Source organism: Solea solea, chromosome 10, assembly GCF_958295425.1.
Source record: "Solea solea chromosome 10, fSolSol10.1, whole genome shotgun sequence".
NCBI lineage: Eukaryota > Metazoa > Chordata > Actinopteri > Pleuronectiformes > Soleidae > Solea > Solea solea.
The window spans coordinates 20,030,942-20,102,060 of record NC_081143.1 but is presented as its reverse complement, the minus strand read 5'-3'; the positions used below and the strand labels follow the sequence as shown (position 1 = coordinate 20,102,060).

Sequence of the window (71,119 nt, the reverse complement as noted above, 5' to 3'; positions counted from 1 at the left end):
AAAGAAACTGAGTCTGTTTGGAAGAAAGAATCACACAGGAAATCTCTTTTGTGGAGGAGGAGGAAATGGCTGCTAGTGGTCGACTGCAGGGATAACGCTGGTTACATCTGTGTGCTGCTGCTGCTATCATAATAATATTATTATGATATAATAATACATTAGATAATCATAAAAAAGAAACGTTGTTCTCATAAAATTACGACTTTATTCTCATATAATTATGACTATTCTCGTAATATTACGACTATTCTAATAAAATTATGACTTTATTCTCAAAGAATTATGACTATTCTCATAAAATTTTCCTTTATTCTCATAAAATTACGACTATTCTCATAAAATTACGACTTTATTCTCATAACCGTACGACTGTATTCTTGAAAGATATTGAAAAATAAATGATTTCCTTAGTAACAGGTCCCATTCTTCTGTCATTTTTATTCTATGCTATTCTGAATCATTGGGTTTAGCAGTTTATCATTGATATCTATGAGCATGGAAGGGTGATGTATAAGTAAAATATCATGTAATTTTGTATTTATTTGCTCGTCTGTTTGCACATTGCTGGTGCTATGTACAGAATCTGCTCCTTGTCACACCTAGCTGAAGTTTCTTTGACACCTAATTCCCTATCACCACCGCAGGATTGGTCTGAAGTGTTTTGCATCGTCTGCCAGCTGCCTACAAGTCCATATTAGTCAAGTGAGGAACCAGTGTCTCGGTATGATGGGTGCAACGCTGGTATTTATAGCTTTGACTCATACTGTGGGTTGGATGGGGGGGCTGTATCAACACTCGTTCACTCGGGGTCGGGGTAAAATCAGCAACAACACTAAGAATTGTCATTTTCTTTCTATTGTTACATGTGTTAAAGTTATAACTGTGGCATGAGAGTATAGGTTTTAACCTGCTGCTTTCCGATTTATTACAAATACAATACATATATAAAATGTGCAAATTGACCGATCTGATACTTAGAAGTAAATGTTTTTAATCAATATTTATTCATTTTTAATAGATCATTTACAGTACAAACTATTTCAGACAGACTTTAGTTTTGAATCACTGACATGTACTTGAAATATGACTTTAATGTGCTCTCTGTTTTGAAAGAAATAATAATTTCGATGACAGAAGTAAATTAGGATACAACTGCATCTGTTATGTCTCAGATTAGTAGGGCCAAAGTGTCAAAGTTAAAAATATTATGTGTTATATTATATGGCTTTACTAGATTTAGAATTACAAATCATAATATTCTTTATAAAACCTGCAGTTTATGCACAATTAATAATTATATATCTATATATATATAGATATACAGTATAGATATATAATATCCACTTGAACCATAAAAACCAACACAGTTACTGTTGTAAAGCAGCAAAACGAAAACATTATCTGTACGTAATAAAGTTAAGCTATAAATTTGAAGTTATATCCGTGTAATAAAGTCCATGTAACAATGAACTGTGGATAAGAGAATTCATTATTTATCATCTCTCCATAAAAAATGTTGCATTATTTGATTTTGTTTGAACGTGAAACAGTGAATGGACTGAAATGGAATCAGACATTTTGTACTGTTTTGTTTGTACAGCCGTCTAAGCTGTAGCTCAGTGGGAGCACGGAGGAATTGTGCGATATGAAGCCGAAGCATGGAGGCGATAATCTCACTCAAGATTCCACTGCACGGAAACGCTGTTGAATTTCACCGTGCATTACCTGATCGGCCCCCCCCCGTCACCTTTCTGTCGGGTCGTGAGCAGCAGCGGTTGGATACGGGAGCGTCAGGTGCTTAACATAGATGATGTTGGGTCGACTAAGTTTAGACACCATGTGAGCGCATTCATCGAAAATTGAGGACAGGACAGAGCAGTCACACAGGGTCACAGCACCAGTGGCTCTGTTTCAGCTGTTTGTGTTGTAGGAAGCTGGTGTGTCAGTACAGTGAAGTGGGTGTGAAATAGGCCCGCCGGCTTTTTAATATCTGAATCATGCGCCGCACAGCTGTCCGCTTCATGTCAAAGGCTGAGCTTTTTACGTTTCTTTGTTCGTGACAAATGACACATCTGTGATAGAGATGCTGCAACCTGTCCACACTGGGGAAACTGAATTGGAATGGTGTTTGTGCTAAATCTGAATGTAAAACTTCTCGTATTGCTGTGGTCAGTCAGGCACACGAGTGTCCATGGTACATTTGCTTATGACTTCATAGACATGTCTTTAATGGACCTACCAGAACATCCGTAAAACCAAACAAACATTAAGATGTAAGATGTTGTTGGTGCAAATTTATAATACTGAACATTTGCTTGTTATTTGCTGCTTTCATCATAATTCAGTCAAAAAAACCCAAAAAACTTCCTGTGTAAATCATCCAAGCCTATAGATGACTTCCCTTTGTTAATCCTAAATGCAGCATCAGATGAATGCACCCAACCTGGCTCTTTTGTCTGTAAAAGGCTTATGGTTCATGAAATACATTTTTGTTTTGTGTTTGTTTTGTGTTTGTGTGTTTGTTCCAGCATCAGTGCAATTCCTGTGGATGGAACTGATAAGAAAGGCCTCCAGGTGGGTGGCCAGTTCCCGGGCAGTGTGCACTCCGTGGGGCCTCAGCAGCAGAACCAGCAGCTCCTCTTGACTCCGGCCAGCCTCCAGCTCGCTCAGCTCCAGGCACAGCTCACCCTCCATCGCCTCAAACTGGCTCAGGCTCAGGGGGGTAGCTCAGCCACTGCAGCCAGTGTTCTCAATCAGGTTCTGTCCAATGTCACAATGTCCCAACCACTTTTCAATCAGCTGCGGAGTTCAACTATGGTTGGGAATCCACAGAATGCCTTCCCCAACATTCTTGGTTTCCCCGCTTCGAATTCAGCCTTGGGAGCGTTGGTAGGTGCAGGGTTCCACCAAAACCCAGAGAATGTGAGACTAAACCATCCTGGCGGGGGAGGAACAGTGGGCCAACAGGGTGTCGAGTATGGTACAAAGTCCGGGTCAGCGTACCCTTCTGACACGGACAGGCGTCATCAGTACAACGTAGTTACAGGAGCATCAGCCACAGCTGGTGATGGACAGTACGCAGTGATCAACACTCAGGCCAAAAACATGACCAATGTTGGTTTCCAGAGAGATTTCTACGGGCAGGAAATGCAGGGGCAACAAACTGGACTCGGTGTCAATGAGCATAACATGCATGTTTATAACTCCGCTGGCCACAAGGAACAATGGAAAACACCTGTTAGCATGAGTCACACCGGGAAGGTGGATATGGCTTCGAATACGGCCACTGTGTGGACAGCAGCTGGGCAGCCCAGTCGGTCCCGGACTGAACTGTATAACCCAGAGGAGCCGACCTCTGAGCCCAAGTTCAATCACAGTGGCGGGGTTTCCTCTCTGAGTTTAAGCGGCACGCAGGGATTTGGGGGCTACCAGAACCTGCATGGAGGAGAGGAAACCCAGTCCTCAGGTGCCAGGATACTTCAACCTTATCAAGTCAATGACTACCATGCTGTTACACCCACTCAGCTGCCACACCAGTGTAGCATCTGTGACAAGAAGGTCTACAACCTCAAGGTGAGTGAACAGATCAGTCACAACCTGCAGGAAAGTAAAAGTACTGGTCTAAAAATGTAAAAAAAAAAAAAAAAGTAGCTTGTTTAAAATGTAAAAGGTTGACAAAATGAAAATATGTAAACACATAATGTATCAGTCAAAGTGGGTCACAAATGTTGTCCTCATTATTCACTGCCAAAGTTTCCAGTGTGTGAATTTTTCATTTTTTCCCCTCAGTAACAGATGTGATTTAAAATGTATAGTGAAAAAAAGTAGTAAAAGTAAGGGTTAGGGTTACACATTTTAAAAATGACTTTAAAAAGTACAAGTACACAAGAAAACCTACTCAGTTACAGTAACACTTTCTCAAGTGTTCTAGCATCAGAATTTAGTTTTAAGAGATGTCCTCCTGTCCTTTTAGATGAGATGAACATGAGAGTGTGCGCTCATCCAGACATCACTTATGTTGACTGAGACTGTTATGCTTTGTAAATGATTTAAGGTTCTTGACTAGTCTTTCTGCAGCTTTATGTACAGATCTATGTTGTTGTCATTTCTCAGCCTATATACTGTGTGTTAACGTCGGCGTGATAATTGCTGACATGCAACACAAACATGTTTTGATATGAAGGGTGGTCACTAAGTAATCCAAAGGGGTTAGATGTCACTTTGATTACTCTGTGTCTTTGTGCACATGCATGTTTAGGACTGGGACCAGCATGTGAAGGGAAAACTGCACCTGCAGAATCGAACGTTGTACTCAAATGAAAGGTGAGACATTTCATTGAAGCATATTCCCTTCCCGACATTCACAAAGCTACTGACTTAAAACAATTCATTCTGTATTTGCTGGTTTTTAAAAGCCTCGGGCGATGGAATCGTTTTATTTTCCTCTTCCTTAGCTCAACGTACAGCTGTCTTAATGTTTCTGTGAATGTGAGCTCTGTCACAAGATATGAGCGAGCAAGGCAGGCGAGAGAGGCAGCTAAAATCAGACTCCTATGATTGTTGCAGCTCGGCCGGGGGATCAGCTGGAGCTGTTCACTACACTGTTGGCAGACCTTCTGATGGAGGTCTAAACCCCGCAGGGACGAACTCAATGGTCTACTCTGCTGCGAGTCAAGGTAGGACAACCCATTAGTTACCAACGATGAACGATGAAGAGTCCCTTTCCCACTCATGTCTTTGTTTCTGATTGCTGGAAGAAGGTGAAGCAGAGTTATAGATGGTGAATGACGGAGAGTATTTTTAGAGATATGTGAGCTTATGAGGCTGCAGCTTGACGCGGTGTATTTTGATACGTTGATTTATTACGTGGGATTTAAATGTTTGGACACCAACACAAATGTAAATGTGTACTTTTGCGAGCGCTTTATGAGTTGTCGGTGCACACGTTACAGACCGTAAACCCACGGAGTTAACGAGTTCTGTCACATCAACAACAAACGGCACCTGTTGTGTACCACAGGGATCGTGTCTGTGCACTGTGTTACACGTCCCTCATGGATTCCCTTATGTGTAAGTACTTAAAGTTACACCACGTGTGGGTGGTCCAGACTGCAAAGAAACCTTTTTTTCTTTTTCTTTCTTTTCTTTTACACGTGTAACACTATAACTCACATGGAAATGGTCTTTTAAGCAGCATTGTATTGAATAAAAGATGCTTTCTCTGTGAGTGTGAGTTGTTGCATTTAGCGATTGTCTTATTAATTGTGAAGTGTGTCCAAGTGGGCAACAACGATGAAGTTGGCATATCCAAACCTAAAAACTATGTTATTACTAATGCACACTGTAAAAATAACAATCATTTACATATTTAAAGTTTGGATAAACTCTAAATACACCTTAGCAGAGAGAGTTTTACAATTGTCCATTTTCAACAGCGTGTCAGCGTGTTTTAGCGTGTCTAAATTGAGTTCACGTTCACATCACAGTACAGAAATAATAATAATAGTATTTAAAAAAAGGAAAAGCTAATAGTGATTTGCAGTTTTAGTCTATAACTTTTCACTTCATATCTAAATGTCGCATCGTTTCCACAGATGTTTCCTCGGGAGTCAGTGCATCATACTTACCAGCTGCAGCAATGAAGACTTATCCGATGTCAGACGCAGGATTCGCCTCACCCCAGCCCGAGTCAAAGGTCAGACACATGTTTGGGTTTTCATCTGACAGTTATTAGAGTTCGACTCGTAAACCACAATATGAGCAATTGACATTATACTTGAAGAAGACATTGAGCCCTTTCATGTTATTCCATTTACACTGGACTTCTTCTGTATTCTGCATTTCTTCAATGTATCTCGAAATAGTTTGGTGCTCTGCGACGGGAACAATAATAGAAGGTGAATAGTCACTCGGTGTAAAGGTTTGTTGTGTAATAAATGGATCCAGATCCCCCTTGATCCTTTTGTTGATGGCTCCTGGGGCCTGACAGCAGGCTTTGTCTGGGCTTGACATATCTTTTCCATTGAGCTATGTCATTAAATATTGGATTGAAACTATGTGGTGAGATTCTGCACAAATCCCTCTTAATGATTAACCAGTCCCTGGATGCGATTCAGGCTGCAGGGTGTGGATACGTACCGTAGGATTTTTGAAACTGAAACTTAGGTGTGGACATGAGGCGATGCTCCTTTGACATCACACCAAGGTTATAAGAGATATGGATTTTTCATTAGTTTTGAATATGAGTTTGTTTTAAATCGTTTTTAGAGCGGTTTTGCTACCTTTTATAAGTTTTTATTTTTTGGAAATGCTTAGTTTTAGTTTAGGTTTTATTAGTTTATTAGTTTTATTTTAAAGGTTTTATTAGGACAACCATCCCTGAATCAACCAGTCTACAAGAAAACGTGCATCATAGTACTGAGGTTGGATGCAGTTAGGTAAAAATAATATAGCCAACAGACTAAAGACACACATGGACATAACATAACTAATAATAAATAACCCTCATGAGACACATCATATTGCAAGTTATGTTTGCATTGGAAACAAAAACAAATTGAAAACATTTTATTATGAATGAAAATACAACCTTTCAAAACAGAGGAAAAAGAAATTCACTTCATATGAACCCAAAAAGGATTATGTATGAAATTAATTAAATAAGATGGAAACTAAGCACATTTTTACTACAATATGAGTTAGTTTTATAAACACAATTTAGTTTCAGTTAGTTATCGGTTTTATCTGTTTGTTTTTAATTTTATTTCAGTTAAAGAAAAACCTGAAACTTTCAGTATAGGCTACCATATACCAAGAACAACAATCATTGGCATCGCTTGATTACGAGAGTTTATTGGTAAAAAAATAAAAATAAAAAAAGAGCATCTGCTCCACAGATTATATGATTATATGAGTGCATGCGCAGAAGCGTTGGCTCTCAAACAAGGCTGAAAATCAGCAGCTGTTGATAAGCATCCATCAAGCAGAAAGGTCTATTGAAAGGCACTGTGATGAGTGAGGTGTAAGAAATTAGTCGTGAGGAAGGTCCAGTCTGGTGCCCGGCACACTTCCAACACTCAGCACACAGTGACACAGACACAATGCTGGAACAGACACAGACACATACTGTACACACCCACTACTTAAACTTCTCAAAGTTTCAATTCAAAATTGAAAAAGTTCTGTCCAGACACTGCATACGTGGCATCATGTGTCTCTACAAAGAGCGCTGACTCTTTAACGAAGCTATCATTTATTACATTAATTATGCTACAGGTGCTCTGGTTTTTATATTGTGTGTTTAAATTCAATCGTTTCTCAGTTTTAACAGAAATTTGAAGTCACAAAGTACAAAAGATTCAAAGAGGTTATTGTCACATGTACAGTAAGAAAAACATGTTTCTCAAACAAATGCCGAGTTGAGCGTCAAAGAAATAGATAAATAGTTAAAGTAACAAAATAATGCAATAGCAATAGACATCTGTTATATACAATAAATTATGAAACATGACAATTACTAAGTGAAAGAAACTTTATGTGCAAAATAGTCATGAGGTAGGTGATATACGTCCATTATTAGAACTCCTATCAGCTGTTTAGGAGTCTGATGGCAGTGGGAGAGAAGGAGTTGTTGAGTCGATACAAGTAGAATAAAGAATGAGAAAGAGGATGAAAATACAAAAACAAAAATGGGGCCACGTTCACTGATCAGCCACAAAATGAAAGCCATAAAGATATCGAGGATATCTGAACCTATAAAAGCCAACAGGCCACAGATGTTCACTGATAAGCCACAACATTAAGAGCGGTCACTGGTTAATTGAGATCAAAGAATAAAGAACTGGGTGTTACTGGGCTGTAACTGAGTCCGATGCTATATATATATATATATATATATATATATACACACATATATATATATATACTGTATATATATGTATGTGTGTGTGTGTTATTTAATTGCATTCATTCTTGCGTTCCTGCGGACGCTACCGTCATGTTTTATGTGGAGAAATTAATCAACAGGAACCCGAACTCGTGATGTGGAGGGGCATGTGCCTCATTGTTCTGTCATTAACAAAGGGATTTATGCCACCGGTGGGAAAATATTTATAGGCTGTGCTACATGAGCTAATGTTCAACACACCCCTGTCGAAGCAGAACAGGTGCGGTTTTATTGTTTCAAGTCCCTGTGATGAGCAGAGCACATGTGCTCATGCACACGTGTGTGTGTGTGTGTGTGTGTGAACATATGCAATGTCAATTGTACTGTTTTATTGGTGCACTGTGTGTACACATGATCACTAAACCGTCCAAAAAAAAGGCAACTTCGACATTTCAATTAGAATCAAAACAAAGAAAAAACAGCAATGTCACTGTAACCTGAACATAGAAGCTCACACACGAGCCAAAGCACAGACACACACACACGCACACATACATATTTTTACACATACGCATATGTTCATTAGTCTGGACTGCAGTGTCAGAGGTCCAGCTTTTGAGTAACCCAGTAGCTTCATAAGAAAACTAAACTCAAACAGAGATCAACACAGGATTACAGCTAATGGTTGAAAGGGGCACAGACCCGCAGACCTTGGGTTACAGCCACCCCCACGCCGCGGTGTAACATTTCACACTGGTGCGAGGCTGTAAAATAATCTGAGGGCTCGGTGTGTGAGCACTTAGTGTAGGAACGTGGGGGAAAAACTGTGAAACCCAACTGACCATCCGTCGGGATCCTCCAACACGGAGAGTGCTTTGTACAAATAAACAGACAAGTCGTCGGGACGGATTCCAGCTGGGATCCGTCAGCACGCTGTCAGGGAAAACAGGGAGGCACCACGTGAAACGGTTGTTATCCTTTACACCTTTTGGCCCTACAGTTCACCAGGTCACGGTGATGAGAGTGTGAGGTTTTCACTGACAACACACATGGATGAACACACCGAGGCTGGGAAAGCAATCATCCTTGTTGCCTGTCGTCTGTGGGCGGGAATTTTCTGATCGACCGTTGAGAAAAATAACTATAAAAGCTCTCACTTCACCAGTATCGGACATGTAACAGTTCTGCTTTAAAATATGTTTTTTGTTATCGTTTTTCAATTTAGAGAGCCCACATGCTGTGTGTTTAAAACTATTATTACTCTCTCTCTTTCTTCCTTCGCATCATGCAGTTTTTAAACTTTTTTCAATAATCAAAAAACAGTCCACCATTAAAGGAGGTGCTGGTAATGTGTGTGTGATGATTCCCGGTGGTTACACGCCCAAGCCAACCTTGACAGTGATATTAACAGTCTTGTATAAAGTACCTAAAAGGGAGACTTGAGTAAAAGTACAAGTATCTTACCCAAAAAATTACTTTGGTAGAAGTTGAAGTCACTTTATATAATATTACTTAAGTAAAAGTCTTAAAGTATATGACATTTATTGTACTGAATTGTCAAAAGTAATTTTCTGATACAAAATGTACTGAAGTAAAAGTAAAAAGTGGCTCAGTGGTAGGGCAAGTTGTCTTTTAACTGGAAGGTTTTGGGTTAAATTCCGGACTCTATGTGTCCTTGAGCAAGACACTTAACCCCATGTTGCATGTCGTGTGAATGGGTATGAAAGATGTGTGAATGGGTGAATGGCAAAACTACAGTGTAATCAAGACTAGAAAAGTGCTATATACAGTAAATACAGACCGTTACCAAATCTTCTTCTGATTTTATTTGGCAGTAACGAGTAACAAAGATAGTTAGAGGAAATAAAGTGGAGTAAAAGTAAAAGTTGCTAGAAATGCAAATAAAATAAAGTACAGATACGTGAATTTTGTAATTGAGTACAGTAAGTAGTAACTTGTATTTGTACTTTGTACATTACAACACTGGATATCAGTGCTGTGGTGAAAGTGCCTGCACATTTAATGGGTCAGATGTCAGTGAATGCAGAAAACAAAGTTCTTGTGCTCTCTTATATTCCAAGGGCATAAACAGTCTATTCCTGGATCTGTTTATTGAGCCCGACCCATTTTAACCTTTGCATATTGTGGTGGCGGTGCTGTTCAAGCAATTATCATGCTTGGATCTGAAGTTGTTAATGGCTCCTCAGAAACCATTAAGTTGGGCACGTCCTGCAATCTGGCTCATTTGGAAAGTGACATTGTCCAGGCTTGTAAAAGCAGACTTGTCCAGAGTTTGCGAACAGGAATTACTGTCCCATAATCTGACTCGTAAAGGAATCCAAATCAAAGTTTGAGTTCTTTAACTACTTGACCATTCCGGTCTCCAATTGTAAATCAGAATTTTGTGTCACAGAAACACGTTATTTATATTTATTTGTGATAAGAGCTTCATTAAATACTGATACAGTTGCCTTTACAGTTACAACTGAGTGACATTGAGTCCCTTTATATCATCGACACTCTTTGGCAATTGGACAAAGTGTGAAGCATATGTTAGTGTTGGACTTTCCCCGAACAAATTCCCTGTAAAAACAGAGGCTGTGGCTGCTGGTCCAAGGTGGAATTAGGACCCCCTGTCTGTCCCGCATATGGGACTGTCCGTCAGCTCTGTCAGCCCAAGAATCAGGAAGAGGAGGAGGGCCACTGGAAAAAGTGCAGCTGCAGCAAAATGGCCGTGCCAACGAGACCACGTGAAATAATAAGCCGAGTTTGCGACTGCTTGCTAAAGACACGTTTAACGACGTTAACACTATGTTCAGCGGCTGGTTTAATCAATAAAGAACATACAGCAGCTATGTTAATTACTTGTGTTTTCTCAAGGGTGTGATAAAATATGAACACTCCCCGTTCACACTCATAGTTACACAGGACAATAAAGTGTAATAATAAAGTGTCATGAGGTATTCTGCTGCTGTGTTCAGAGATGGTCCTCTGCATACCTTAAATGGTTATTTGAGTTGTCTGTTCGCCTTCCCGTCAATTTAAACCATTTGACCTCTGGCATCAGGTGTTGACTGAATGTTTTCTGACCACTCTCTGTAAACCAAATGGTTGTGTGTGGAATTCTAAGCACATTTGAAATGAAATACTCTAAAATATTATTGTAAACAAGCACCAGAACAGGTGTACCTAATAAAGTGGCCGTTGAGTGTGTATAATGCAGCATTGTATCGCGTGTCTGGACATTTTGCTTGGTAACATGTGTCTTACGATATCTAAAACCAAAGCAGGTGTTGTTACTTTCACCTCAGTTCTGTATCTCTGCCGCCTCGTGTTTATCTATGAAAAATAGATTTCTCGTACCCGCATTACTCATCTGTTCTCTCATTAAAATAGAAAGGGTGACTGATAAATGTTGAGCATTGCCGGTCACTGTACTTGGCAGCCTGGAGGATTCATGTCAAATGTGTGTAATTGCACGGGGTCCGTCCCCTGACAAGTCTCTTAGTCCAAACAAGAGAACTTTCACTATCACTGCTGCACCACGTCCACGGGAATATTAATAGATACACAGTGAGCTGGGCTGTCTAAAGGAGGGCGAATGACATGACATCCTTTGTGATAGTGTTACACTGAAGTTTGACTACTTTCTTACAATATGCTTGACTCTAATGTGCTACACGGATTATTAAGAGCACACAAACACTTTTGCGGTGACCTTTTTTGTGCTGTTAGCCTCAAAGTGGAGCGAAAGGGAGGACAAAACTAGCTGAGTATGTACTGTATGTATCCTGGCTATAGTTTTCATGACATTATTATGTTCTGTAATGGCCATAGTTGCTCATGTTTGTCATTTTCTCTTTTCTTGTAGCCATTTCCACCCGGAAAAGCAACCATAGGGCGAGTGATTCACATCTGTAACCTCCCCGAAGGCAGCTGCACAGAAAATGACGTCATCAACCTCGGACTTCCCTTTGGCAAAGTCACCAACTACATCCTCATGCGCTCGACTCATCAGGTATACGCGCGTTGTTATTTTGTCCTTATTCATCAGTGAAGTTTTTTAGAAGCCACTTGCCGCACGTTTCAAACGATGTCGGTGGACTTTGACCATCAGTGACAGCTTGTTAAGTGTGTGAAATGTGACCATAATATTTAAGGGAGTTTTTTTTTATAATGCCAAGCCAGTGTATTGAATGTCAACACAAGTTGCTTGCTTGCCTCTATACTCAAATGTCCAAAAATAAAATTTACTAGCATCGCATTGGATTTTATAAAGATGACATGATAGTGAAAATCAGTGTGTTTGCACAGAAATGCGTCAAAATGCAAATCATTAATGTATCAGTGTGATTTTTATGATTAACAATATTTTCAGCCGCAATTGATATGTGATATCATGTGCCGTGTCATAATTTACTGATTTACAATTTAACTACCACTGCAGGGGTGGCTCACTCTGGCTCTGAGGTCTCATTTATCAAACCTAAAGTACACCATTAATATCCCCCCTATCAAATTTTAGTATTCACAGTAATTGATGTTATTTGCTTACGGGGACTGTTATTGATGATGTGATGCCATATAATGATTTGGTTTTCAAAGATGCGGATGAATCCAGTCTGACATCTGAGATGCACGTAACTGCCGCAAAGACCAGAAAACTGTCAGGAGTTGACTACTGTTTACAGAACATTTTTGGTCTTCCACCAGGCATTTCTGGAGATGGCGTATATTGAAGCAGCTCAGGCCATGGTTCAATACTACCAACTTACTCCAGCGATGATTAACAATCAGAAGCTGCTCATACGAATGTCAAAGAGGTACAAGGAGCTACAACTCAAGGTAAGACCGAACAGAATAAAGTAAACATCAGGTTTCTGTTTTCGTTTTATTAAAATGTTATGGGTTTTTTTCTGTTTAGAAACCAGGCAAAGATGTTCAGTCCATCATCCACAATATCGCTTCTCAGCGGGAACGAGATGACATGCATGAACCTGAACAGTAAGACAGCTTCGCGTTCCCAAATTCCGTCCAAGAAGGATATTTTTGTGTTTTCTGCATACTTTGAAACTCTATAATCTACTAATCATCCTTCTGCAGCTACGTACCAGAGAGACCTCGCTCTCGCAGCCCCATCAGCCGCTCCCTGAGTCCTCATTCGCATAGTCCCAGTTTTACATCATGCAGCTCAGCCCACAGCCCCCAGAGCGCAACATGCAGGGGTCCAGAGAGAAGCAGTAATGGCCTTGGCCCGTGTCGGGGCACTTGGGATTGGTCATCATCTCACCTGAGAAGAGGTGAGGATGAAAGAGAGAGGGATGACCTATGGAGAAATGGGGGAAGCTTGGAGGATGATCGGTCAAATGGACGAGCGGCCGACCGTCGGAAGGCCTATCAGAAGTCCTTGGATCATATCAGCTCACGATCCGCAGATGAGCGAGGAGGGAGCAGCGGAGGAGGTGAAGCGATGAGGAGCAACAGAGACTGGCACCCACGAGGCAGCCCCCAAGGCGCGTCCTTCAACTCATACAGGAACATGGAGGACGACTTCTACATGAAAGAACAAATGCACAAGTCAGAGAAGCCGCCCAGGCCTCCATACCAAAGGCACGACACAAAGCCCAAGAGAAGAGACGGTGGAGACTATCACGGAAGGTCAAGACATTCGGAGTTTGCCACGAGTGAGGAGCCACTTCGCAGAACACCGGAGGAAAGAAGGCAGAGCTCACCAGGCAGGGGCAGGAGCAAAAAGACAAGCAGGAGGCACACTGCAGAAAAACATGACAGGGAAAAGACCACTGAAAACATGGTGAGTAACTTTTCAATGTTCTTTATTGTTTGATTCATATTTTCTTCTGGCAACTCAGTCAGTTATTTTCTCAGGATGACCAGGTGAAAGAAAAATCTGTTTCACCGCAGCAGGACAATAAACCAAAAGAGGCTACTGAATGTGTTCAAGAAAAAGACACCGTGAGTAACCATCCAAACACCTCCCAGTCCTTGAATTAAACCCACAGGTAACAGGAAACACGTTTAAACCAATCACATCACTGCTCTATTCTTGATTCCTTTTCCCAGGAGAAAGAGCGGGAAAGTGGAGTTGAGACTGATGAGGACTGCTGGTATCCAAAGAACATGGAGGAACTGGTCACTGTTGATGAAGTGGGAGGAGAAGATGATTCCATTATTGAGCCAGACCTTCCTGAGCTGGATGAGTACGCAACCTGCCCCAAAGAGACTGTAGAGGAAGAAGCAGTAGAGAAGCACATATCCATGTCCACCTCATCCTCAGAGGTGCAGGAGATGAACAAGAAATCGAACCAGGAGCAGACTTGTGGGGAAGCTGCTCATCAGGCGGAAACACATGACACAGAGAAAGAGGAGAAGGTTTTACTTGCGAGCTGTCCCAGAGAACAGGAAATATCAGGTCAAGTGGCTCCTGAGCTGCCAGTCACTAACCCCAGTGACTTCCCCAGTGACGAGTTCAAGGCCGCACTGGAGGAGACGTGTTTGGAGGATAAAGTTCCCAACACTGAGCCCTTAGAAGAGCCAATGGAAAATGACATGACAGTGTCAGAGGACGGCAAGACGCAGGACATAGGACAGGTCACAAAAACAATCACTAACGGAGTACAACGCAAGGATGGAACTCTTAAAACAGGTATTTAAATCTAAAACAGATTTTCTCTCCGAATGGTCAGTCAACTGTTGCACAAATATTGTTCACTAGTCAAAATCCAGAGTTTAAACAGGGTTTCACCAGTTGTAATGTGTTAAATCGGCATTAATTCCCAGGACAAATCACTCTGCAATGCACATGGGGTTTTTATTGGCTTTGGTCTTCTGAAGCTGGTTTCTTTTAGGGAATGGGAATCGGTATCGGTCCAATACTGGTCAAAATCACTAGAACGGATATAGAACAGATAAAACTGTAAAATCCGATACAATCCAAAAGTCATATCTGTCGCATGCTTCACTATGCAGGGACTGTAAAAAAATTTAAATAAAAATCAGCACAGAACAATCATTTTGGTTGAGTCATGATTGGGCTGTTTATTTCAACAATATTTATTACACATTTGGAGAATAAGGTCTGAAATGGGTTAATGTGTTGTTAACAGCTTCATAGTTCATAAATGGTCTAAAATGACTGTATCGGACTTATATCGGTATCGGTAGATACTCGAGTTTGTGATATCCGTATTGGACACAAAAAAGTGGTCGTCCCATCCGTAGTTTCTTTTCTCCGCTACCTAAATACTGTAAATAAGTTTAATAGAAGACAGCACCATTGAGAGGCACTTGTTTGTTCTTATTTTAGATATATTTAATTAAGATCATTGAAATCAAAGTGTAAAAAGAATATATATGGAAAGTATAAAATACACATATATATATATATATATATATATATATACATATATATATATATATATATATATATATATATATATATATATATATTCAGATGATTTGTGGTATTGCCTTTCTTCTAACTTTTCTCATTCCTTTTGCAGAGATTGAGGCATCCCCGCCACCCCGTGAACAAGAAAAGGTTGTCGGTGAACACAGCATACCTTTGGGTAAAAGTCAACACAATTCCCCGCCGTTACAGATTAGCAGAGATAAAATCACCGAGTATGTTAAAGTGTTCACACGAGTGGCTTCTGTGCTGTGCCGCAAATATCAGCTTACATTCAATTTCTCAATTGCAGGAGAACTAGGGATACACATTGAATCAGGTTTCTCTGTTTGGATGTGTCCCAGCAGACTGGTCTATATTTACCGTAATCATTGTCAAGGATGTGGAGGTTTATGGAGTCTTCAGCCCGTGGTCTCAGTCCAGTGTTATCATGTACACCGTTAATAAGTGCACTGACAACCTGATGCATTAGCACTCTAATTGACTGGAATTGCTTGGCCACTTGCTGACCCATTTCCGTGGGCAGGTTGTGAAATGAACCCCAGAGAGATGAGTATTTATATTATGATTGGGGCTGGAATGACATGGCCGAGCACATGGCCTATCAGTGCTGTGTGAAGCCTTACATAAGCCCTGATGTCGCATGGCAACAATAGACCACGGCACAGACTTAGAAGCTGAGTGTGTCATGAGCTGTGAGGCTATTTTCTGCTGTATGTGTCCATCAAGATAAATACAACACTCACTGAAGGGGCAACTCCTGCTGCTGCTGCTGCTGCTGCTGCTGTTGTTGTTGTCATTTTTGTTTTTACAATTACACTGATCATTCAGAAGCAGTATGTTTTAAACAGAGCACCTGGAAAGTGAGCCTGAACCTCAACAATGTGTTGCTCTTGTTGTTTAATTCCATGTGTCAAGATAAGATCATCATACACACACACACACACACACACAGACTGTGGGCAGACACACAGGATCAGTCATATTATAGCCTTGTGTTGTGAATTCTGTACACCTCTGTCTTACGCCTTTCAGACGCAGAACAATTTAATTGTTGTTTCTCTCTCTCTCTTAGTAGAGTTTATATAGGTTTATTGTTCTCCAATGTAGCAAATGTTAATATGTATTCATGTTATTGGTTAATTATGAGTATTATGGTGAGTAAAGTGATGTAGTAAATAAGACTTTGTGTAGTTTAAATGAATGGGAAAGGCAAACAGATGTGAATATGTACACTCAATGAAATAAACTGTGTATAGTTTCATTTCCCACACTTTGATTTAGTGTAAAAAAAACTTGTCAATTTTCAATTTCAAAACAAACTTGAATTGTTCACGGGAAATGTACCGTGTGTGAGAACTCTCATCTGTCATTCTGGTCTCTGTAGATAAATTCTAATTGTTGTTGTTGTTGTTGTTTGCTGTCTAACAGGAGTGGAGTTCATTGTGCCAAGGACCGGCTTCTACTGCAAACTGTGTGGATTGTTTTATACCAGTGAGGAGAATGCTAAGACGACACACTGCCGCAGCACTGTGCACTACAGGAACCTTCAGGTACACACTGCACAGAGACACGTAGCGATGATGATGATGATGATGATGATGATGATGATGTGAGGGAAGACTGGGGAGATCTGGAGTTAAACATCGCCACATTTTGTTCAGTCATTGCTCTCAGAAATAGTATATGAGCAAACCAGCTCTCAGTAACCCAGTGTCTGTGCACATGTGCTCATAATGCACAGCTGTGTGTGTTCGACGTGACACTTTTATCGGTGTGTCTAATTGGATATTAATGTTTTCAAAGATAGAATAGAAAAATAAACGCACATAAATGCAGCCAAACTTAGTGCAGCACATTAAATGTGGTACACTTTTACAGCCGAGCACTCACAAACACACACATGCCTGTACATTTGTTACTGTATAAGGTTTCCGGTTGTAGACCATTCAACTCCAAGCCATCTTGAATTTCTCTTATTCCCAGCAGCACAGCTGAGAAAAAACCAGAGCAGCAGCAATTCCTTAACATTTGATGGGTTACATTCCAAGAAGGGGGGGAAACAGTTTTACACATTTGTCCTGTCTGTCAAAGGTTCTGGGTTTGTGTTTGTCCTGGTGTTTCTTAATTCAATACTGTAAAGTATCATTAATCTACATTCTTAGCTTTAGAATTTAATGTTTGGTCTTATGTTGTTGTTGTTGTTTTTTTTTAAATATCAAATATGATCATGTCTTCTCACTTGCATTTTAAAAGTCAACACATTCTTTTGTTTTTAATGTGCCTGGTGTTTTCAGTTTGTCCATCCTTCCCTTTTGTGGTAAACATGATATCTCAAGACCACCTTGATGGAATTTCCTCAAATTTGATTCAAATGTTAAATTGTGACGTCAGGATGAAGTGGTTAGGTTTTGTTAGTCAAAGGTTAAGGTCACAAAACCCATGTGCACCTTGTGATTGTGATTTCTCATGAACACCCCCGAGTAATTCTTTTTAAATTTAGCGTCAATATCACAGATTAACTGATTAGAATTGGGTGGTTTTGCCTTGTGAATATGTTATTTATTTGTTTATTTGGCACCATGTTCACTTAGATTTACATAATTCCTGTAAAGGACATTTAATCTCAGTGAACCAGCCTTGGTAGATGCCATGGTTTGGGTCTAAACACCTTTTTAATGTCTATTATTTAGTATTTATATGTTGTAAACTATACATGCAGGTTGTCATTGATTTTCTCCCTCTCATCCACAGAAATATCTATCACAGCTGGCAGAGCAGAGTCTCTCAGATGCGTTTTGCGAGCCCACAGCAGCGCAGTGACAGTAACCCAGTTTGACCTCTGACCTCAGTGAACAGTGGAGTAAAGAAGAGACGTTTTTGGACATTTGCACAGGTGTGGTGGGTATTCTGGTGAGAGGGATGCTTAGATGTCTAGAATGGCATCGACAATCCCAGCCATGGATGCTGCCAGTGTGTACCTATCTAAATGTTAAGTATTTAATTGCAATTTTCTTTTGTTTTATTAAAGTTTATTTGACTGCGCTGTGTGTGAAATGACTTGCTGTTTTTAGAATGGAAATGATTTTTCAATTAGTGAAAAGACAAACGTCTTATATTAGTCCCCTCGTAGTGCAAGTTTTGTTTGATTATTCTCTCTATTTTTATCTATTTGATTTGTAAATTTCTCCTTTTACAGTGATATACTATTACAGCTGCAAAATAACTTGAAATTTCCATTAAGGATCGTGGTGTTTTTTTTTTTTTTTTTTACTCAGTTGAAAAGCTGAGGCGGATTCTCAGGTTTGTTGTTATTTGTTGAACAGACTTTAATGTATAGCATGGTACTAAAGATTTTCATTTTTATTTATTCAGTATGTGGGGCTTTAAAGGCTCTTGCTGTTTGTATTTCTTCAAAATATGCATCATTTGGACAAAAAAATTATACAACTATGCAAAAAAATCCGTCATATCTGTCACCATGATAATGCCTTAAATATTTAAAAAACTTTCACTGGACCATGTGTGTAATTTATCAACAATGCTTCATATGACAGTAATTTATTTTAGGTGGATTATCGAACCAGGCTCTGTTTTTGTATACTGTGAATAATAATCCTGTGACAACAAAGATAGTGTTGTTTTCATATGGCTTTTTTTCAAGTGAATTTTTGATGAAAAACAAAAAAAAAACTTCAATAAATGTTTCAAATATTTCAGTTGCCTCATCTATATTTCAATACCTGCAATTTAATGTGGTGGAAACCAGGTTATGGTTATTAAATCTCTATGTACACTTAGCATACTGTGTGTTACGATGCTTAGAACTCGATGACAAGAACTCATATACAGGGTAAGGTACACCATCCATTTTGTGTGTTAACAGGACTTTCAATGGGACTGTTGTGTAAGAGCGCCCCCATGTGTTGAGGAAAAAGAAACAAAAACTGCTGCATATAAAACTCAGTGTGAATGGCTAATTAATAACTCAGTACTCAGTCCAGGGGTCAGCAACCTTTTGTATTAAAAGAGCCATTTTGTCCCTTCTCCACCCAAATAAATGTAATTTGATCCATAAAGTGAAGATAATGTTTTATATATAGATACTATATCTATATATATGAAAGGAATTGTTTTTTTGCATTTATGAAATGAAAAAAAAGAAAACTGTAGACATTTCATTACTGTTTATACCTCTTTGAAATAAATATTCAAAAGTTATTTAAATGTTATATAGTTCATGGACAAATGTCTTCATTTAAGTGATGGGAATTTGACACAGACATAGGATGTGACGCATATTTTATTGGACGAAATATTAAACCACTTTCATTTATCGCATTGATCCCTTAAAAAATAAGTGTTCACTTAAAGAAAGAATTAAAATAAAGACAAACATATTTTTTTCAAAGCGACAGGGAGCCACTGCGGAGGCGTTGACGAGAGACCCCTGACTTAGTCCCATTAAGAAATGCTAAGTAATTTTGCTGCAAATCTTTTTCAAAATGCTCCTGAAATGACATGAAATAAAAAATTTTTTTAAATCATATTTAAACCACATTTGGGGGTGGTTTAAAGTGCAAATTTCTCTGAATGCTCTCAACACCCTAAAAACTGGTGATGGAAATTTTCACTCATGGAATTCATGGAAAACGTATCATTAATTATTATCATCAAGTTTCAGTTGAATTAGGGCGACACATTAATCCATAGATCAGCAAAAAGCATCACTGTAAATATGCCAGTACCTAACAAATAGAAATATTATATTGATGCAAATAGCATATCTACATAAAATATATGATTATTTTATGATCTGATTTGGTCCCTTGCATTTCACAGTGTGGACAGTCAGCCCTAACATATGCGCTTTCATTTGAGATCATTTCCCTTAACATACTGACTGATAAACAGATCACAGGTCTGATCTTTCTGGGGCTGTGTGAATACAGAAACTGTACGGCCTGTAGTATACATGTATACATGTTGTTGCCTTCACTCGGCATCGATAGTGTGCATGCGCTGACGTCATCAATCTGCATTGTGGCAGCACAGAAAAATCAGACAGCAAAGGAAGAGATGCCTTCTAGACTTAAATCTATCCCACAAATTTGCTGTGATAGCTTCCGTTTCTGAATTTCCCCTGCGGGAGATCAATAAATGTACATTTTTATTTTACTTACAGTATCTCCCACTTCAGTACTGAGTTGTCACACACATATGCCATTTTCTGTTGAGGATGCATACAAAGATGTTTTTGTTGGAGAGGGAAGCCACATTCAGATCTAAGTCAAATCTGATCTGTAATTAACCCTCTTATGACCATAATTGTAATCAGGCCACCTGGATTTATTTTGATTTTATGGTTGTAGAATTGTCAAAAAATGTTAAATGAGTGAGTGCTTCTGCCCCCTTTTTCCAAGATAACTTCAACTCTCAATATCTGGCAGTTATTCAATATTACTGTGTTTTGACTGTGCAAGAACAGATTAAAGGAAGCAAACATGACAATAATGACAAAAATGTGAAACAACAATTTCACATTTACAATTTGAATTTTGAACTATTTTCATATGTACACATTTATTTTGTCAGTCCTGGACTTTGCTAGTTTCTGCCTGTTTTTGGAGTAGGTGTTCAGGCGTTTTTATTTTGTGTGGTACTCCCAGGTAATATTGTAGACCACTCAGTAGTGAATGTGATTTTGAATCCTGCAAAGTAGATTATAAAGCATTATTTATACTCAATTGCGAGTGAAACCACACAGTTAAATTAATACTCAAAAAATTATTTTGTACAAAATTACAGTCATTTGAGTAGATGTAATTGGTTACTTCTACCACTGATGTTCAGTGTTATGTCAAAAGTCAGTCAATAATCATGTTTTGTTTTTGATATATTGAATTCATGCCAACATCAAAATCCTGCATACTATATCTTTAATTAGTCTGCTAAGGCTGATGTCATTGACAGTATTCCACCATTGGGTTGCAGTTCCACAATGCCAACCATAGGGGGCAGCCCTTTATAAACCAACACCGCAACCCCCACAGGCCGCACAGAATATACGAGACGAAAATCCCGTGTTGCATTTTCATTGGGTCCTTGTTTTAAAAACCAGTCGCCCTCCAGCCAATCAGAGGAGACGAATATAGAACTGCGTGCCTGCGTTGCTGGGTCGATAAAACAAAAACAATAGTGTCCGCAACCGGAGCGAGTGAGAAGCTCGAACGCAACAGACGGTCAGTGATATTTCCTTTCATCTACACAGTGCGGTAGAAATGCAAAGTCTATAACGACAGTGTGTTTGGTTATCGGCGACCCAGTCCACTGAGCTTGACGGTACATACTTAGCTTTTTAGACTGTCCAGTTTTTGCCTTTTACTGACCATTACAAACATTTTTTGAGTGTGAAATGTCTAGCAAGTGTAAAGTACATGTTTTAGATGCAGAAAGTACGGGTAGTCGTGTAATAAGTGCAGTTATTCTTGAGTTTGGCCTCTCTGCGCAGCTCCTTTTTTTTGTTGTTGACAGTGAGCATTAAAGCAAACGCAGCGTCAGCCATTGTTTATCAACAGTGTGACTTTGAATGAATGGGGGGAGGGGAGACACCTAACATGTCTGGTCATGTTATTAACACGAGTCTGAGTATTAATGCTCGATCTTCAACTTTGCAGGTGTCGTTTAAATTGTGTTGTCCTGCTGCAAAACCTATTTTCCACTGTAAAAAAAAACATGGCAACTGACTGCGAGGCCTGGCTGAACGCAAACCCTGTTGGTAAGTGTGAATGAGCGATAACGTCAGCTGAATCTGATGTGGGGCACTGGGTCTTTGTCATGCGGGTGAATTTCATTGCCTGTTTTCTTGCACTTTGATTTTGGCGTCGATTGCATTAGTGTCTGTCTGCACATAGAAACGCGCTATAGTAGAAATGACTGATACTACTCTGTTGTGTCCAATACTAGTCCTAAACCTTGAGTATCTACTGAAACCTAGTTCTAGGAGTTCTAACATGTCAATGTGGTAGTTTGACTGAAAAATGTACCGAATATAACTCCTTATGGGGCTACACGGTTGGTGTAGTGGTTAGCACTCAAGAAGACCCGGGGTCAAGACCTTCTGCAAGGAGTTTGCTCAGATTTCCTCCCACAGTCCAAAAACATACAAAATGGGGATTAGTTGAATTGGACATTCTAAATTGATCGTAGGTGTGGGAGTGAATGTTTTTTTGTCTCTATATATGGACTGGTCCTGCTTGTACCCTATGTCAGCCCGTGACCCTCATGTGGAGGATAAAGTGGTAGAAGGTGAGTGAGTAAGAGTTCCTTTTGTTTGGGAGTTGAGCTGTGACTGCATGTATACCTTTAGTCAGACCATAGTCGGACTCAAGCTGGCCTGTTTGCTCCAGACAAACTTTTTCGCACAGTTGCGCTGGTGCGCCTAACTTATTCATTGAGCTGCGGCAGCAACAAAAATCATGGTGCACCCACATTTTTCAATGCATTGCCTTCAGTGCCACAATTTTAGCGGGTGCCTTTTTGTCATTTCCCATATGCATTCATAGTTGTGCAGGTAAATGTCAACTGGAGCAGGACCACCAGACTGAGGAATAGCTTGTTTCCAACAGCTGTGAGATTACTGAACTCTGGTGTTGTTGTTTAGGTTGCTTCCTACAGGAGATTAATAGATAATATGTGCGATACAACCAAACTTAACTTTCTTACTGCACAATCACCTCACTCAGACACCTGAATGTACCATTTTGCACCATTTAAGCCATATTTGTTATTCTGCTGTCAAGTATTCTGCACGTTATACTGTGCCTTTACTGTTGTTTAGTTTATTTATTGTTAAATTTATAAAAAATGGTTTATAATTTTGTTCCTTTTCATGTAAGTGCAGACTGGAATGATAATAAACTCCTTTAAATCCCTTGAATCCTTTGAGGCACAAATACAGTGTAGTATGGTCTACTATAATGTACATGTCAATTCACAGTTAGGTGGTAATACCTTTAGTACTGTGTATATGGCGTAAATCTGTGTATCACATAGACTATATCACTGCTTTAAGTCTACTCTTCATCTTGGATTAACATCCATTGCTGTTCTCATGACTGCTGCACACAGACTGCTGCCCACACACAGGGAGCAGTGTACAGGAGTATCTGGATTACAGCCAATCAGAGGTGTCTCTTCTCTCTGCGATTGATTTTGACCATCATCCATCCATCCATCCTTGCGTGCGAGTTTGGACAAGTGCTCATAGAGAACACAGGTTTTGCAGATAGTGAAGTTAAAAGGCCAAGGGGTAGGCATATGGAATCTTAGTTTCACCAGTCAATGGTCTGTATTTCTATAGTGCTTTTCTAGTCTTAATGAACCCTCAAAGCTACTTTACACTACAGTTTTTCCCCATTCACACATTCATACAGCTGCTATCACAGCTGTCAGGAGCAACCAGGGGAACTGGGAATTGACCTTCCAGTTTAAAGTTGACTCGCCCTACCACTAAGACACCGTCCCCAGTGTGATCTAAGAAAAAATTAAGTCGCAAAGTTAAAGTTAATGGTCGGTAGGAATAGGCAGACTGGTGCTTGACATGCTAACAGCTAGCCACCATTTGTAGTTGTTGTGGCCTGTGATGTAGAAGGTTTACCAGAAAATGTCTAATAGTAACAAGCTGAAATGGGGACTTGGTGCCACGAGTATTTCATATTAGTGCTGATTCATTTATAACCTAGTCATAACCAAGGGCATCACATTACTGCAGTGGCATATGTGTGTTGTGGATCACATTGAGTTTTACTCTTCTTATTTTCCTATATCTGATAAACACTGGTCTGATTTGACCAGTGTTTGATTGATACTGATGGTACTGGCTTATCCTCAGACTGTAATGTAGTTCTGACATGGATTCATGTGTACTTGCAGCAGGCCCACACAACTAATACTGGTTATCAGGTCCAGCCTTCCTGTGCTGATCTTTTCTGTACACAAAAGTTGCTTATCTGTTGTTCGTCTCACAAACATACTCGCATCAACTCACTCGTATCATTGTTTTAATCTAACAGAGGCTGAGGACCTGAGCGACTCTTTTGTATCTGGTGATGAAGACCATGGCAGGTCAGCTACATGCAACAAAAACATTAACAGTGAGATCAATGGAAACTGGCTGTCCTCTTCAAGCAACAGTATCCATGAGGCACGTCTCAAGGCCAAGGCAAAGCGGAGGCTGAGGAAGAACTCCTCCAGGGACTCTGGCAGGGGGGACTCCCTCAGCGAAAATGGGGATGTGGTGAGGGGAACCTCTGTGGCTCCCACCAGCCCTAAGAGCAAGCTGCTGGACAGAAAGTCTCGACAGGGCAAGGGCAGAGGCCTGCCAAAGAAAGGTAAGAAGATTTCACATTTTCAGTCAGCACAGTTAACATGTGACTCAGGAGAGTCTTTTGTTTTTGTCTGGCTATTACCATGAGCAACAAATGCTTGAGCCACTAGTGTTTTTGGTGCCCAGTGCTTCAAAGAGAAGAAAGCCTTCATCACTGATCCTCTGCTTTCATCATCTGGTGGACTTTTTATCTTGGAGCCGTAAACCGAATAGCATGTAGACAAATGGCTATGTGATCCTCAGCAGCTCACACCCATTTAAAAGCACTGCTTTATTCTGTTGCCATTTGCTCAGCCAGGCCTTTCTGGAAAATTTCGGTCAACGAGTAAAATAATTGTTGAATGGAAAAAGTTGTTTGTAAGCAATATTATATCCATGCAAAGGATGTGACATCAGTATTCCCCCTTTTATACTATTGTACCCACAGACATGTATAAGAACTTTTTGTTAAATCTTTTAGTCTTAAGTCTTGGGCTATATTGAAATATCATTTTTCTTCAATAACAATTTATATAATGTTAATACACTGCACAAACACACTTTGCCATATGACACATATTGTAGTTAATATAGTATTGAGTTAATATAGTTTAGGGTTAGTTTAAATGATCAATGCAGGATTACTTGTGACAGCGTAATTTGTGGATATGATCATATGTGAATAGACATGTAACTTAGATGTATGGCAATTGGTATAATTATTGATATCAACTCATCGGTAATGCCAAAGTTAGAGGATCTCGTTTTCCAGGATACAGTGATGGCAACATTTAGCTGTAAATGTTGCGTAATGGTTGGCTGTGATTCTGTTTCCAGTTTATATATCCAGCCACATAGAGCTCCTCTGATCTGCCCTCACTCTGCTGCCCATGACTGTCTCATATACATCAGAAAAGTACAAGTAGAACACAATTGACAGATGTGTCAATGTCCTCTGACTGTCCAGCTGTCTCTTATTACACAAAATACCTATTTTCATTTCCATTTCCATGTCCCTGCAGACTGCAGCACAACTTTGCTCTTCCCACGAGCAAGTGCATTTCCTCTTGGCATCTTGTCTCTGTTTTCTGGTTACATAACAAAACTGCAATGCCAGTGGTGCCCTGTAATATGAGCTGTGAGCTTTTCCTCCATGCATGGCAGTTTTGGAAAAACACCATGTTTTATGAAGAAGCAGGACGTGTTCCCACAACCAATCTGTACTGTGCTAAATATAGTGGAAGGGTATACAGTATGTGACACTGAATGGGACTAATGGGGGTTTAAAAGTGTCACACAAGCTGCTTTGGTACTGGGCTTCTTAAACTATCTGCAATCTGTTGGTGTTGGACTTGGACCCAGCAGATGTTTTGTCAGTGTAACATGTCGCCTCCCAGAATAGAGAGATTATATTCCAACTTGTTTTGGTCATTGGGTTAAAAGATTTAGAGTGATAATTTGTGAATGCCACACACTAAGACAATAATCTGTATAACATTTGTAACATTAAAATTATATTTATTATTGCACTGTTCCTCTCTGAGGTCTAACTTGTGTTATAAACTACAGCTAAGTGTCTTCCTGTTTTGAAAGAAGGAAGTCACACATACACACTTAGCAAGTGTGTGTGTGTGTGTCTGTGTGTGTGCTGAAATCTATTGTGGTTGTATCTGTTGACATTAAAACTGTAACCACACAAAAATAATCTGACATTTAGAGGACTTTAACAACAGTTATGACACGTATTAGGTCGTACGTACGACCTGGGTGTCTGTCATCTGGCTTTGTGACTCTGTTTCAAACTGTCCCCCTTTTGGTTTGTCACTCCTAAAAAGGAAGTCGACTTTAAGCGTCAGAAACATGAAATGAACTCAGTACCACCTTTTCTGTTCCTCACTATTCTCGGTGTGCCTGAAGTGTACTGTAACACTTCCAGCCTTTTCATTTCACTTGCTTGAAAAGGCTCTGAAAAAGCATCTTCAGAGATCCTGTTCACAAAAGCTTCTATGTCACTTTCATTCATCGGTTACTAGAAACTGAAAACCATTAAATGAACAAGACATCAAAGCTGTGTATGTGTTTGTTGCTTATTTGTTTGTATGTAGAAATCAAGTCCTATTACCTAAGTAACTAAGCTATGTGGTCCAATATGTCTTTTGAAAAGGACGCTGTAATATTGCTTTAACATGAACACTTGAAATGTTGCTTGATATCATAGCTAAGATTGTCACTGACCTTTGTTCGCAGGCGGAGCTGGAGGCAAAGGTGTCTGGGGCCGATCTGGTGAGGTGTATGGGCCAGAGGAGGTCGACCAGAAAGACCCCAACTATGATGAAGCTCAGGTAATGACTCCTGCGTGAAGTGATTTGAATAGAACGAATGCCTTTATGTTCATTTCAAAGACCTTGTTTCTAAGGCATCATATTGTGTATATTTTCTATTGTATCTTTATGTAGTGGAAAAAATATGAACACAATCTTATAAATGTCAAACACCATACATGGATTGTGATTGTTTTGACAGGAAAACTGTGTGTATGAGACCGTGGTTCCTCCTCTGAATGAAAGGGACTTTGAGAAGACGGTCACCCCCATAGTGCAGGAGTACTTTGAACATGGTGACACAAATGAAGTAGCTGTAAGTGTCACAACATCATGCATGTTGGTAAACGTGTGTACACATTAGTTTACAGATGTATAGTACAGTGAACACCTCTCTTCATATCCAGGAGCTACTTGCAGAGCTGAACCTAGGGCCCATGCGGAGTGAGGTGCCCTCACTGGCTGTGTCGCTGGCCCTGGAGGCCAAAGCCAGCCACCGAGAGCTCACCTCCAGGCTGCTGACTGACTTATGTGGGCCTGTTCTGTCACACAGCGACATGGAAAGCTCCTTTGACAAAATTCTCAGAGAGCTGCCGGAGTTGGTCCTGGACACACCTGGGGCTCCTCAGGTAAGTGCGGATAAATGTGTGCACTGCCACAATTAAGATTCAGCAGTTGAACTGTGGACAAAATTGAGCTTAATTGAGCCTGGTGTCATGTATCATTCTCCATGTCACTTTTTTTTCCACAGTAAAAAGTACAGAATTACAGTAATAGTATAGTAAAATTATAGTGTCTAATGTAACTGAACATTTTTGTTACATCTAGAACATTTGGATTAAATAATATGCACAATTTATCAGAACAAAATAAACTACAACTTTTGAAGACAACAAGACTAGTTTCGGTTTGGGTTTCTTGCAAAGTCTGTGGGGGACCTGCACAGGGGAACAACACTGTGGTTTGTGTTGTTAGCGAGAGCTAGTTAGAGCACTTAGAGCTTTTTTTGTTCAGTGTACACAGCCATGAGATCTCTGTTCATTGTCTGCATGTGCTTGAATATTGCAAGCTCAGCAAAGGACGCTCAAAGGGATATTGGTCACCCCCACACATACCACACAGCCCTCCTTCCACTGCCTCATTCAGTCACCCTAGTCATTTCTGTACCACTTTGACTGTGCGCTGCCCAGCCCCGTGTCACAGTTTCACTCTCCCTTTTTTTTTTTAGTTTCACACACACTCACACTCTCTTTTTGTGTGTTTCTCTGTACAAAAACAATGATCAGTGATGAGTAAGGGCTTTGTCAAGGTCAGATGAGCAAAGCTCTATTGTTTCTCTAAATCACATGCTTAAACTACTGTAAACAAACCCTCACATGTGCCCCTGAGGCCACTGTTTTCACTGAGTCTATAGTTCTTTAGACTGACCGAGTTTCCAATGAGTAATAGCAGCAAGCAAGCATCGACAGTGTTCATCATCTAAAACAAAAATCTTCAAAATCTCTTTTGAGGGCAGTCATAAATAAACATCACATACATCGGCACAACATGGGGCATATGTTTGCGGTTGATCATGTTTTGTTCTTGTGCTTCTCCTCCAGCTGGTGGGTCAATTTATTGCACGTGCTGTTAGCGACCAAATATTGTCCAAGGGCTACATTGAAGGTTACAAAGGCAGAGTTGACTGTGAATACACAAGGTAAGTGTTTGATGGCAAAGCTCTGCTGCTCACCATTGTCATCTTCTGATTCATGTTTTTGAGGAAGGAAAAACCTCAAGAAATGATATCAGGGTTTCAAGTGTGTATAGGATTCAATCAATAGAAATATAAAGTATAACTTTTAAAATGAGTATAGCTTTAAGGATATGTTCACAAATGTCAAGTCTTTCTTAAAATGGGTGTGTGCTTGAAAAATAAACAGGCTTATCTTGCTTGAATCATTCCTCCTGTTCAAAACAATCTCATCCACAGACCTCATTCTGTGATTTATCTGTCATCTAAGCTGTGAGTCATTTAAAACTATTTGTTTGTGCTAGGAAGTCTCTTTAAAAAAATTGTTTTTGAAATTTGTTCAACCTGATGCCAAAACAATATTGCGACTTCACATGCGGCGAACATTGTCGTTGTTGTTGCTATGGCAGTGCACAGAGGGGGAGGTGACAGTGACAACTATTCGATCGCTATCTGAACACAGAAAACACATTCTAATGGCAGGTGTAAAGGCGTGGTGTACTTAAATAGTCGGTATGAAAATGAGGATTGATTACAGCAAGAAAAAGATTCTTCACCAGTGTCCATGTGGGCAACTGAATGTCGTTTTTATGCAGGCTTCTACAATTTAACATTTATAAACAGGAGTTCAAATATATTTAAGACAAAAGAAACAGAGTACAGTTTGTTGTTGTTTTTTTTACATATTATTGGAGCAGACACAGCACATTTTCAGGGAGATGTAGTGATGAATTTCTGAATGAAAACTGTTGCAGTTTGATAGGTTTGGTCCACTAAATGTGTCCGTGTTTTGTCTTCCAGAGCGGCACTGGATCGGGCAGCAGTGCTGCTGAAGATGAGTCTGGGAGGCCTTCGCATTGACAGCCAGTGGGGGACAGGCGGAGGCCAGCGACCTGTCATACAGCTGATCAAAGAGGTGAACTGTTCACTATCACTTTTGCCGTGTTTCCATCAGGGTACGGTCAGTTTGGTAGGCAAGAAACGCAAAAACATATGTACTGTACCTAACCAAACACAGTTATAGACTTGAAAAAGTGTCAAGCTCTCCGTCAAGCAGTCTAGTATTTTTTTATTTTACATCTTGCATTTGCTGTTGTACCTGTTATTTTGTTTGTTTTATTAAAACTCTGCCACTTAAAGAATTTTATTTTTTTATTTCCTTTTACTGCTTTTCCAGATGAACTTGCTGTTGAAGGAGTACATCCTGTCTGGAGACATTAAGGAGGCTGAGAGATGCCTCAGAGATCTGGAGGTTCCCCACTTTCACCATGAGTTTGTTTATGAGGTACGTACTGGGCTTGGTTTGTAGGTGTGAAGTATTGCAATGGAACGAGGAGAAAATCCTTTCTTGATATGACCAATAATGTATGTACAGAAAAATTCCAGAGTACCAATACAAGATTGTGAATATTGCCGTTATTTCCCTCAGGCAATCGTGATGGTTTTGGAGTCCAAAGGAGAGAAAACATTCAACATGGTTCTGCAGCTTCTAAAGTCACTCTCTCTGTCCTCCATCATCACTGTGGACCAAATGAGAAGGGTAAGATGCCACCTGGTGTTTAGATTTTGTACTGCATCTTGTTCATGGTATGTTTGCTGGCATGGTGAGCCTGGGATTTATACATATTTTTTCTTTCATAGGGCTATGAGAGAATTTACATGGACATTGCTGAAATCAACATTGATGTCCCGCGTGCATACTTCATCCTGGAGCAGTTTGTTGACAAAAGCCTCAGTATTGAAGTCATTGATGTAAAGTTAAGAGATCTTTGTCCATGTCGGTAAGGGCATTCCTTAACTCGGAGCACACATCTTATTTAATTATTTTTTATTTAACTCTTTTGTATTTATTTATTTTGTTTTGTCTCTCATCAGGGGCCGGAAGAGATTTGTCAGCGAAGGAGATGGTGGTGTTGTCAAACTTGAAAGCTACTGAGCAGGCTTTTTATGTGCCAGAAGAGGAAAAGTATATAAAGCTACTTTTTTACTTGTGTAATTTTCAGGATAGTTGGGTACAGTTTTCCCTTCTAACAGTTAAAAGAATGTAGTGGAGGTGGGCAAAAAAAAAACAACCCTGCACTTTTGATTAAGACTGAAGATCACTTTCTCCAAGGTGTTTCAATACAAACATTTACATAAGCTAACCTTTAAAAGTGCCACACCTGTCAGTGTCAGTCATTCCTTGTTGTTTTGTACAGTATTTTGTTGACTTCACTGCCCCTATTTTTGTGTGTTCTAGAAAGCAGTGTTTGTACAGAGATGACAAGTTTTGTGTTAAGAGCTTTATAAAAGGGGATTCAAAAAATAAAGAGGAGTGTGTTCGTTCATTACTGGCTCCCTAACTAGCTGCTCTTTCTATGCTGTCCTTTTTTTCTTTTTACCCTTTAAATCACACAAAGATGTCATTATTGAAGGTATCAACGTGGGTATAGTGCAAAACAAATACCAGTTGGGTAACTTCATAAAATGGTGTTCAGAGTGTTTATTTTTATATCTTGACAATACTGGTTTGTGTAATGTACCTGGTATTGCCTCTTATTTGTTCATTAAACCACTATTAAAATATTCCTAGACTGTTTTTGTGAATGTCACAATTTTAACACGTTACCAACTAAATGTTGCAACTCTTGACTTAACATATTAGCTCCACTCCGCGTTTGCTCAGCAAAGAAGCGTTAACATTTTGTTGTTGACCGTTACAGGAGCAAGGGTACAACTGAAAAATCTGGAGAAGTACACGAGACCAACCACACTGGAAAATCTTTGAACTACGGTCAATCATTTAACATAACCGATGTACAGAAACAAAAGCTGGTTAATCTTAAATTGCGTTGCATTTTGCTGCACTTACAAATACTAACATATACTATTACTTGAAAAACACTGCACTCCATTTAATAGAATTCTTCTACCATTCCTGCCTCTGCTGCCGTTGCATATCCTACATTGTGCATCTATTAAGATTGCTCCTTCATTGCCAGTTCCTGTTGTTTGACGGCCTCTTGAGCCTCCATCTGCATCTTCTCCAGCTTCTCGAGTGTGACTGATTTGAGTGGGAGCAGCTTTGGCTTGCACAGAACCATGGTAGGGACATCTTCCATTGAGAGCTGCCCTGTAGATGCAAAAAAAAACAACCTCTGATATTTTATATTTGTTTTAATGTCTAACACAATGCTGAAGAGAGTTGTTCTAAACATTGATTTTGTTTTTAATACATAGCCCTCTGCAACTGTGAGCGCACCACAACTAAACATCTCTATCCAGTAGTTTAAATCCATGTTGCATTACAAATCAATTATTTTTCCTCACATGAAACATCAAAACAATGAATCCACATTTGTGCACTGTCCCTGGACAGCCTGTCCACATTGAAAGGCATTGTAGCTTTATCACAAAAAAATCTATTATTATCCAGCATTACAAAAAACCTTAAAGAGGCAGCACGGAGTATGCACTGACCACATGTTGTACTGGCCCCACAAACAATCTTTTGTTTTCAACTATTCCAAGTCCAATCACTTCAGAACAAACCTTGTTTGGGCAGAACTTCTCTAAATATTGACTTGACTTCTGGCATTGTGTCTCCAAGGTGCCTGCTGAAAGGTAAATATGTTAGTTTATTACAATTAATGTAATTTTATCCGGTTCATTTTTTTTTAAATTATTTTTATACAAAGGAAACAGCAAAAGAGATGGATCACGCAGGAAGCTGCTGCTGTGAATAATCTCAGCTAATAATGAATATTTAGGTAATCTGAAAGACTTAGCGAGATCCTCACGCATGATTTGCATGCACTGCGATAATACTGACGGTTCAGAGATACAGACGATACACTGAAAGATAAAACATAACAACATAGCTCGTTTGGCCCAATGCTAGCTACGTTTAGCACGTAAACATGGCTAGCTACAGACGCTACTGTCAGCCAAACAAGACATTTTTCTTTCAGCAACAATCATTTCTAAAAAAAAAAAACACTGGTATATGAGGCCGCTGCCGTGTGCGACCACGGTATATCAAACAACTAGCTGGTAAAATCCAATCTTTAACAGCCCACCTTTAAAGCACCAGGCGAGGACGATTATAGTGGTTGTCAAGCCAACGCAAGAGTCACGTGATCTCCCTCCTTGCTTCACACCCGCCTCAGTGACATTATACCTATGGAAAGCCGATAGGGTCATATTTCGTCTGACAAAATAAGCGTTATTAATAAGCCTGGGTATCGTCACCAATTTCCTGAATCGATTCAATTCCTATTAAATTCGGAATGTTTCAGTTACAATACCACTCGAGTTGGTTCTGAAAATATTTTTACATAATTAATACTGTTAATTATACAACAATTATGGCATATGGAGATTTGTTGTGTGTACATTAACAACAGAATTGAAAGCAGTTACATTAATGTACTTTTTATTTTACATGACCAGCACACTGATCACGTGACATTCAGTGCTACTTTTAGTACCGAGGTAGAATGCATCATAAATGCCATTACCTGTATTTAACAAAATACATGTAACTAAATAATTCTGAACAGTTGTCCAGTCTCTTAGAAAGACAGTAGAATTCTGAAAATGTAAATAAATCACACAGTATGTAATAAACACCCTAGAATTCTAATTTTTCCCAGCAAGCTGTCATCATGTGCATTTATGTGTTGATGTGTTTCACGCTGGCATAGAGGTCTCTCACTTTTCCAAACTAGTCTAGGACTGACCATGACTGCAGGAAGGTTGCATGCACTTGTTTTCAGCAGAGGTGGGGTTACCTGGTGCAGTCCAAATGAGAGAGGAGGAACTGGAGGAGGTAACATCTAGATATTACAATCTTTGGGAATGTTCAGTGCTGGATGACAGAAGAGGACATCTTGGAGCCTTTTAAATTTAAGATCATCAACACTGAAAAAACACAGATGTTTCTGGTGAAGGGACCGGTGATTTCAATACGGTCTTTTGTTGGTGTGTGATAAAAGTATAGAGTTGCTAAAGGAGGGTCTTTCTAGTGGAGAAAAGTGATGCTCTTGTAAATTTGTTTCCTATGGGTGCCCTTCATATGTTAGGGCTTTAAAAGTCACAGCGCGGTGGGATTAGAGTTTCCGAGTGGGGCAGCAGCGAGTCTGGTGGGGGTGTGTATCCGGGGGTGGAGGTGATGCCGTCAAGTCCATCGGCCCTGGAAGCGGATACGACGGGGATACTGAGCTTTGGTAGGGGGTTTCAGACGAGCAGATGGGAGGGAAGCACACCTACTGGTGCGAACATAGCCCAGACTAGAGCCGGGTGGGAGAGATCATTATATATTATCCTATGTTTTGTTTTGTTTAAATGTCTTTGAGAAAGCATGTTGATTTTTTTTGCACTTTACTATACATATTTACTGTCAATGTTACAGGCAACTTTTATTAAAGTTTCTCATCATTGTAAAGCTGTGTCAGTGTGACGATGTCATCAAACGACTTGACGACTTTATTGACAGATCTGTCAAGTTGATTTTAAAAAATGAGAGGTCATTAATGACATAGTATACACAGGTGTGTGAGAATGTGGGAAATTATATACTAGTTGCGTCTGGCCCAGCAGTGCGCAGCAGGTGCCCTTTTAATTTTCACCCCTGCCCTTCCAAATGTCTTTGCACGCTACTGCTGTGTGGTACTCTGTTAACTGGACTGGACCTTTCTATACTTGCTGGGTTACAACCTGTATAAACCTCACTATAAATTGCGTGTTGCACACACACGTCTATATATGTATACACGCACTCACAAGTCTCGTACGTTACTCTCGTGATAACAGTGGTTAGACGTGCGAATGACGCAGTTTGGTGTCGGGGGAGGGAGGGGAGCAGAGCAGCAGTGTAGGAAAAGAGGAGGAAGCAGCAGCTACAGTAGCGAGGATGGCGGAGTCACACCTCTGAAGGTAAAACAGTTATATATTATCACATTAACAGAGGACGTATGTCACCCCTCAACCTCACCCCACCACCGCAGCATGGTTACGCGTCCCTCCACAGATTACACACTCGCCACTGCCAGTGTCTTGTTACGGCGCGTGTTTAAAACGCTCGAGTGTCATTATTTTGCGGTGGCGAGTCGGAACGCACTCTTTTGTTCAGCTTCGGAATGGCCGCTGTTTTTTCCACAGTATTTTATTTTTTCCCTCTGCTAATATTCAGTACGGGAGCACAACAGGTACAGCTCGGCCGCCTTCAGCGGTTGTTCTGCTGGAACACAAAGCCCGTCCCCGCTGCCTGTGCTCCTCGGGTGCCTGCTGCTCTATCGCGCTCCGCTGGCTGCAGCAAAGGTTTCCCCCTGGTCGTTCGGACTCACGGCCGATGGGTCGGTCCGCGTCCGACAGCCGCTCTGATCGGGCCTACACTCACAGTTAACCGTTTTCGACACCAAACGTATCGCTTAGTGTAAATAAATGTGTCAGTGGAAACCTCCACAGACTCTGGTACATTCAATTAAAGGCGTTTTGTCTGGGACTTCTTCGCTCTATCGCTCACTAAAACCCAGTTAGCTGGTGTGCTAACTCGTCTGCTAGCTGACGTTAGCATTCTGGGCATTACTGACGTTTGCTTTGCTGTTGACGTTTAGATTAGCTACTTTCCCTCTGCCTTGTTGTCAGTCGTTAGCAGGATTAGTCCGAATGTTTTTCTCTCTTTTTAAGGATTGGTCGCTGGAGATAAACACTATAGCTGCTTTCTCTGTCAGTCCAAATGCTGCCTTGACTTATATTAGATGTTTTCAGTTCGGTTGGCTATCGAATATTAGTTAGCATACCTTGTTAACAGTCAAAGCTCAACATGTAGCATAAGGAATGTCCGCGTCAAAGGAAGCTATTTCTGCCACACCAGTGACTGTTTAATAGGAACAGCCTGTGTTTTTCCAGGGGCGTTCACATTATGTTGTTTAGTTCATCTCGGAAGACGAGTTGAATTTCTGACCTGGTACTGTTTAATCAGTAGTCTGTTTGCAAGGACCCTGTAGCCACGAAGCTAGCTGCGTCCCGTGGAGTGCTGTGTAGCAGAAGCAGTAGCTGAGAGCTGCCAACTCACCTCTGTTTTGCTATGTTGCCTCAATATTAACGCTACACGGATGTCAGTTAAGTTTAGTGGGCCCAGTTTAATCCCGATTTGTTGGCTCACGAATACTATAAAATATGACAACAAAAGCTTCATTTTAGCCATTTCCTGACTAAGGGTCTGGTTAAAAATATATATATTTGACATATCATATTGGTACAGTGGCTTCACGTACGTTTTCTAACGTATTCTCTAATAAAACTATTAATTTGATCCAGAATGTACTGTAATGGTTTAAAAAGCCGTAGTTAATGCTTGGGCCCAAGTGCACTGGTATTATCAAATGGGTTTAAGATATCCTTAATGGATAATGCATTGGTCTTGTGGAATAGATTTCTTTCAAAGCTTTATGAGTTGGTCTAAAATATTACATTCACTGAGTCGTCCCTGTGTTAAGTCATGAATGTATCACTTAACTAGATCTCATGTATTACCGTAGCTTTTTTCAACAAACGCCACAATTAGCTTTTTATGATTCCCTGATGCCTGTGTTGTAGCTGTGAAGGCCAATGTAAAGGCTTTAAATATGGCCTTTTAATAGTTCAGTTTTTATTCAATGAAAGACACTTGATTGCATAGCCATTAAGTGATTCCACTGTTGTGCATGATTTATAAGGTTTTTATGTTTATACATCTCCGTCTACTTTTAGAGTTTTGAGACTGTACAGTCACTACTTTTTATAACTATGGAGTCTTTTGGACAAAATGCACTGAATCTCATGAACTTCTGGTTCTGTGGTTTTGTAATATTCGTTTTTATGATCTAGTCAAATTAATACAAATGTCCTTAAAAGTTTTGTGTGACCTACACAGCTTGTTATTTTTGATAAAAGTGCCAATTATTAATGTGATAGTATAACAATGTTTTAAAAAACTTGATTTTAGTATTTTTGGTATTTCATAAGATTTTGTTATGAAATACAGTGATAAATCTGAACAAATTATGTTTACATTCAGTTTGTTATAAGCAGGCGATGTACAAGGGCAGGACATGGCGAGAACAACCATAAAAGGAAGTTGCTTGCACTGTTTGTTTTAGATTACCCCAGCGAATAGACTGGTCTGGTTATTCTCACCTTATGTTAATAATTATTTATACAGGTATGCCTATTACAGTCAGCATTATATGTTCATATCTTTATTTATGGTACTAGCAGTTGATAGCTTTTTCATTTACAGAATACACTTTTAGGCTTTCATTCACCATGTAAAGGGGTGCTTCCTTTAACCCCATATTTCTTTTGACCAAAAGGTCACATGACCTGTTGTTGTGGGGACGACATGCTTTGAAGGCCACTTCTAAAGATTACTCTCAGCAGTCCTAACCTTTTCACCTAGCTCTGATCCTGAGCCAAACCTGCGTCTCTCTTTTTTTGCTACAGCTTATCTTGTACTCGTGCTAGAGAGCATTACACAGTTACTGAAGTACAACAAAAACAGAGACTAAACAGCGACGGGCTGCCAGAAATTTTCTGGCTCATTTTGTCACATAAAGATCCAAATGGTTGGTTGTTTCATTTGGCTGACGTGCAAACATTAACAATATAACTGTTGCCTTACTTTATAGGTAAAGTCTAGGAACCTAAATGCATGCTTAGGTGGGGCTGTAAGCTTACAGTAATGTCAACACCAGTTGGGTTGTGTTTGTTTAGTAGGAGTAAGTTCCAGTTAAGTTATGCTTCGTACATTCAACAAATTTGTGTGGACTGGCACACTCCGTACTACTTAACTCATGGTACAAATAACCAACCAGACCTGTTTGAGGTGTTTTTTCCTTCATAACATTTAAGGACGACTATTTCAACTGGTCTTTTGTATTACACATCCTTATTTTCTGCAAGATGCATCTAATATTACACATCTATCCCTCAGTAGATTCCTTAAAAGTAGTTCAATTGATAATTTGTTTTAAAATATAGATTGTACTTTGCTTACTTCGTACTTTCCTGTGGTACTGGGCATGATATTTTATTTTTTTGGAGAGGAGTTGACTTGACTGGCTGTTTTTCTGGCCCTTTTTCTTTCCAGCATTTTTTAAAAGAACAGCATTTCCTTAAGGTGTGGTCTTCCTGCAAAATTTTCCTGCAAAATATTGTTTTCCTGCAAAGTGTTGCAGAACAAGGAATTTGTCTGCCGCATGTTCCTGCATGCATTGCTGTTTGTAGCATGTCTCTGGTGCTATATAAAAAAAACTTTTTGAGTTTAGTCACTCATTGTTCTGGGCAGTGCTTGTGATTTGACAGGGGTATTTATTAGCAGTGTTCTAACAGAAACTTTCAGGTGGATGACTTAGCTGCTGAAAAGTGAGAGTAATTGCTTGAACATTTTGCAAATAAATTTTCTTTCCCCCCCAACAGCTTATCTTCGAGGGATTAGAAAACTTTGGTGACCTTTGCGGCCTGAAAGAACTTCTGTCTGAAGGTCCTGAGACCGTGTGCAGTTCAAACACTTAAGCATGTGGCTCATGGATGCCACAATCCAGCAACTGAAAAGGATTTCTTTTTCCACGGCATTTTAACAAAGGAACTAAATATCAAAAGCATTGGATCACAAGGCATTTGTTTGAAGGATCATCATAAATGTGTGGGTCTGCACAGGGATGTTTTCTTTAGAAACCTCCATGGCTGTATGCGTCCCTTTTTTCCCAAATAAGTAATCGGACAAAAGAGACTCCCATGAGCAACTCTGCAGGAGACCCGATAACGTCGACATGAGTAGTACTTTAGGCAAAGAAAAAGATTCTAAAGAAAAGGACCCCAAAGGTGGTCCAGCAGGGAAAGAAAGGGAAAAGGAGGCCAAGGCACTGGCCAGCTTGGTCAAAGATGGTGGCAAAGAATCAAAGACCAAAGGGAAAGATGCCAAAGAAGGAAAGAAGGACACCAGCAGTTCAACACCGGGTGTTGCCTTCTCTGTTGACAATACGATAAAGCGACCAAACCCAGCACCAGGTACACGCAAGAAGTCCAGTAATGCTGAGGTGATCAAAGAACTTAATAAATGTAAGGAAGAGAACTCAATGAGACTGGACCTTTCTAAAAGGTCCATCCATATGCTTCCCACCTCCATTAAGGAGTTGACACAGCTTGCTGAACTCTACTTATACAGCAACAAGCTACAGAGCCTGCCAGCTGAGGTGGGTTGCCTTTCGGGCCTGGTCACACTAGCCCTGAGTGAGAACTCCCTGACCAGTTTGCCTGACTCCCTGGACTCCCTTAAGAAGCTTAAGATGCTCGACCTCCGGCACAACAAGCTGAGAGAGATACCGGCTGTTGTCTACCGGCTGTCATCTCTGGCCACGCTGTATCTACGCTTCAACCGTATCACAACAGTAGAGAAGGATATTCGAAACCTATCCAAGCTGACTATGCTCAGCATCCGTGAGAACAAGATTAAACAGCTGCCTGCAGAGATAGGTGAGTAAAACCAATGTTCAAAGATGGAACTGATTACTTGTGTTTTTGTAGGGCAAGAAGTAGTCCTTCCTGCCAGCAGCCACAAGTTATTGTGAAGTCATCTTGTGCTCATAATGTTGTCACTATTATGCAGAGAGTTCTAGTTATAAAACTCCATTTGTACCAAGACAAATTTGTTGTGGCTACCTACAAATTAACATTTTGAGTTTGTGAATGTAAAAATGGTTTTCTATATTTATACTAAGAGCAGTACAGACACATTCATCTTGAAGTAACCAAGTATTTGAATTGTGTGTACATCTTTCTCTAGGGGAGCTTTGCAATCTTATTACTCTTGATGTTGCCCATAACCAGTTGGAACACCTACCGAAAGAGATTGGGAATTGCACACAGATAACCAACCTCGATTTGCAGCACAACGAGCTCTTGGATCTTCCAGAGACTATAGGTAATTCAAGAATATTTTATGACTCATAAGCATAGGTAACATAATGTTTGTCAACACAAATTCATAAATGTTTAAAAGGAATGGAATGTAACGAGGTTGCTGGTGTCATTTCAGGGAATCTGGCCAGCATAAATCGCTTAGGTCTGAGATATAATAGATTATCAGCCATCCCCAGATCATTAGCCAAATGTCGAGAACTGGAGGAGCTTAACCTTGAAAACAACAACATTTCAGTGTTGCCAGAGGTAAGTAGGACTTGGAGGTTAATCTCAAATGTGAATACAGACTAATACAAAAATAAAGAAATAATACTTTCAGTCTTAGTTTGTTGTATATTTAGCTGATCCTATATATGTTTTTCCTTCTGCAGTGCTTTTGACAATTTAAATTCAAATTGACAGACATCAAATTAATTTGAGAACCTCAGCCCTGCCTCTGCTCTCAAATGGGTTCAAATGTATGTTTTTAAATGTATGCACGCATTAGTACACCTTAACTGTGATCACAAACCTTTATGTATTTGCATCAAGGACTGTGCAGAAACTCTGCAGGATCATGTTATATACTTGTCTACCACATATATAGCTTATTCATGCACATTCCTTTTCATCGCTGAGGACATGCTGAGCAAAAACCAGTCTATACTGATATAGTTATTCTGGTTCTGATTATGTGGTCTTTGTCGTGCCTCTTTTTTTTTGTATCTGACCAGGGTCTGCTTTCAAGTTTGGTGAACCTGACGAGTCTAACACTGGCAAGGAACTGCTTCCAGTCATACCCTGTGGGTGGACCTTCCCAGTTTTCCACAATCTACTCTCTCAACATGGAGCACAACCGAATCAACAAGATTCCCTTTGGTATCTTCTCCAGAGCCAAGGTGTTAAGCAAGCTTAACATGAAGGTACAAACATATACATGTTATCGTGTGCATTTTGTGCTAAAAACATAACATTAACAGGCAAAATTGAGTAACCAAAATAATATCTCAAAAAAAAAAAATAATGTACACAGGGTAAGCATTTGAATTAGATGGTTGATGGTTTACCTCCATCTCCTCTTAAACATATAAACAACCTCTTACAACACTAGTATTTGATAATTAGCTAGTCAATATTGTGTTCACACAGGGCCCTCTTATTTTCAGGAATAATTCCTGTCTGTTGTTCACCTTTCAAATGAACTGTTTGTAAGTGGCCATTGTAGTCATTTCCCTGAACCATTAATTAAATGGAATACTACTTTTGACTCTCCAGTGTCTGAGAATAATCTTACAACCAGTGGTCAGAGCTAGTTTACGCCACAGCAGTTGGTGAGCTGATAACTTCACCCCCTCTGTTATTATTCCCAACATAGTGCCAGTCTCAGTGATCTGTCCTCTACTGTTATATTTTCCCATGAATTCTCTAACATTTGACATTCATATAGCATATGGATAAGTGTACCCCTACTCCTATCAAAGCGCCAGGACATATCTGATTCCCATATATTCTGTCTTGCCATATTACAGGGGGGTACAATATCTTCTATGAATGATCTTGTATATAATTAATTGTGTCTGCATTTCCCTTGAGATCTTGCACCAGGACCCCACAATATCTTTCCAAGTCTCAGTAGGGATCCCACCTCGTAAATCCTCCTCCCAGGCTTAACTCCCAGGCCCATCCCGTTGTGGTGGGTGAGATTGTCTCATTAGGTTATAGAATCTAAATGTCCCGCCTTTCTGAAATAATAAGTGATTTTTTTCATAATATATACTAAGCCCTAAGCCTTTAGGCCGGCCACCATTAGATTTGTTTTAGCAACGCTATAATGACAATACAGTATAGTTATCTCTCAATCAATTTGGGAGATTTGAGGAAATAACAGCTTCAACACAATAGCATGTACTTAAAATATCTGCTGTGAAAAGGGTCTATTCAAGGCATGCCTGAGCGTTATGCTGTATGAACTCATTGACGGCTTGATAATATATAAGACCAACTTTCAGTCACATTATTCCAATCCAGATGCCAGTGATCACAGAATTTGCCAGACTTGAAAAGAACAAAACAAGGCCTCAGGCATTTGCACAGTACTGTAGATATAATTGTATACCTAAAATAGAACAAGGTTCAATCATGTGTCGTTATTTGTTGTGAAAATGTAAGTTGTACATGTACATTTCTTAAGCAGCACTTAAGGGGTTGGCACAACAAAAAAACTGCGTTTAAATGGAGCAAACGGGTAGCTTGATCTCATGATGTATGTTAAATGCTAATGCTGTAATTACATTGGGAAAACAACTGTGCAACTGTTTTTTTTCTCTACCACTGCTCACTGCTAAGTGTGTGTAGTTATAAGTCTGTGTTGCACCAGGTAACATAGCTGACATAGTCCAGTGGGCCGCTCATCCTCTCAAACAGCACTTTCCTTGTGTTGACCCTGTGCATTGTCAGTTATTTACCTAATGGTGGTATTCTGCTGTCTTTCTCAGGACAACCAGTTAACATCTCTGCCACTGGACTTTGGCACGTGGACGAGCATGGTCGAGCTTAACTTGGCCACCAATCAGCTGACAAAGATCCCGGAGGACGTCTGTGGTCTGGTCTCTCTGGAGGTGAGCCTTGCGTATGCACATAAAGTACGAGTTAAACTTTCCAGTGCAGAGAATCCAGTGAAGAATAAGAGCCTAAATACATACAGTAAATTTTATATTTAGTGCAAGCGACATGAAAGAAGGAGTGACTGTCTACACATTAGTGTCTGAATCCTCCAGGCCAATAGCTGATGTAATAAATGTGTTGCCGCAGGAGTTTGCTAAACAACTTTGACTCACAACATGCTTAGTGCATGTTTTAGTGCTTCAAATAATAGATGAAATGTACACACCTTTTTTTCTCTCAAGGTATTTATATTCATGTTGTTCAGCCTGAATATTGATTGTGCAGCACAGCTGATGATGTAGCATAGCTGCTGGCTGTTTTACCTCAACCCAGTTTATATCCAGTGTCATAATTCTGCTGTGTGTGTGTGTGTGTGTGTGTCACGATGCGGACGTTTTACATCAGGTCTGTTTCTTAGCAAGATGTCCACTGTCTTGACAGGTGTTAATATTGTCCAATAATCTTCTCAAGAAGTTACCACATAGTATTGGGAACTTGAGGAAACTGCGAGAGCTTGACTTGGAGGAGAACAAGTTGGAGTCTCTTCCCAATGAAATTGCTTATCTTAAAGATTTACAGGTAAGTTTCCCCAGACATTCATTTCTTTCCATTACACTTAGAGAATCTGATTTGTTTTTCTATGCCATCGGAAACAATAACCGTTTGAGATTCTCAGGCACGCTCTATATTTGTCTCTACTTTTTATTTTGCACTGCCCCAATCTCTGTTGTTTCATGTACCTGTATATATTTAATGTTCTTCGTTTTCTTGTCACAGTTCAGGACTGGGATGCCTGTCGGAGAATTTTAAAAATTCGAGTTTCTGCAGATGTTTCAGCTGAGAGTCATGTGTGTTAGTAATTGTACATGAAATCAAGGTTGTTTTGATCATTTTTATTCTCCAATAATGGACCAAAAATGACAACCTATCAGTAGCAGTAAGCCATAGCCAAACACTACAGATATATATATCGATTAATCTGTCGATCATTTTCTCGATTAACCGATTAATTTATTTGGTACATAAAATATCAGAAAACCTTAAAGGTCCTTAAAAACCTTAAAGGTCTGATGAATCGGTGTTCGTCAGACCTGGATGATGTTCTCAAATGTCTTGTTTTGTCCACAAACCAAAATGATTAACTTTTAATGATTTCTTTATTACCCAGAGCAAAGAAATTAAGAAAATACTCACATTTAAGAAGCTTAAACAATTGGAAATCTTGTTTTAATCATGAAAAAAAAAACTTCAAACGGATTAATCGATTATCAAAATCGTTGTTGATTAATTTAGTAAACAATTAATAATCGACACGGGACATGCCCTGTATCTGTTAGATATTCATGCATAGTGCTGTTGCATAGATTTGATGATAAATGTTTGAAATGAAGTGTCGTCCATAAAGACCATTTTTTAAATGTCCTCTGCGTGTTTGGTAAATGGTTTGGTAAATGAGTTCAAGGATGTCCATATTTGTACCACTAGGTTCAGTACAGGATGTTTGATGCAGCAAGTTTTGTTTGCAAATGCAAAATTAAACCAATGCGACATTGCAGATTAGATTTTTTTTTTTTCCTTCTTCCGCTGTGTTAACCATAATCCAGTTTGGTCACAATGCAAAGATACTGTATTGAGTAGCACAACTTTGTTGCACCTCTAGTGAAGAGGGAAGAGTAGATGTACAACCTTGTAGAATCACTTTATTTATTTTTTTCATGCAGTATTCAGACTTACACTGCTCACACACCTCCATCCTAACCCCAAAATACCCTGTGCTCTCACTTCTTTCACTTTCATTAGAAATTGGTGTTGACGAATAATCAGCTGACCACATTACCCAGAGGCATCGGGCACCTCACCAATCTGACTCATCTGGGTTTGGGTGAGAACCTGCTGCAACACCTTCCCGAGGAGATTGGTAAATACCCATGTCATCAACTACTGTGCTTGTGTCAGTGACGTGCTGAGGCCTGGAGAAATGTGACTTTACTACTTGCTGTGTCACAAACCATCACAACAGTGTTCTTGAGTGATGGTGTGGAACCAGAAATGATACAGAGTAATTTCAGGAAAGAATCTAAATAACTAATCACTTTCCTTCGTTCTCCCGTGTTTCTGTCACTGCTTTGTTTTAAAGGCGACATAGAATGCTTGTATCACACATATATGTTAGTTATGGAGGTCTACTTACATATATTAACTTGTTTTCATGGTTAAAAACCTCCTAATCGCTGCAAACGAGCCGATCAAAATATCTCCTCACTGACGCTCTAGTCAGCCGCGCTGTTTCAGACCAAACAGTTGCTGTGATTGGCCAGCCAACGAGAGCTTTCCTACTGTCCTGTGATTGGCCAGGTACCTGGAAGTGACGTAATAGATAGGCCAGCTCTCAGATACACAGCTCCCCCTCTGGCACGGTGGATTCTCTGCATCTCAGCAGCTACAACGAGACTAGTTCTTCTTCTTCTGCGGTTGAATGTACGCAACCGGATGTGCCCGGACTAGTGCCCGCACCGGGAGGCGCTACGGTGGTGAGGATTTCTGATGACGACATCAAATTAAGGAAGTGTCGATCCGCTTCACAGAGCCCAGGAAAACAATACAACACTATTTTCTCAGCAGTGGCTGAACTGTTTGTTCTGAAACTTTAGGGTTTCATAAACGAGGTAATGACGCAGATACACACACAAACGCAGCGTTAATTGGAGCTTCCGGTCTATGTCACCTTCAAGCACATTGTTCCCAAAGACCTATAGATTGCGTGTTAATACTCATGCCATTGGTAACTTTTGTTAGTTAAAAATCTCATCTACAACCTAACCAGGTTTATTTTTAAGAAAAGATTTGAACAAATCAAACAATAATATCTGTAACAACACAAATTTTAAGTTGTTAGACTTGGCACAAAAGCAGTACATTATCATTTAATTGTAACTCTTTGGCCCCCTTTACCTCTGGCATAAAAAATTTCTGTGATCAGATTGCAATCAGATGGCACCTGACCACTTGTAAGTACCGGTGCAAATACACCCGAGGACGGATTGTTATCCAGTCTGCGAAACCGCTTAGGGAGGTGGTCCAAGCACAGGTGACGTGACAGCGGTGATAAAACTGCACACCCACTTCTGCTTTCATCAAAGACGACTTCTTCCCCTGCTTCCAAAAGCAAAGAGGAGTCCATATGATGGCTAATGGTGTCGTTGACGTTGTCGTTGTTGTTGATATGGCAGCACACAGAGGGGGAGGTGATGTAAGGGGGAGTGACTGTGATCGGAAAACGGCTGGATCTCGATGTGGACACCGGAGACTGGTTAATAATTAGGTGTAAATGCGTGTGGTGAAGCGCTAATCAATCTCTGTCTGATCACAGAAAACTAGGGCTGAAAAATTCATTGAAATATGATCGAAATCGCAATAAAGCTTACTGCAATTCTGAAACAATTGCAACAATTTTTTTTTAATCAATATCAATGCCATTGTCGATTCTGCCTATCAATCCAATTCCTTATCAATTCTCTTATTGATTCTTGAGTAGTTAATTGAATGGAAAAAAGGACTTCTACACAGTCTTCTCCACCTAAAGAAACCATTTTATTTTTTTCCCAAAGTGATGTATGCACAAGACTGTGAACATACTGAACAACACCATGACAAGATTTGGTGTAGAAAGAAAATGTAGTCTAAATAATTTAGAGTGATACAATAAATAAACAAACAGGAATAGAAATGTAATACTTGCTTGCATGCTAAATTACAGCTTAACACTCCTTTTCTTAAAAGAGATATTGTAAATGAAGTAACAGAAACAGTGGACATACGAGTCCTCTTTAGAAAAAGAGTCATGTATGCCACAATAACATTGTTCATGTAACTTACTGCAAGTTTAAACCAGATTTCACTAAAATTATTGCTTAATACTCCTTTTCTAAAAAGGGATATACAATGTAAATGAAATATAACTACATCCACTTTAGATAAATAAGTTCGTATGCCTGCATAACATTTTTTTTAAAGGATTCTTGAGCGCATATTAAATTAATATGAACGTTAGTAAAGTTACGTTACCGTCGTCAATGGAGGTCGCAGTGGAGCTTTGACCAGAAACGTTAGCACTCGTACGCAGGCGGTCAAACACATGACATTCTTGGTAATAATGCTATGCTGGGTTGACAAATGTTTCAACACGTTGCTAGTATTTGCACCCTTACACGATATCAACTGATTACAAGCGGCAGAATTTTCTGCCCGTTTGATGAAATGGAACCAGACTTTGGAACTCTTTCTCCTCTCCATGACGCTTCCTAGTGTTATGGGAGAGAGATAAGAGTGTATCCCTTAAAGAGAGCAGGAGGTGCGGTGCAGTGTGTTGTCTGCGTGAGCGAGTGAGTGTGAGTGTTTTTTTTTTTTGATATACAGAGAGAAGAGAAGTATTAGCCGACAAAAAGTGCACCGGAAGAAGTGTTCAGGTTGATTGTTACAATAAACACTCAAGATAAGGAATCAAGGGGTGTCCGTTCATATGTTTACCTGCTGTGAGGTGTTAATTGGGTAATTGAACCTGAAGCGAAGTGATACTTCTTCAGCCCTGGCGAACAACAGTGTGTCCTCCCCTACGCTCTCTAACTACGATCGGGGAGCTGAGTAGGAAAGTTTAACACTCGTGTGGTGTGAAGATCTGAGTCGTCGCAGAGTGTGACGTAAATGTACCGCGAACAATCGATAACGTTGGAGGCGTACAATTCCGATGGAATCGGTCAGTTTGAACCGGTGCTGATCAAACAGAGTTGGCCTTGTTGCTGGTCAACTTTTCTCAGCTGGGATTATAAAAGAGTAGCATTACACTTTCAGACACAAATAACACTGTTGACACACGCAAATACTAACGCTGCCTCACGTCTGTCCTCAGGTACACTGGAGAACCTAGAGGAACTATACCTCAACGACAACCCCAACCTGCACAGCCTCCCGTTCGAGCTGGCCCTCTGCAGCAAGCTGTCCATCATGAGCATCGAGAACTGTCCCCTCAGTCACCTGCCTCCCCAGATTGTGGCAGGAGGGCCCTCCTTCATCATCCAGTTCCTCAAGATGCAGGGACCATACCGTGCCATGGTCTGAGCCAAAAGCAGCTCAGTATCAGTCCCACTTAAATCCAAACCCTCCACTTGCTCTGCACTTGCGCCTGACGCCTCCCCCTTATGTGTATCATCCACTGTAAAGTAAACAGACTCACCACACTCGGTGTCGAGGGGGAAGTGAAAGGAGGAGAAAGAAGAGGAAAAGCATTTCTTTAACCACCCTCCTGCAGAAACGAGGCAAATCTGGAGACTTGACTTCTGTGTTGCTCCAGAGGTGATCACGGTCATTTTAGGACCCCGGGCACCCCCTGTTCATCTTTCATTCCGAATCATACAAGAGGAAAAATATTTCCATCTCTTTGCCAAACCTGAAGATATATAAAGTTATATATATATTGAGTAACTGTGAGCTAAGTGGCAAGTCTTTTAACCGTATAAACCATGCTCCCATTGCCAATGTATTTACAGTAATTACAAGCATCTATTATGTGAGCAAGGATACAATTGTATGCAAAAACAAACAAAAAATGTCTTTTTGAACTTCACATTTACTGCTGCTGCCGCCGTAATTTTAACTGTCTAGTTATATTTTCTTTTGATATTCCCTTTTTTTTTTATCATCTTCCTTGGTATAACTTAAGTTAATTGCTTTTTGACCATAGAGAACAAAGGTCTAATGATAGTGTGTTCATTTTTTCTTTTTTTTCTTTTTTAACTGTGCCTATGTTTAGAGTGATCCAGTCAGTGGTTCATTTCTAAACACAATTATCCATGAGAATACAAAGATATAAATTATTTCAATTTTTCTCTTTTTTTTTTTATTACTCTTACTTTTTTGTGTTTCTTCTTGCTGTTGTATTAATCTGTTAATACAGGCGATATCATTTGTAATATAGGGCGATTGGAGAGCTTTTGAACAAATAGCAGCAGTAGTTGGTTCAGCATTAAGCTAGTAATGTATACATATGAGAAATGTCAATCATTAATGCTTGGGGAGGGGAGAGAGAGAGAGAGAGAGAGAGAGACAGTAAGTTAGACTTGAGCAGGTGGCGCTGTGACCTCTGTCTTGAAGATTGACGTGTGACAAAAAGGTTTTAGGAAAAAGTCAAACATGCATAGGTGATGGGATAAGTGCTAGGAGATGCTTTTAAAAATGTATACAGATCCTGGTTGTTGCCTCGAGTGCAATTTTAGTTATGTTTACTTTTTTGTTTGTTTGTTTTATTGTTTTCAGTGTTGGACTGTGTGGCTGTAATCCAGTTGCTCATTGACCAACATATCAAGCATTTTCAAAAAAAGACATCTGGGTCTTTGGAGCAGTTGTGGTGAGTCAGTGAATCAGAGCTTCAAACACGGTTTCATAATAAAACATTGGCAGGTAAATTCACTCTTTTTTTTTAAACACGTTTCTGCATTGTTTTGTTCCTTTTTTTTTTTAACAGGGTCTCCCAATAATTCTAATTACATAATAGAGAAATGTTCCAATGATATTTTTTAAATATCATTTGTCCCACACTGTCCTAGCAATGCTGCTGCTCTTATGCACTTTTTTGTTTTTTTTGTTTAATTAAATTAAAAGATATTGGATCCCTCCTATATTTAGGCTAAAACACAGTAGCCTCTCATCACATGTGTTAAATGGGGGCATTTTTTCATAAATATATTATCTGTGGAATGGTTTATCATGTACATTTTTTTTTATCAATTTGAATATTAATGTCGAGTTACATGAGCTCAGAATTTACTCATCATTTTTTTTTTGGTGGGGGGCGGGTTTCCTGTCAAACTGTAAAAGTATCCGTGTTGCAATGATGTGGTTTTAAAGTTCCCATATCCTGCTTTCTCAATCACAAGAGAAGATGGCTTATCGCAGTTCAGATCAGCATTGTTCATTTTTAAATCAAAAGTACATTTAGTGTTTTCTTTTCTCCTTTTTTCTAAATGATGACACATGTGTTGAGTTAGTATTATTTCAAGTGACTGTACATTAAAAGTCCCAAGTCCCAAAAGGTAATCAAACCTTTTTTTTTCTCCCTTAATGTAAATGTGTTGCATCCCGATTCTATATTCAGTCATGATTCTGTTTTGTATTGAAATATGTGAATCTATTTTTCTTTTTTTTTTTTGTTCTTTGCAGTCGCGCAGCATACTTGTGTGTGTGGGCTGTGGTCTTGTTTCCTCTGTAGGTGGCCTAAGTGAAGATCACGCCACAGCTCACCTCTGCACGGGGTCGAGTTATGGGGGAAATAAATGCACCGCTGCTTCTAATTTACCAGCAGAATCTGTTGCTGCTTCTTTTTCTGGACTGAAACATACTGTATGCTGTACGAGACAGAGGGGGGAGCGGGGGGAGCTGGGGGAGGAGGAGGAGGAGGGCACGAGGTGGGAGAGAACCCCGCTCCCAACGCTGACACAGACTTCTTTTGAAAACCCTGACGCGGGGGACAAATCCACTGACCTTTTGAGTTTGGTGCGGTGGTTTTCTCACCGATCAAATCGTTGGGGACACAACAATGAGACAACACAACAAGGTGCATATTTGAGCTTAACGCAGTTACAGTACAAGACTGTCGGAAGAAGACAAAAAAAAAAAATTGTAAAAAGGGCTTTCTGTGTTCATGCTCAACAACACACCGGAGGCATTGCATTCCTGGGTTTTATATAAAAGCTTTGGAAGTTCTTTTTTTGTGTATTTTATTTACGTTTCGCTGTAAACAATTGTGTGAAATGCCTTCAATGAGTACTCAAGGGTGAGATGTGCATTAGGTGTGCAGCAAGACGTGCTGTGACCCATTTTTACACTCAAGTCTCTTGTTTTTACTTTGTTCATGTGCCATTTTGCAAGGTTGAGAGTGCCAGTGTGTGAAGACACAAAAGGGGGTTGATGACGATGATGATGATGATGATCGTGGTGGTGAAGGCAGAAACTGAAGTTAAAATGTATTGTGGAAGAGACGGCGATCACAGTCTGGCTCGACCTGTTGTTGGATCACAGCGCTGGGGAACCCTAAATAGTCGGGAGTATAGTCGGTGTTTATTTTTCTATCATCTGTGATTTAAGGCACTGGAGAGCGTCGCAGAATCAAAACGTTTGATTCGCACCTTAAGCTTTCTTTTTCGTCGCCCTCTCTCTGGATCATACAACTTCTCTTTTTTCCCTGCCTGGTTATTTTGTACAGGAACCAAGCATGTTGAACACATATTTGACATGATTTGTCTGGGTCAGAATCAGGCATTTTTTTGCTTAGAGGACTAAGATTTAGTGGCTATCTGGTGTATCTGCAAATGCTCCCTTTTTGTATATTGCAAAGGGTATTGAAGCATTGTGTGGCAATGCTTATCCTACTTAATCTACATTGACAAGCAGCCTTAATGGTCTTTTTTTAATGTGTTTGTTTGGCTATTCCTTGTGTCTATGGCCACTGACTGTACTTGATGACAAGCAACTGGTCGTTAAAATGTAAATTTGGGTCTCGTTTTTTCTTTCTGTCTTTTTCCTTTTACTCTGTACAGTAATCTGACGTTGCGGTAGACTCAGTATTACGAAGATCTGTAATGTGATGAGAACTTTACAAAAAGAGTAGTAGTGCATCGGGGGAAGATAATGCCATTATGCTATCGAGTGGATGTGCATTAGCCCGCGTCTCACTCATGTTTGGCATTAAAGGGGAATTCCACTGAAACTGACTTGCATTTTTATTCTGCAAATGCAGATGCATATTAACGGAAATAGTTTTTTTTTTTTGTTTTTTTTCCCCTGTGATATCTGCTTTTACTTTACAGTTCATATCAGGTAGAAATCATGTGATCAAGATCACGGTGACGTTAAAATTATTAGCTTTAATGTCTGAGATTAAGAATTTAGACTTCATCTATATTTAAAAAAAAAAAAAAAGGAATAAACATGAAAGCACACATACATATATACACACACAAGACTAAATTACAGTGAGCAAGTTCTGGTGGAATAGCCCTTTAATGTGGAGCCGCCTGCTATTTCCCACTGTGTACCCGCCCTTAACCCTGACTCCCATCCACACACACACACACACAAGAACTCACACAGCTCTCTCTATATTCTCTCCACACACTTACTTGACTGCCTTATGTGCACCAAGCAGAACCTTTAGGACCGTGTTCATTTAATCAACGACGGCGGGATAATCATTTTTCTCTCTCTTTTTTTCTTTCTTCAATGTCACTAAAGGGATCTGGGTCCACAGACTGAATCAGAGTTTTTTTTGGGTCAGTTGTCTCTTGGACGAGCAGATGCAGACATGACTACCTCGATGTGAGTCTCCATCGCTAACCACAGTGACCAAGATCCAGTCTGAGGTGTTTCTACCTGTGTACATACTGTACAAAGCTGCAGGTTGGCAGCACCAACTTGGATGTGGACCAGCAATTTTACTTTAACGTCCCTCTGTTGCTTTTTGTTCAGGTTGTACACACCTCTACTTAGTATTATTTGGCAAACATAAAGGGGAGAAGAAGAAAAAAAAAAATCACTGATCTGTGTGCTTGGGTTGTAAATGACAAACCTTATCGACGCCCCCGCCCCCCCCCCCCCCCCCCCCCGTTGTAAGACAGTTATCCTGAAAACAACTAGTTGCAGAGTGTTACTTTGCAAACGAGTGAAATTGACCATGTTTGGTGATGTTCTGTATGTACATACATCTTTTTAACTGTAATAAACCTATAAATATTTACAAATTCATGATGTGTGTCTATCGGTCTGTCGGTCACAGGTGCAGCGTGTGAAATGTGGCAACATGTATTCATGTTGACTTGCATGTTTGCAGTTATGTCTCCAAAATTAAGATAATTGAACCAAACTTTTACACACCAGACCTTTAAGTAATTAGATAGATAGATAGTGTTGCCCATCACATATATTGATCATGGGGAGTCAATAGTGCTGCTTCATTTCTTGATTTGTTGAATCACAGTCATGTTTTGTGTATATGTATTTGTTCATGCACTCAGCTGTGGCCTGAGCTCTCTCTGTGCTCCAGTGCAACACCGCCCCCTGCTGGGTAATGTGTATATTTGATATTATTTCGAGCTGCCTGTGTGGCAGCACTTTACACTGAGCAGCTCTACGTTGAGATCGTGAACAGTGGCATCTTGAATGGATGTCCAAATGAAAGAGAAATGAACCCAGTGGTTGGTAGATTAATCTCCTTCTCCCCCTCCCACACACACACACACACAAACCCCTAATATCACTCGTCTAAAAAAATAGAAAATCCCAAGGACACATGACTTCCTGTCATCCTCCTCTGAGTGATCACATCTCTCAATCAAAACACCACGTTTTTTTTGTTTGTTTGTTTGATTTTTTTTCCCCCATGTACTCGTCCTCCAGGCTGAGACGACAGGTGTCACTGTATCCTTTTGTCTGGCCCTCCTGTAACAATAAGGAAAGAACATGTTTAACCCAAGAGTGTGTGTGTGTGTGTGTGTGAGTGTGTGTGTGAGAGAGGTGAAAAAGCAGTGCACGGCCGCTGTTATTTAGCAGCTTGCACAGTGAGACAGTGTTCTCACAGGGTTGAATCTTCACCTCACCTCCGGCTGAAATCATCTCACACATCTAAAGACCGGTCACAATTCAAATCCAGTTCAAGGTATACAGTATTTTCAATATTTCCCTCAACTGAACATAAAATCAGAGACATCTTCAATTTAGTTTTGAAACGATGAACTGGAACTGTGACCAGTCAACATCGTGTTGTATCTCAAAGTGAAAATATGGTCATTCATCTTTTAATTGTATATTCATATATATATATATATATATATATATATATGTATACAGTATATATATATATATATATATATATATATATATATATATGTATGTATATATATACATATATGTATCTGTAATTTATGTTAAAAACTGTTGAAGTTATCAGAGACACCGAGGACGAGGAGTGCACTCTGTGTCCCTCCACGGTGTCTGAGGATTTTCCCTCTGAATGCTAGAGTGAGTTTTAACTTCACCACAGGAGAGGAACACAAACAATATAGTAAAATGGCCGACTGTGAGCTTGATAATAGCGACTCCAGTTCCAGGAAGACGCTGATGTGAGACAGGAAACATGATGACTCCCCTGATGGATGAAATCTGGAGACATGCTGTTTATCTTTTCCGTTGATTTGCTTAGAGGATATAACCAAAAAATATAAAAGCTATACTCATCAATAAACAAGCAGGGGACTATTATTTTGGGAGGAAAAAAGATATTGGCGTCAAGCAAAAGCATTTACCTTCTATCAGAAAATACATAAATCCTTGCTGTTATTGTGACTAGTCTGAGATTCCTGTGCCTTGTTTTTACATTTGACATCACGTCTCACATCGTCGCTTTTATTATGACCATCCCCTGCACATTACTGCTGGTTTATTGCATTTCAGGGAAATCAAAATCAATCACGTGCCACATTTTAATATACCATTTAAATATGGTGAGAGTAATCAAGATGAAGCGGGCTTTTTTTATGGACAGGTTGTATGATCTAGTTAAACAGCAGTGGGCAGATTAATGAAGATATGGCTGACTTATCTGATACGCTATATACTCAGTGGTAGATGACTTATACGGAACTAGCTAGTACATAAAATAATATTCCACATGGTAAACAGTCAAAAAGCTCTCCCGACAACCTGATCCTCGCCAGGTTGTGGGACAGTAAATAGACCTGATACTTCCTGGAATTGGACAACCAAGTAAACAACAACAAAAATAACACCAACAATAATAAGTACAATTAGTGTAGACCAGAGGTTTGAGTCTGGTAAAAAAAAGAGAAAAGAAATTATCTGAAGAAAAAAAGACAAAATGTTACCCATGTCACGAATAAATGAATCAAATCAAAAGTAATCCTGACTTTTACAAATAACTGTAATTTTCCTGTTGGCCATAATTGAATTAGCCCTAAGTTGTGTTTACAAATAACCATTAATACATCATTTAAATGTGACTAAAAGAAGTGAGGCATCACATTTTAATAGACATATTCATATACAGTATAATAAATGTTTTGATATCATTTGGTAAATGGAATCATTTTTTTTGCATGTCTGAGGCTGAGCCGCAATATCCGCAACAACCACCAGTGGGCCGTGGTTCACATTTTGGGAAACACTAGTACAATATAGACAAAGACCAAGGCACAAGGCAGCAAGAATTTAACATTAAAGCATTAATTCGGTGTTTGAAGTCATTTAATGGTGACATATGTACAAAAACTACATGTTTATCATTTAAAACGTTCATAGGAGAATGTGGTTGCCTCAGTTTCTGGAGCATCGAAACATGGAGCTGCATTAACACCTGTCATTACACTGTTTTCATGCACAACACACAACTGTCCCACTATCTCTTGTATTTTCTATTTTCTCTATCATTAAATCTATTTTGGTCATTTTTGCATGTCAACAACAAGCGGAGATTGCCACACAGTACATTTACACTTACAGTTTAATCGAGCTAAGGCCTTAGTCCGACTAAGGCACGCAATTGGACGAGTATACATGTGGAGGAGAAAATGACTCCGCCCCTCCCCCATGGGTGACGCTGTATCTCTCTATAAGCCAGTGTGTGTTGAATCAGTTTCCTGTTGACCTTTATGTCATGGAAAAACAAACAGGGAACGGCTGAGATGGATCGTGCCGTGGTTCTGTATGTTTCATACCTGCTGTTAATCCTGATACGAATTAGATCGTTGGATGTGTTGACCGAGGAAAAACAGCGCCACCGTACGATTTCCAGCAACAGTACTGCTGTTTATACGTCGTCTCCTTCTACTTCCGGGTCAAAGACCGGGGAGGAAATTGTGGTGCATGTGCAGAAGGCCAAGTCTAACTCCTGTCCGACTACATGCAGGACTATGAATCGCATTATCCAGGTATGTTAGTCTGACTAAGACTAGCTCAATTTTAGTCGGACTAAAGAGTTACCTTGGCTGTAGTTTTCTGTTTTGCCTTCCTGTTCCGGGAGAAAATAATCCACACTTGTCTTTTCTTTCAACTTCCTCTTCACTTTCAGCCGTCGGTATTTCAACACATCTCCACTGCAGATGTTTTTGAGAAGGGTTGTGAGGCTTTTTAGGTTTGGTAAAGTTCAGCATTTCCAAGCCATGGCTGCAGGTTGCTGCATAGACCAACTCCAAGATGCATTTTAACATGTTTCCCTAATCTCTGATGACTTAATACAATTCATTTCTTACATATAGGCGAGACCTCAAGGGTTTAAGACCAATAATCCGATGCCTCTGAAGATTGTTTTGCTTTATTTGAGTGTTAAAGTCTTGTATTGACTCACCGCACACAGAGGGAAGCTTGGACTACCCCCCAACCAGAGTTTATATCTTTGACACAACATGTAGCACAGGGAATATGAAAGTATAATCTGATTGTGTTTGTGTCACTGTTCCTCTCAGTGAGTCACATCTGTAAACACTAAAGTAGCTGGTCAGATGTTTCCTCAGGGCAAACCCTCATCAAACGCAGATCCGTGGATCCGTGTGAATCAGGGTTCTGCTCCTGACAGTTTGGGGACTCCATCCTGTGCCTGCACATCAGGTGTGAGAAGGGGATCGATAAATTAAGTTTGGACAAAGTAATAAAAGAGCTTCTGCTCATATCCAAGTGGTGTAGCTCTGGTAGCTGCTTAGCAACCGAGTCCAGCTGCTGCACTGCAAAAAATGTCTGCCCCTTCCCCATTACGATCACGTTAAGATAAGAGAGTTGTTTATTATTTCTCAAGTGTTACAGATCAACTGAAGTCATCTCACCTCCACAGTTTGTTTGTTAGCATCGTTATAATATCTGAAGGCATGATTAAGAATTAAACATTTACTTTGAACAAATCTCTGCAGCTTTTAAATAAACCAGATTTAAGTGGGTACAACTGGACAATCGTGATCCCATTTTATTTCATTTTAATATAAAAATAATGTCTGTACGAGAAAAAGACAACTAGTGTTGTGTGCCTTTGATTCATAGATAACTTGCGTGCTTTAATTCAACTTAATGAGTTTCAAACAGCTCATTGTTGCACTGTGACCGTGTCTATGTCCGTTCATTGAACTGGTTTTCAGTTTCTTCCTTACACGTGTGCATAAACGCTGATTCATTCCACGTCTTCTGCTGAAGAATGCCTCTTTAATTAAAAGGTGCTTTACAAATCAATGTGTCACCCTGTTAGCTCTCAGCGGTGATATTATTTACTCTGTCTTGTAGGGAGTAAAAGACAGGCAGAAGCAGGCCGATGGAGAGAAAGAAAGAAAGACATAGTGTGGCCTAAGGTGGAACAGGCATGTACATAGATACAATGTCATGTTTATGTAACAAACTTAATTTAAAAAAAAAGTTTACGTGAAATTATAAATATTACATGTCATGTCTTTTATGGTTTTAAATGTTACTGCACAATACTTTAGACAACAGAGTTGATTCTATTGGATATATTGGACTAGATGTATATAGCTGTTATTTTGTCCAGCTGTGTGCGCATGTACATGTAGAATAAGAAATTTTTTTGACAACTTTAAATTGCTTTTTGTGGTTAAGGGTGAGATGTGCGATGGGTCCTCATAAGAATAGACAAACAAGTGTGCGTGTGGAGACAAATTTTCTTTTCTTTTCCACGTTGTCGCTCGTGATGATTTGTTTCTGTGTGTCTGTGTGTGTGTGTGTGTGTGTGTGTGTGTTTTCCTCTCTCCACCTCCACTTGATATAAATGTCCCTTCACTGTCGCATGGTGCTCCCGTGCAGTCAGACCCGCATGTGTGTCGGTGTTGACACTCCGTGGACGCACAGTGACCCGGCGGCGAAGGGGACACTTTTTGCAGCGTGCGGGCTATAAAGAGAGGGAGTGGCGCACTGGTGAAGGAGTGAGGAGAGAGGCTCCACGCGCACACAGCAGCGCGGCAGCACCCGGGATAACATGATTAGCGCTCTGTTTGGTCCACCGCCGAGCACAGCTAGATGCAGCACAGGGATCACTGTGCGGGGGGAGAGAGGAGACGCTTCATCCGCCACATGGATCTTCTCTGTTTTCTATTGATCTTCCTAAAGAAGTTACCCACTGACAGTTTCTTAGTGCCCGTGCGTCCCTGGCACTGGAGAGGTCGTGGCAGGTTGTGTTGCCTCAGGTAAGATTATTTCAAATCTTTTTTTTATTATTTTTATTTTTTTCTTAGTATATTACAAAGGAGAGAGTTGATATTATGCTTTGGATGTTTGCAACAGTCATAATATAAAAGATAACTGATGGCATGAAGCTTCTAGATCTGATTTTTTTTTTTTTCCTCCTCATATTTCCAGATGAACTGACAGATGTAAAAATCCATTTCAGCTATTCCATGAGGTGGCAGTGCACAATGAAAGAGAAAAACCCATCTAGGAAAACCTCAGAGGAGTGATTCACTTCCCCTCCTCTGTCTCTCTCAGCCGTACTAGCTCTGTCCGTCCTGGTGGATGATATTTTAACCCCAGCTGAACTCACTTAACAAGTAGTCCAATCTACTCCAATGGAGTTTAACAACAAGACCAACCAGACGCTTCCAGAGGCGGCTCCTTACAGCCTTCAGCTGCCGCTCATTGTGCTGGTGGGGATCCTGATGCTGCTCACGGTGTTTGGGAACGTGCTGGTGGTCATAGCTGTGTTTACAAGCCGGGCCCTGAGGGCGCCGCAGAACTTATTCCTGGTGTCTCTGGCATCGGCGGACATTTTAGTGGCCACCCTTGTGATGCCCTTCTCCTTGGCCAATGAGCTCATGGGATACTGGTACTTTGGCAAGGTGTGGTGTGAGATATATCTGGCACTAGATGTTCTTTTCTGCACTGCCTCTATTGCTCACCTCTGCGCCATCAGCTTAGACCGCTACTGGTCCATCACACAGGCCATCGAGTACAATCTAAAGAGGACGCCGCGCCGCATTAAGTGCATCATCTTCATCGTGTGGGTCATCGCGGCAGTAATCTCCTTCCCGCCACTAATCACCATGGAGAAAGAGAACAGCGAGATGGGCGGCGTGTGTAAAATCAACAATGACAAGTGGTACGTCATTTCCTCCTGCATCGGCTCCTTCTTCCTCCCCTGTGTCATCATGGTGCTGGTCTATGTGCGGATCTACCAGATTGCCAAGAAGAGGACGCGGGCGCCTCCAGGGGACCGGGGGCGGATGCCAAGGACGGCCACAGTTGCTGCCGCTGATGTAAAGGAAAACGGCCTGGGTGCCGAGGACCACCTCTGCCAGGAGAACCTGAACGGCAAGCGGGACGTTGAGCTTAAGAAAGGGGTGGGAGGAGAAGGGGGAGCAGAGGAGGAGAAAGGAGAGATCAATGGAGTGGATATTGAGGAGTCGTCGTCGTCTGACCACAATGTGAAGAACCCCTGCTCAATCAAAAAGAAAGCCTCCAAGAGGGGAACCAAAATGAGCCAAATCAAACCAGACAATGATGCCCACAAGCAGGTGCAATGCAACAAAGGCAGCCGCTGGAAGGGCCGCCAGAACCGAGAGAAACGGTTCACCTTCGTCCTGGCCGTGGTCATCGGAGTGTTCGTCATCTGCTGGTTTCCCTTTTTCTTCACGTACACGCTGACGACGGTGTGCGAGTCGTGCCCCGTGCCTGACACCTTGTTCAAGTTCTTCTTCTGGTTCGGTTACTGCAACAGCGCTCTGAACCCCATCATTTACACCATCTTCAACAATGACTTTAGGAGGTCCTTCAAAAAGATACTGTGCAGGCGGGACGCTCGGAGGTACGCGTGACAGACTCCACCGCCGTGTACATACTTGTTTTGTTGCTATGTTGTACATCCAGTGTACATAGGCCATCATACGTGGATCACCTACTCGTGAGCGCTCTATGGTAGAACTGCTTGAACAGGCTTTGCTGCAGAATGAGCTTTTTACGTCGCAGCATTTTCTCTTTCCCAAACGTCCGTCACCCACAGCTCCAACCTGACCACGGCCACACAGGACGCCACAGTGAAGACATGTTTTTATTGTAGATTTTATTGTATTTTTATTTTTATAAAACAAGAAAAATATAGTGATGTCCATCATATGTGTTGTACAAAATGACCTGTCTGAATATTTGTCTCTATTTTGATGAGGAAGATGATGATGAGAATGAATATGATGAAGGTGATGATGATGATGATGATGCCTCTTTAAAGAATAAAACCTATTACATGAACTGGTCTCAGGACTCCAAAGCTCCCTCTTGCACACTGTGGGAACCGTGTTTAAAGCGCCTTCAAATAATATGTGCAGTGATCCGGCACGACTTTATTTAAAATGCAAATTCCCTTATATTATAGGAAACATTTGAGAAACACGTCCTCTCATGCAGCGCTTTAGTGATGGAGAGAGCGACGCCGTCCCTTCAGCAGCTCTCTGACAGTGAGAGGTCAGTGTCTTTTCTTCGAGTCTGTTGATTCTGAACCTTGAGGGAGATTAACAAGGCATCGAGCTCTAACTGAGCAGGAATGGAATTTGTGAACAAAATTTATTTGAGTTGCCTTAGATATTAAGACAAAAAAACAACTAAATTCCATTTTTTTTTTTTACATGGCAGTTTTTCCTTTAAAGTGTATCCTAGTCAGATCTTGAAACAACTGTGAATGATGGAAACAGAAGAAGTGGAGAAGCGATGGTTCATTTGGCATTATGTGTTATTATAGTATGCATCATTAAGGAAAGACATAGAGCTTGTCAAACCAGAACCTGAATGGCTGCTGTCTCTATCAAGTCTGAGACAAAGAGTGACTATCAACTGTGCCATGGATACACAGAATAAGGCTTCTACCAAGTGAGTGTGTACGCAAATGAATTCCTTTTGATAGTCAGGAAAGGCAGCTGAACCCGCACCATCCTCACAAAGCTTTAATGGTCCTTCAGGGAATTTCTCTGTAGTAGCCTATGTCCATCTCTTTGTCCAGCAGACCCTGGTGTGCGCCCGCATTCAGCTGCTCGAGTGTTTCCCTGCACGTTTACAAGACGTGCAAGTGTGGGGAGCCTGTGAGAAAGAGGGAGGGACGGTGTGTGTGTGTGTGTGTGTGAGTGAGAACATGTGTCTGTATTTGCAGCTCATATAAACACAAAGGGGGGGGGGAGCTCCCACTGGACAGACAAGTTTGCTGAAGTTGTGTTATTGCTCCGTGTTAAATTATAGGGGAAATGTTGTGGGACACTATGGGATGTTGGAAAAAAATTGTCAAACATCCGCTAAAAAAAAAAAAAAAAAAAAAAAAAAAAATAGAGATAGACAGAGACACAGAGAGAGACAAAGGTTATGTAGTAAAGTAAAGGCCTTCCAGTCCGACAAAGTTGTCATTTGTTTTTACATTAAAAAAATTTAATAAAATAAAAAAATTCATCTAAATGGGGACAAAATAGATCTTCATGGACATTAGACACATGGAGAATATTTTCTTAGACACTGCGTAAATTACAGAATAAATAATCACATGTTGTTGTGTGTCTTATGAATGAAATAAGCTATAAAAAATATAACCTTTAGCCTGATGTTGTGGCCGATATTAGCTAATGTTTGCACTCTGTGGGTCAATAAAGTATTGTTTATCTCACATTTTAGTATGACTCTTCACTACTTGGGCTACTCTGCACGAGGGCGTTTAATCTCCATATGCTGCACATAAGTTTATTGGTATCTCCTCTTAAATGAATATTTTCTCTTTTTCACAGAAAGTCTTCATCTCTTCCACGGACAAGTTTTCCATGCTGACCTGTGGCAGGACGGTAGCATAAGTCAAAATGAGAATTACACCACGAAAACTCTTTAATCAGGAGAGACTGTGAAGGTGAATGAGATTACTGATTGTGTACAAATTAAATTTGTCTTTATAGAATCTTTAACACTTGGACTTAACGGGGGGGGGGGGGGGGGGGGGGGTGGAGGATCTGGCATGAGCAGAGACGTAGTAAATCCCCCTCGGAGTCCAGACACTGACAGTAATGCGGTGGATAATGAAGAATGATAGACCTGATGATACTACAAAGACCGGGAGTTTGATGACGAGTGTTTTTCTGCAGCATGAACTGACCAAAGCAGGAAGACGGCAACATATTTAAAGAGATGATGCGTTGCTATGAGAGGGGTGAACTGTGAGCAAAAAGAGAAGACTTCCTGAGTGAACTCAAGGCCTGCTCACACTAAGTCCTTTGTCCATGGAGAGCTGCTTCACCTGCGACTCCATTCACACTAAAGTGAGTCCATGTCAGTGTCTCTACGTGCGTTCTTGATCTCACATTCCAAATCAGAGGCGGAGACGTCTCGCCGCAGGGGTTCATCGTCCATTTGTATGCTCTTATATTCTTTGAGTTGTACAGTACATGTGTGGACCTCCTCGCATAGTCTCAAGCAAGTTTCCATGGTTACCGTCTCCTTTTACTGTCTATTTTGACCACAACATGAGCGTGCCACCAATTGGAGCATGCACAGTCTGTGCGTGTGCGGTCTGCATGGACTCAAACTGGAGGCGTGCTCGCGTTTGTCTGCTTAGGGTCTGCGACGACCACCGTGGAATTTGGCAAATGATGACATTTACAGCGCGTGGTCCAGAGCCGATCTCAGAAACAGAAAGTATGACCCGGACTTTACGTTAAACAGGAACAGTAATCATGCAATTTGGTGTTGAAGCTTCACTTTACAATTGGTTGGGTCCATTTTTAGTACAGAATGAGGACTGTTGGTTTAATCTCCTCTCTTGTTCTCAGGCTTCTCCTAATGTTGCCAAACCCTAAATCTGATCTTGATTAGAATGAAGTTCAGTCCAAGCGAAGAGATCCCAAATATTCACCATCTCTGCTGCTCGTGTTCGCAATAATTTTCCTGCAACAAGGCAATGGTCATGTGAACATGCATATACATAATATAGTACTCTTGTTACAGGGCTAGAAATGCCCATTTGGACAAAAGTTTTCAAATGAAACCAATGAAAATTGATGGCAGACCATTGAACTTGTGCTTTATCAGTGTTTTTTTTATATATGTTGTGTTTGTTCTCGTTTTGTCCTCCTCTCTGTCTCTCTGTATCACGCACATCAACAAGCAGCAGTGATATCATTAGGCGGATGTGCTCGCTGACAGCCTATTGGAAGAAGCCAGCTGTTGAAGTCCCCCTCACACACACACACACACACACACACTAAGCCTCTGGGAATCGGGGCATGGATCATCAGGTTAGAGTGCACATCCATCTCAAAATGGCTATATGCATGGTGGCTAAGTGCAGCTACCACTCAAAAAGACAGGGACAAAATGTCAAAAGCCGCAAAAATCACACAGAACAAATGAAGTTGCGTTTGAATCATGCGCGTTGCCTTCGAGACGTCAGTCTGAGTTTGTTTTTGTTGAATGTGTGTTTGTTGGAGGTGTTTTTATAGATGTGGGAGTGTCATGTCGGGTATGTCTTATTCATGTATCTTTACTGTAGGTGGCCAGGGGTGAAAAGGTCAGGATGACAGTGAATATTGACTGAGTCGCCCACATACGCCTGTACATTTTTTTTTTCCCTGGTGTGTGATGAGGTGTGTGATGAGGTTTGAGGTGGCCGCCGTTTACGCTGATTACTCATTGTGTTACTGATGACTCACTGTTGTTCTCTCCTACTTTTATTTGCCATTATCATATATCACCATTGTTGTCATAATTATGTGAAATATGAGTGGACACCAGTGTGTCTGACAGCTGCATGGTTGCAGGGGATTTCTGTGAATGTCCGTTTAAAAATAAAAAAATAAAAAATGGACATGGCACAGGTCAAATCATGAATCTTATGAACATTACACAGTGAAACCGGAAGACAACATCCCTTTTATAAACATAGTGTACTTTGCATCATCCAAGTACAAACATATTTCTTTGTTAACGTATTATTTTATACAGTCAGGTCATTGTTGGCTCTCTGACAAAGGACTCTTACAGTAAAAGTGTTTTAAAGGTCTTATTAGTCTCAGTCTTATTAACAGCTTCTGGGTCTGATTGGAGACACAAAACAATGCCGGGCAATGGATATTTCCCTGGGAAATAATTTGTCTAGACAAATCTATTTTCCAGGAGCTCATTATGATTGAGAGCAATCAGTTCCCATCATCCCAGAGACCGCACAGCATTATGCGACATGATTATTAGACTTGCAAGTTCATTTTCTCTGCCTGAAAAAAAGAGAGAAAAAAACGAGACAATGGTGCAGGGTTTGATGTTCCAGTGCCCTGCACAAAGAAAAACATTTGGGAGCTGGAGCAGGAAGAGCTCGATTTCCTAAATGGCCAATTTAGTCCCGGAAATATGTTTTTACTATTACAAAACTATATTGGGAATTTGCAGTAAATGCATATGAATTAAGAATCGGTTATTAATTCCACAGCCACGCCTCAGTGTTAGAAAGTAATACAGAGGGCTCGAGTTAATGTGTTTTCATACAGTTGAATTTGAGTGCTGTGTTGTTGTTGTTGTTGTTTTTTTACCTCACTGCTCTTGAACGTAGCCCTTCAACATCTCCTCCTTTCCTCTCAGGGTCAAAGGGTATTTGACACACCCCCTGGCTCTGTGGCCTTCTTCTTCTTCTCCTGCCATGTGCTTCTAGCTCCCCTTAGTCACACTGCAGAGGTATGTAGCCTAACAACTGGTTTTACTTTAAAGGAATACTTCACCGATTTGCATTTAGCTTTGTATTACTAGAATAGCAGTGGTATATTTGGAAAAAAGTGTGCTTCCCAACCTCAGTTTCCCCTGAGTCGGGAAATATCTTCATTCCTTTGTTTGTTACGTGCCCACCAGTGACACTTGGTCCGAGGCTTGAAACTGCAACGCTAATTCCCCACGTTTTAGACCCACTCGTAGGGGGACGGGACCTCATTCCCAGAATGTAAACAGTGTCCGCCATCTTTGCTAACAGTTATGCTAACAGGAAATAATGAAGATATTTCTCAACTCAGGAAAAATTTAGGTTGGGAAGCACAATTTTTCAACTATACTACCCCTATTCTAGTAATACAAAGTTAAATGCAAATTGGAGAAGTATTCCTTTAAGATAAAGTGTCATTTTGGTGGACTTAGTGACTGTTGTTACTGTGGCTCCCTGGTTACAGCCCTATTGATACCACAGTAGAAAGCAGGGACTTGAACATCAGTCAGTGTGTATTTGATTCAGCACAGCTTCTCGTAAACATCATAACATGTTTGGTTTGTTCTTTCAATATTGTAGTTCCCTTTTTCTTCACCCTGTGTCGCAGAGACAAGTGTCAGTCTGCTACCCTTCATTGTTTGCTGTCGTTAAAGGGGATAGTTGTAGGTTATTTTAAGTTATGTGTGACATACATGGTCAGCATAGTTAAAGGAAAAGCAGCCACTTGACTCACAGGCTTGCTAACTCAAGATTCCAGCCGGGAAAAAGCTGTTTAACGGTGAGATTCGGTGGAAAATCAGATGAAACTAGATTTTAGAAGGCTTTTGTTTTGTTGATCAATGTTTTGTCCAATGTCTCAGGTTGGTTCCTGAACTCTCACTTTAAATGCTCTCGGTTACATGAGGGGTTCACCTGTTTGCTATATGTATGTGTGCGGAAGTTTCAGTTTCACCCGACTTGGCTCACTTAAGACTGTAGTCAACAAATACTGATAAATGAATGTTACATTCACTGCCGAATAACTTGATAATTAATAATGATTTTGAACTGATTAATCCTCCATATGTTTTTCACCGGGTATAAACATTTAAATCGTGGGTTGATCTATACAGTAATTCTCTATAAAGAGAAAAAGCTGCAATATTTCCATAATTGAGAGAAATAAGACACTGACATAAACCACAGTTTGACATCCTCCCTCTTTAGACCCCAGGTTCATGTTCAGCTCATGCAAACTAACAAGGTTGCTACGCTGCATCCAAAACGGAATAAATAATCGAATCTAGTAATGTTGTCAAACGTCAATCATGAGCCAACCAGCTTGTGATGAGTCCCACAAGCACAATGGTGCTTAAGAGTATTGTGAGAGAGCATTAAACAGAGACGGAAGATTAAAAAAACAACCAACACATTTCCAGCCCCCGGCACATATTGTGGCGCTATAATTATTGAAGATGAAAGCAACAGAGTTGAGCACTTTTCTCGCTCTCTATTATTCACGCTCTTTGTGCTGGAACTTCCTGTCTCTCCATGAGTGTGTGTGTGTGTGTGTGTGGGGGGGGGGGGGGGCAGAAAGTATATCTGTTAGGTGACACAGGAACAGCAAAGTGAGTGTAAGGCAGAGAGGGCAGATGAAGTGGGCTGCTGTAGTGTCTGTAATGACTGTCTAGTGTGTGCTGATGGACAGGCCAGTGGGCGTTTGAAGGAGATTATACCTGAGGACGCTGCTGTTTCATTGCTTCGGCCCTTAATGACGGTGACGTTATGAATGCAGTTGCTGCATGAATAACAACTTCTGTTTGTCAGGAATTTTCGACAAGTGTGTTCAAAGAGACAAGTCTGTCATCTGTTTTTTTCATGTTAATCTTCAAAGATAAAAGACTTGGAGTTAATCTTGTGTCTGAATCTGTTTTGCCCAACTGCCTGTGCATTTGTGTGTGCTCGTAAACAGACTTGGAAAGATTGTGTTAACATGACAGTTGCCAGTGGGCTTAAGTTTAATGTGATAATACAACTTTAGCAGCACAAGCTTGTTGGATGCGTGTTTCAACATTGCGATGTCTGGTGCTGGCAGATTACTTTGTAAGCAGGATTTAATGTACGCTGGCAACATATTTCACGATTGCTGACCACTGATTAACAAAAAAGCACAACAACCTCAGACCATTACATCAAAAAGATCGGAATCAGCGATTATCCTCTAGTGTTTTTAAAGGGTTCTTTTGTTAAAATGAAGGAACTTCACATTCCAGAAATCTTCTGTTTTATGTAAATGCACAAGTATAGAATAGAATAGAATAGAATAGAATAGAACAGAAATACTTTATTCATCCCAAGGGGAAATTGTTTTAACATAGCAGCAATACAATACAAAAAAATATTTTAAACATAAAATGTAAAAAGTACAACAGTGAAAAAAATGTACAACAGTGAAACGTCTACAACCTGACTTGACTATGATGTTTTAAGCCAAATATTTACAAATGCTTAAGACCTTGACATGAATCGTGCTCACCTGCATTAGCAGGGCAAACATTTGTGCTCAGGAATATATTTATAATGACTTTTCTGTTTAGTTATTAAACCTTTAAAGCCCAATACAACAATATAGCCACCTTTTTCTGGCAGAGAGACGGCAGAGATGAATCACTGACATAAAAAGCAAACGCATCGAAGATGGAGCGATGGGTTAGGTCGTAGTCATCACTTCATATCAGGCACAGGATCCAGTAATCTTCTTGCTGTGAGGCAACAGTGCTAGCCACGTGTACCACCGTGAGGACCCTCCTCTAGCTCAGTACAACAGAAATAATAACATATACTAGAGAAAGGCTTGGTGTGGCTCTTCAGTTAAATTCAATTACAAAGTTCCCTTCATCTTATTTTGTCATTTGTATTTTCTGGAAACAGAGTGTCTGTCAGCCTTCATTCACTATGATTTGTTCCTCCTCTCTGTCCTCAGTGTTGCTTTCATCACAGAGTTTTCTCATTGTCCTCTTCTGTGGCTTTATCTGATCTGTAATCTTAATGATTTTATAATTTAGGTGATAAGTGACGCAATATAAGAAAGTCAATTGTGCACACTTGTGGCAACAATCAAACTTAGTCCTTGTGTAACCTCAGTCATCCATCCACCCACTGTTATCGATCTGTGCATCGTCCCCCTAACAACAAGCAATGGTTCTGAAAGGCTGCGTATATAAATACAACATCGGTACAAAAGTAATCGTGCCAGTGTCTGGTAACATTAGCAAGAAACCAAGTGGTGCAGATTATGATCGTGTATGTGGGTGTTACTGCGGCACATTCCATTCGTTTGGTGGATGGAGGTGTTACTGGGATTAATAATTCCTTTTTCATATAATTTCATATAATTATGATCTGAAATTGTGGAAGAGAAATTGCTAATTCAGACCAAGGCCAAAGGTTCGTAAGCAGCTAGTGTGTCTTGGGAAGAGAGGCTAAACAAGAGCGATAAATCCAGTGAGAGAGAGTAGACAGCGAACTGAGCACACAGGCTGCTTTGGGGGGAACAGAGTTCATTTCATGAACAAGCCTCCATTTGTTTGCGTGACAAGATGCGGAAACTTCAAGCTGCTTATTCTTGTTTATATGTTTATATCACATCTTATCCAAACTCTATTCTGACTGTCCCTTCTCGTATTGCAGTTTCCCCGACCCTTTTTTTTCATTCCACGAAGCTGATGTGATTCCGCCTCTTCCCTGCAATGAGAATAATCATATTTCTCTTATACAAAAGGCTCATATTTCATATCAATGCCAGTGGTAAATTAGTTTGAAGCCGAGGTATGGAAAATGGACTTGATGGCCCATATTTATGGGAGAATTGGGTTGTGTGGCTGGCAAATACAAATGGAAGCAAACCACTGGTATTCTCTGTGGAACATTGTCAGCCAATCAGAAGACGGCAGCCAAGTAGTGTGTACATTAAACAGTGGAGCACCTGAGACAGTGAGGGTTTGTGACTTCAAATGGCCAGTGTGGGCTTTCAGTGTAGACTCATTTTATTTGCAAAACATCCGGATATTCAGGTTTGAAACCTTCCCTAAACTGACATAAACATGATTTGATGGCATCACAGAGAGAAATAGATGGAGCTACTAACCCTAACAATAAATTACCTTTTTGATTTTTAATGTGACTTTTTTCTTTTTACTTGAAACAAGAGACATATCAAAGTAATTGAACAAATGTGGAGAGAAGTGTGTGTGTGTGTGTGTGTGTGTGTGTGTCATGAACGAACATACACAGAGTTGACTGAACTAACTCAGATTAGCTGTTCTGGAACTGAAAACATGTTTTCCAGCTTCAGGGTTCATCAACTCACAGTTCAGGATAAGAGTTGTTTAAATCTGCTCTCTGAAACAGGTTTCTAAATGTGAAAGGGTAAATAACCACAACCCAACTCTGACTAATCTAAAAGCAACTGTGGCTACAAGGGCAACATTTAGTTCATTGCTCACTCAGAGGGGCAGAGCAGAGCAGAACACGAGACCAGTGGAGCAAAAATGGCATAAATCTGGTACCTATTTGGGTAACCTGGAGATTACTTCTTTGACAGATGTTGTTCTTTGGCTGCTGCCCAGGGACAACAGCCATGAAGCTGCACACTGATGTAACAGAAGGTCTGATTCTCATAATCTTTACTAGGTTAGGATTATCCTTGGGCATGTCTGCATGAAACCAAACAGGCGGCAGCCTTGAACCTTTACCATTTAAGAGGATTTATTAGCAGAGATTAAATATAAAATATTACCTATAGCTATGTTTTTCAATGATACAAAATATATTTGTTTTCCATAGCCTGAGAATTAACCTTTTATATCTACCTTTTTTTGCAAGAGCCTTGATTTGCAGAGTGTGAGCTTCACATTTTGAAGGAGACGCTTGCTACACAAAGAAAAAAACGGCATATTCTCTGGTATGTGAAGGCCACTGCACTTCCTTGACGGGTGTGAGAATGGGAGGAGTGAGTGGTGGACTCCTCCGTTGTTTATTACAATCTTCAGTCCCACCATTAAGACGATAAGACTTATGTGTGTGTGTGTGTGTGAGAGCCTACTTTTTCCCCATCCTAATAATAATAATAACAATAATGGCCAAAAGCTAGAAATGAATGAATGAATGACTGTCCCGTAACATAAGTTATTGAAGCTTTCCGTGTCTTCTTATCAGTAAAAGGCCAAGGGTCATGACAACTTGAGGTCAGAATTTTAATAAACTAAATGAAATTCCTGATTGTAAAAACTCTTGTGAGCATTGCCCCCTTGAGACGTGGTCTTTTCCCAAGGCATTTACAGAAACAAACATTAGATTCTAAAGAATGGGATGAATGCTCATCCTATGAGTCAATAGATTTCATGCTTTATCTGAAATGATGTCCTTGTGAGTATATCCACTAATGATCAGGACTCATTTTGACATCATTCAACTCTGTTAGCATAACAAACTATAAGAAATTTGCAAGACATTTGGGCAAAATAAATGATAAAAGGGATAATCAGAGCCGGTATTAACATCCCTCCAGTAAGATCTGATCGCATGCAAGGTACAGCCGTTTACACCTGGGCATTAAAATGTCTCATGGATGTCTCTCCTGTGACCACATGAGTTTAGATCTTGCCTCCCCCGCCCTCTATTCAAATACACACTGACGTCATGTCGGTTTTCCAGAACAAAGTGATGTCTGACTGTTTCAATGTGTCAACATGTTTGTGTGTGTGTGTCTGCACAAGTGACGAGGTAAAAAAAACAAAAGGAGTCGAGAGAAGCCGAGTAAAAGCAAAGCTCCACTGTTGTAGAGTGAAAAAAAATATTTTAACCGTTACAAAAATATGTTAGTATTGTTAGTATAGTTTTGTTTTACAAAGCAATATTGATTTGCAGGTTCTGATGAATGTAACAAGGACAGTGTTGCAGTGAAACCATTCAGACCTGTATGTAGTCCGTGACTGGATCACATGGGACAGATGTTGATACCAGGTCCAACTGCAACGATCAGGCTCAGCAAGTTAAATCAGTCGTGAAAGCGACTCAGCAAAACCACAAACACATCCAGCAGAAGTTATTACTTCAAACGCTGCATCCAGAGGCTAACTGGCCAAATATGACATAATATATCTGCATGTACATGTTTACAGCTGGACGACGCTGAGACGTGCACGAGCCATGAGATGAAACTGGATGGGAACTAGAATGGAGCAGAGGAGCTGCAGTTCAGGCTTCTGCATCACCTTCACATGATTGCCTATAAGCTGAGAAATAAGATGGACCCGTGAAGAGCAACTTTCTGTAATAAGTTCTCTGTTGAGAAGGCCAAAGTTTGGAAGGTATTTCCCATTCATTCATTTTATTATTTCATAATATCCCACTGTGTGAAATGAGACTGTGCTGTGTTACGTGTCCTGGATGGACTGTCTTTAGTGAGGGATGTGGTGTATTGTGTATTGTTTGTGTGAGGTTAGGTTCTTGTAAATTCATGTAAATTCATGTGCTCCCGTTTGGAACAAGGGCCTTTCTGCATGGAGTTTGCATGTTCGTGCCGTGCGTGCGTGGGTTTTCTCCAGGTTCTCTAATATTCAATATTAGTCAATATTTTCAAACGGCACTTTTCACAAATCAGACCACACTTTTCAGGAATCAAATTATTTTGTCAGATGTTGACGGAGAAAGCTTGGGGAACGAGTTCCAGACAGACAGCGGCTCCAAGCCTGTGACAACTTCCGGTCCATTGAGCTGTCACTCCAAAACTCAGTAGCCAATTAGCAGGCAGCTTCCTAAGGCCCGCCCACCAACAAAAGACCACGGTGCGAAAAACAAACCAGGGAGCGCAAAGAACTTCAATCAATAAAATACAATATTTCTGAATGATTAAATCGATATTTTTTTTGCTTCTTAAAAAGTGTTGTTTGAAAATATACATGTTGTTTGATTCCTAAAAAGTATTGTTTGAAAGTATTGAGATAAATCTAATTCCATAGTTCTCCGGCCTCTTCCCACAGTACACAAACATGCAGTATGGGGATTAGGTGA

At 40.3% G+C, this 71,119-nt stretch overlaps 4 protein-coding genes and 1 long non-coding RNA gene across 10 annotated transcripts in view; 4 read left to right on the top strand and 1 right to left on the bottom strand.

Moving 5' to 3' along the window:
- Positions 1-19,030, top strand: part of rbm20 (RNA binding motif protein 20) — a 49,701-nt gene extending 30,671 nt beyond the window's left edge. Inside the window, exons 2-14 of one of the 2 annotated variants that reach the window (XM_058641504.1) lie at positions 2,529-3,573; positions 4,259-4,323; positions 4,567-4,676; positions 5,595-5,695; positions 11,757-11,903; positions 12,599-12,730; positions 12,810-12,889; positions 12,989-13,697; positions 13,781-13,858; positions 13,967-14,549; positions 15,406-15,471; positions 16,743-16,864; positions 18,066-19,030. In XM_058641504.1, coding sequence (XP_058497487.1) covers positions 2,529-3,573; positions 4,259-4,323; positions 4,567-4,676; positions 5,595-5,695; positions 11,757-11,903; positions 12,599-12,730; positions 12,810-12,889; positions 12,989-13,697; positions 13,781-13,858; positions 13,967-14,549; positions 15,406-15,471; positions 16,743-16,864; positions 18,066-18,134 — 3,307 coding nt within the window. In that variant the 3' untranslated portion in view covers positions 18,135-19,030. Of the gene's footprint in view, positions 1-2,528; positions 3,574-4,258; positions 4,324-4,566; positions 4,677-5,594; positions 5,696-11,756; positions 11,904-12,598; positions 12,731-12,809; positions 12,890-12,988; positions 13,698-13,771; positions 13,859-13,966; positions 14,550-15,405; positions 15,472-16,742; positions 16,865-18,065 lie in introns of both variants that reach the window. The other variant, XM_058641503.1, reaches the window with a different exon arrangement.
- A 2,377-nt stretch (positions 19,031-21,407) lies between these two features.
- Positions 21,408-31,296, top strand: pdcd4b (programmed cell death 4b). Of its 3 annotated transcripts, none has more exons than XM_058639725.1 (12): positions 21,408-21,553; positions 21,989-22,089; positions 24,386-24,703; positions 26,926-27,020; positions 27,202-27,315; positions 27,407-27,628; positions 28,601-28,698; positions 29,533-29,647; positions 29,909-30,016; positions 30,161-30,271; positions 30,373-30,512; positions 30,607-31,296. In XM_058639725.1, the coding sequence occupies exons 2-12, from the start codon at positions 22,047-22,049 to the stop codon at positions 30,665-30,667; spliced, it is 1,425 nt and encodes a 474-aa protein (XP_058495708.1). In that variant the 5' UTR covers positions 21,408-21,553; positions 21,989-22,046; the 3' UTR covers positions 30,668-31,296. The 3 variants fall into 3 exon arrangements, with proteins under 3 accessions (XP_058495708.1, XP_058495709.1, XP_058495707.1); XM_058639726.1 differs by having other exon boundaries at positions 21,519-21,653; XM_058639724.1 differs by lacking the exons at positions 21,408-21,553; positions 21,989-22,089 and adding an exon at positions 23,332-23,500.
- Positions 31,297-32,301: 1,005 nt separating this feature from the next.
- LOC131466476 (uncharacterized) lies at positions 32,302-35,801 on the bottom strand. Of its 2 annotated transcripts, none has more exons than XR_009241425.1 (4): positions 35,678-35,801; positions 33,504-33,633; positions 32,790-32,890; positions 32,302-32,324 (listed from the first exon to the last, which is right to left on the bottom strand). It is a non-coding gene; the product is annotated as an uncharacterized LOC131466476 (long non-coding RNA). The 2 variants fall into 2 exon arrangements; XR_009241426.1 differs by having other exon boundaries at positions 35,514-35,797.
- shoc2 (SHOC2 leucine rich repeat scaffold protein) lies at positions 34,560-51,296 on the top strand. The gene is made up of 9 exons (XM_058639723.1): positions 34,560-34,647; positions 38,173-39,228; positions 39,539-39,676; positions 39,791-39,921; positions 40,389-40,577; positions 42,150-42,272; positions 42,760-42,897; positions 44,119-44,236; positions 47,225-51,296. The coding sequence occupies exons 2-9, from the start codon at positions 38,526-38,528 to the stop codon at positions 47,431-47,433; spliced, it is 1,749 nt and encodes a 582-aa protein (XP_058495706.1). The 5' UTR covers positions 34,560-34,647; positions 38,173-38,525; the 3' UTR covers positions 47,434-51,296.
- Positions 51,297-57,120: 5,824 nt separating this feature from the next.
- On the top strand, positions 57,121-59,610 carry adra2a (adrenoceptor alpha 2A). 2 transcript variants are annotated; one of them, XM_058639714.1, is made up of 2 exons: positions 57,121-57,557; positions 57,761-59,610. In XM_058639714.1, the coding sequence occupies exon 2, from the start codon at positions 57,936-57,938 to the stop codon at positions 59,178-59,180; it is 1,245 nt and encodes a 414-aa protein (XP_058495697.1). In that variant the 5' UTR covers positions 57,121-57,557; positions 57,761-57,935; the 3' UTR covers positions 59,181-59,610. The 2 variants fall into 2 exon arrangements, with proteins under 2 accessions (XP_058495697.1, XP_058495696.1); XM_058639713.1 differs by having other exon boundaries at positions 57,730-59,610.
- The last annotated feature ends 11,509 nt before the right edge of the window (positions 59,611-71,119 follow it).

Coding starts and splice junctions, on each gene's coding strand:
- shoc2 (XM_058639723.1), top strand. CDS start 38,526: ATGAGTAGTACTTTAGGCAAAGAAAAAGATTCTAAAGAAAAGGACCCC. Junction 40,578..42,149: donor TAAGCAAGCTTAACATGAAG/GTACAAACATAT, acceptor TGTCTTTCTCAG/GACAACCAGTTAACATCTCT. Junction 42,898..44,118: donor CTTATCTTAAAGATTTACAG/GTAAGTTTCCCC, acceptor CACTTTCATTAG/AAATTGGTGTTGACGAATAA.
- adra2a (XM_058639714.1), top strand. CDS start 57,936: ATGGAGTTTAACAACAAGACCAACCAGACGCTTCCAGAGGCGGCTCCT.
- pdcd4b (XM_058639724.1), top strand. CDS start 23,425: ATGACTGCTGCACACAGACTGCTGCCCACACACAGGGAGCAGTGTACA. Junction 27,316..27,406: donor GTGACACAAATGAAGTAGCT/GTAAGTGTCACA, acceptor CTTCATATCCAG/GAGCTACTTGCAGAGCTGAA. Junction 27,629..28,600: donor ACACACCTGGGGCTCCTCAG/GTAAGTGCGGAT, acceptor CTTCTCCTCCAG/CTGGTGGGTCAATTTATTGC.